Below are 60,948 nucleotides of genomic sequence, written 5' to 3' on the forward strand. Positions count from 1 at the left end.
CCTTTATTTGTGTTTCCTTGCTGGCTTGATTCTAGGTGACCCTGACTCCGTCCGTATTAAGTGCAGGGAGCCAGTGGTCGTGTCCCCTCACTATTATATGGTTTTCAGGTGTCACACAGTCTTAGGTACGTGGGCATGCAATCGACTACCATTGAGACCCTTGCATGGGCATAGCAGTCAGGGAGAGCTCTTAGGGTTTTATAGGGCTCACCCATATGCTCCTTAGTTTGGGATGTTTATTTATAAGTTCCAGCTATCTGCAACATCATCCGTGACATTATAAACCGCCTTAACCGTCTTAAGCATGGATCCGGTTTCAGCCTTGATTGACCGCATGCAAGGTCTTTCGCTGGAGGTAGCAGATCTCCAAAAAACTGTGTCTCAGTTTCAGGTGACCGGTTCTGCTGGCGTTCATGGAGCTTGTTCCAAGCCTAAGATCTCGCTTCCGGATACGTTCTCCGGGGGTAGTGAGAATTTTGTTCGCTTTAGAGAGGCTTGCAAACTCTATTTTCGCTTCTTCCCCATTCCTCTGGTGATGAGGAGCAGAGGGTCGGGATCATCATCTCGCTGCTCAGGGATAACGCTCAGTCTTGGGCCTTTCCGCTGCCGGTGGGGGCACGGCCCCTCCGATCGGTGGATAAATTTTTTGTAGCCCTGGGGCAGATATATGATGACCCGGATCGTATTGCTCTGGCTGAATCTAAACTGCGTCTTTTATGCCAGGGTAAACAGTCCGCAGATATATTGTTCTGAATTTCGGAGACGGGCAACTGATACTGGTTGGAATGATGCTGCACTCCGAAGTAAATTTTGACATGGTCTTTCGGAAAGATTGAAAGATGCATTTGCTTTTCATGAGAGACCAGCCTCGTTAGACTCTGCCATGTCACTAGCTGTTCGTATTGACAGGCGTCTTAGAGAGAGAGAGGAGACTAATCCTTCCTGTCATATTCAGCCCAAGGACAGTGGGGCTGTCTCATTCATTGCGCAGGGGTCTCAGTCTGTCTCAATCCCCTCTGAGGAGGAGGCCATGCAGCTGGGTTTGCTTGCCTCTGATAGTAGAGGATTCAGGTCTCAGAGGAGGGTTTGTTTCTGTTGTGGGGGTATAAATCATTTGGCTAATGTTTGCCCCTCTAGGAGATTCATGGAGTTTTCTGAGGGTAATAAAAGAAAAACAAAAAGAAAAAAACTTTCTAAAAACTTTCCATTGGCTACTATTGGCAAGGTTGATGCGGAAATTGAAGGTTTGCCGTTTGCTTGTAGTTCCCGTTTTCTTCTACCTGCCAGGGTGGCGCTAGACAGCAAGAACATTGTTTGTGAGATTTTTGTAGATAGTGGAGCAGCTGTCAATCTCATTGATAATCAATTTGCAATAACGCATGGTTTCCAGGTATGCACTTTGGAAAAGGATATACCTGTTTTTGCTATCGATTCCGCTCCACTTTCTTAAAGATCGTTAAAGGGCATAGTTCACAATATCCGTTTAACTGTGGGTGACGCACATGTTGAGGATATGTCGTGTTTCGTCCTAAGCGGTTTACCTACTCCTTGTGTTGGGGCTACCCTGGCTCACTAAACATAACCCCACCATTGATTGGCAAGCAAGGCAAATAAATGGTTGGAGTGAGTTTTACAGAGAGAATTGCCTCACGGCGTCTCTTTCAGAGGTTTCTACCAAGACTGTACCATCTTTTCTCTCTGAATTTTCGGATGTGTTTACCGAGAGTGGTGTCCAGAAGTTGCCCCCTCATCGGGAGTACGACTGCCCTATTAATCTCATCCCAGGCGCCAAGCTGCCAAAATCACGTTTATACAATCTCTCCCAACCTGAAAGAGTCGCTATGCGTACTTATATCTCTGAGAGCCTGAGAAAGGGACACATCCGACCCTCGAAGTCACCTGTTGCCGCTGGGTTTTTTTTTGTTAAGAAAAAAGATAGTTCTTTAAGACTTTGTTTGGATTTCAGGGAGCTGAACCGTATAACACAATTCGTGACCCATATCCGCTTCCTCTGATCCCGGATCTGTTTAACCAGATTGTTGGGGCTAAAGTTTTTTCTAAGTTGGATTTGAGAGGGGCATATAACCTAGTCAGGGTCAGGGAAGGGAACGAATGGAAAACGGCCTTCAATACCCCTGAGGGTCATTTCGAGAATTTGGTTATGCCCTTTGGTTTGATGAATGCTCCGGCCGTCTTCCAACATTTTGTGAACAGCATTTTTTTATCATTTAATGGGGAAATTTGTTCTGGTGTATCTAGATGACATTTTGATTTTTTCTCCTGATTTCAAGACTCATCGGGACCACCTACGTCAGGTCTTGCTGATTCTGCGGGAGAATAAATTGTACGCTAAACTGGAAAAATGTGTGTTTGCGGTTCCGGAGATTCAATTTCTTGGTTTTCTTCTCTCCGCTTCTGGTTTTCGCATGAACCCTGAGAAGGTCCGCACTGTGCTTGATTGGGAGCTTCCTGAGAATCAGAAGGCGCTGATGCGGTTTTTGGGTTTTGCCAATTATTACAGAAAGCTCATTTTGAATTATTCCTCTGTTGTTAAGCCACTCACTGATATGACTAAAAAGGGGGTAGATTTTTCCTCCTGGTCGGTAGATGCGCTTAAAGCCTTTTCTAGTATCAAAGAGAGTTTTGCTTCCGCTCCCATTTTGGTACAACCTGATGTCTCTCTACCTTTTATTGTTGTGGTGAACGCTTCTGAGGTGGGTGTGGGTGCGGTCTTATCTCAGGGCCCCTCTCCTGCAGAATGGCGACCGTGTGCCTTTTTCTCAAGGAAACTCTCCTCTGCAGAGAGAAATTACGATGTGGGAGGTTGTTGGCCATCAAATTAGCTTTTGAGGAATGGCGCCATTGGTTAGAGGGAGCCAGACACCCTATTACCGTGTTTACCGACCATAAGAATCTGGCCTACTTGGAATCGGCCAAGCGTCTGAAACCGAGACAGGCCAGATGGTCTTTGTTCTTTTCTAGGTTTAACTTTGTTGTCACGTTCCGCCCTGGGGTTAAAAATGTGAAGGCGGATGCCCTGTCACGTTGTTTTTCGGGAGGGGGGAACTTTGAAGACCCGGGTCCCATTTTGGCTGAAGGGGTGGTCGTCTCTGCTCTTTATCCTGATTTGGAGGCAGAGGATCAGGCAGCCCAGGCAGAGGCTCCTGATCTTTGTCCTCCTGGGAGGTTGTTTGTGCCTCTCGCTTTACGACACAAGGTTTTTAAGGAGCACCATGATACTGTCCTTGCTGGGCACCTGGGAGTAGAGCCACAGTGGATCTCATTGCTCAGAGATTCTGGGGGCCGGAGTAAGACGGTTGAGGGTTTTGTGGCAGCCTGCGAGACCTGCGCTCGTGCCAAGGTCCCTCATTCACGGCCATCGGGTTCTCTCCTCCCGTTACCCATTCCTTCCTGTCCTTGGACGCATCTGTCCGTTTTAGCAAAATGGCTCATTTCATTCCCTTTCCTGGGTTACCCAATGCTAAGACGTTGGCGCAAGCGTTTGTTGATCACATTGTTAAACTGTATGGCATTCCTTCAGACATCGTTTCTGATAGGGGCACGCAATTTGTTTCCAGATTCTGGAAGGCCTTCTGTTCTCGCTTGGGGATTCGGTTGTCGTTCTCTTCTGCTTTTCACCCGCAGTCGAATGGTCAGACCGAACGCGTCAATCAGAATCTGGAGACATATCTGCGCTGTTTTGTGGCGGAGAATCAGAAGGATTGGTATTCTTTTTTGTCCCTTGCTGAGTTTGCTTTAAATAACCGTCGCCAGGAGTCCTCTGATAAGTCACCATTTTTTTTGGTGCATATGGGTTTCATCCGCAGTTTGGGACATTCTCTGGAGAGGGGACTTCTGGTTTACCTGATGAGGAGAGATTTTCCTCGTCTTTGTCATTTATTTGGCAAAAGATTCAGGGTAATCTGAAGAGGATGAGTGAGAGATATAAGCGTGTGGCGGATAAGAGACGTGTGCCTGGTCCGGACCTGAATGTGGGTGATCTGGTCTGGTTGTCTACAAAGAATATCAAACTGAAGGTTCCCTCCTGGAAGTTGGGTCATAAGTTTATTGGGCCTTACAAGATCTTGTCCGTCATCAATCCTGTTGCTGTAACGGTCACGTACACACACACACACACACACAGGGGGGAGGATAATGACCACTGCGCTCCACCCTCACCCCTGGCCCTGCCTACTTGCCTCACGAGTCCTGATGACAGGGGACAACTGGACGGCAGTCCCTAACTTAGGATACGTGCGGGAAGGACAGACAAGACAAATAACGGATAGTGAACGGACCGGGTCAAAACCAAGAGGACAACGCAGTACAGAGGGATAAGCAAAGAATGGTCAGGAGAAGCCGGGGTCATAAATACCAGGAGAGTCGAGAAGACCCAAGGGAGTCCACAAAGAATTGTCAGATGGAAGCCGAGATCAAATTACCAGCAGAGATGCGCAGTGCAGGAGGAGCAGGCAAAGGATCGTCAGGGAACAGGATCAGGTAAGTATACAGGTTTCCAACAAATGCCAGGAACCTAAATTAACAGGCAACCTGTGGCCAGCAGACTTCCTGTATTTATAGTGGAGAGTGAGGGTCATGTGACGTGGCCAGTGTCACATGACCGACCAGTCGAGCACCGAGTGATCAGCTCGTCCCTCAAGGCAGACCTAGGAGCAGGGAGCCTCCCAGCTAGCAAAGCCGCCCTGGGAACGAGGTCAAACACAGATCCTCGTTCCCGAAGCTAAGCAGCAGGTCTGCGACTGATGGGAGACCGAGTGCGCCTGCGGCAGCCCGTTACAGTTGCCTTCCGTCTTGATCTTCCTCAGACTTGGAAGATCCATAATGTTTTTCACAGGTCCCTATTAAAACCTTATGTTCAACCCACTGTACCCTCCTCTTTACCTCCTCCTCCGATTGTTGTTGATGGTAATCTTGAATTTCAGGTCTCTAGGATTGTGGATTCTCGCATTATCCGCGGTTCTCTCCAGTACCTCATTCATTGGGAGGGTTATGGTCCTGAGGAGAGGATGTGGGTCCCAGTGGCAAACATTAAGGCCACTCGTCTCATCAGGGCTTTCCATAGGTCTCATCCTGAGAAGGTGGGCTCTGAGTGTCCGGAGTCCACCCGTAGAGGGAGGGGTACTGTCACCGCCAGTTCTGTGAGAAGGTCTGGAAGACGTTCTTCTCTACCTCTTGCATGACGTTCTTTGTTTTGGTTTCACTTTCTCATCTCCTTTCCTTCTCCCAGGTGTCACCTATTTAGACTAATTGTCTCCCTTTATATTCCCTCCCATACTGCCTCACTTTGCGGTTTATACTACTTCCTGGATGAGGTGTTTACTGCTGGAGGCTGCTGCTGTTTGCTCAGATAAGTCCTTTCCTTTATTTGTGTTTCCTTTCTGGCTTGATTCTAGGTGACCCTGACTCCGTCCGTATTAAGTGCAGGGACCCGGTGGTCGTGTCCCCTCACTATTATAGGGTTTTCAGGTGTCACACAGTCCTAGGTACGTGGGCATGCAATCGTCTACCATTGAGACCCTTGCACGGGCATAGCAGTCAGGGAGAGCTCTTAGGGTTTTATAGGGCTCACCCATATGCTCCTTAGTTTGGGATCAAGCCAGTCGGATGTTTATTTATAAGTTCCAGCTATCTGCAACATCATCCGTGACATTCGCTCAACCCGGAAATGCGCGAGATTTCAGGCGCAACAAACACATTACGTCGACGATGAGCAGTGAATTAATTAACAGTGGGGCGGTGCTGGGTTCCAAGATAATGGGCGTGGCTGGGCTCCAACGGCCAGAGGGACAGCCCCTTGGGCTCCTTATTGAGGTAATTAGCATATTATTAAAAGCGATTTTAATGACAAATTACAAGACACAGGGCAGTAATACTAGTATATTTTAATGTAAATCGTGGAGACTGATGTGGTGTTGTTAATAGCTCAGTAAGTGAAATCAAGGTGACAGTGTCCCTTTAACTACTGTGAGGGGGCACAATGTAGGCATAACTAATGTGGGGAACACAATATGGGCATAACTACTGTGTGAGGGCACCAAGGGAGCATAACTACTGTTTCGGGCACTAAGGGGGCATAACTACTGTGTGGGGGCATTAGGGGGACTGGGTGGCATTGGGGCATGGCTTAGTGCACCACCACTGTTATCTTTGCGATTTTCAAAAGTTGGGAGGTATGCATTTTTAGTACCCCCAGGTCTGGGGTAGTGCAATGGGTCCATGAAAACCACTCACAGAACACACCTGTCGGGATTCGAACCCGTGACCAGCCACATCCCAGGTGGTAGCCCTGCTTACTAGGCTACCGTCCTCTCTGGAGATTCCTCCCTGAAGCCTATTAGTTAACCTCAGTCTTGCCTAGCCTTGCTCATTACCCTTGATTCCCCACACCTGGTACTTCCCTATATAGTCCAGCCCCTTGCACTCCAGTTTGCTGATTATTGAGCTCCTGAGCCTTGATCAAGCTTCTCCTCATCTGTTGCTCCTGCTACTGCTGGAAGTCCACTGCTGACCAGGAATTGCCTACCGACTACTCTTCTGCCTTATCCCTACCTACTGAACTGCTACCACCGTTGCCATCTGGATTGTCTGACCACGCTTACTGCCACCTGCCCTGACTCACCGCCTGCCTACCGACTACTCTTCTGCCTTATCCCTAGCTACTGAACTGCTACCACCGTTGCCATCCGGATTGTCTGACCACGCTTACTACCTGCCTGCGGTCCTTGCCACTGGGCTCCACTCCTACCTCCAGCCAGCGGTCCTCTGACTCAGGTGAGCCTGTAGGACTGTTACAGAATAATCAGCCACACTATGGAGTCCGCAATGGCCACTCTGCGTAAGCAGGTCTCCGAACTTCAAGAATTTGGTACTACATATCAGGAGAAATTTGCCCAGCTCCAAGGCGTAGTCCAAAGCCAGCAAAGGGAGATTATTGAACTACAGAGGCAACACCTGGACGTCCGCGGCGCGGCCGCAGACACCCGCATGCCACTCCCATCAAGATTCGGCGGCGACAGACGCCAGTATCGGGGGTTTCTAAACCAATGCCGCATCTATTTTCAGATGTACCCGGCCCCCTTCACCACCGAGAAAAAGAAGGTGCTATTCATGGTCAATCTCCTGACGGAAGAAGCATTAGCATGGGCATCACATTACGTGGAGACTAACAGTCAGCTCCTGGACGACCTAAACAACTTCATCACCGCCATGAGCCAAGTCTTCGACGACCCCAACCGCTGTGCGACAGCTGAGGCGCGACTACATGGTCTGCGGCAAGGGAGACGCTCCGTCGCCGAATACACCGCCGAGTTTCGCCGTTGGGTCACGGACACCACCTGGAACCCAGCAGCACAGAGGAGCCAATTCCGACGAGGCCTGTCAGAATTAATAAAGGACGAACTCGCCAGAGTTGAGGCCCCGGACGATCTGGATGACTTCATTCATTTATGCATCCGGATAGATCAAAGACTCTCCGAGAGGAAGAGAGAAAGACTCTGGTCCTCGGACCACAGACCCACTTACTCCTTCTCTTCCAACGCCCAGCGCGACCCCCAATCAGCAACTGAACCTATGCAGGTCGACGCTCTACGTAGGTCTCTATCTACAGCTGAGAAGGAGAGACGGCTGGCCGAAAACCTCTGCCTCTACTGTGGGGAGCCGGGTCATTTTGCCATCAAATGTCCTCATAAGATCCGAAAGACTATTGCCGTCACGGAACTAAAGGAGCAACCACAGACTCCAACCCCGTCAGCAGCCCCGGAAAATAACAATACGGCGGCTCATGGATCCCATTTCATCATTCCCATCCTCATCGACATTGAGGGGCGACAACTCCCCTGTTCAGCGATGTTAGACTCCGGGGCGGGAGGCAACTTCATGGACTTAACCTTCGCCCGCGAAAAGAACATTCCACTGACAATCAAGGCAGCTCCCGTTGACCTGGAAACCGTCGACGGATCCCCACTCTCCTCGGGGCCGGCCACTCACGAGACCACCGAACTACAACTCCTCATAGAACCCGATCACCGCGAAAAGATCCACTTCTCGCTGATCGCTTCCCCGAAGTTCCCGGTGATCTTGGGCATCCCTTGGTTGGCCACCCACAACCCCTCGGTAGACTGGGAAACCCGCTGCATACGATTCCCGTCCGAGTTCTGCTCGCTAAATTGCTCCCACAGACCCGTCCTTCCACCCGAAGACACCACCATCTCAAAGCTATCCGTCAAGGATCTGCTACCCCCTCAATACAGCGAGTTCCAGGATGTCTGCGACAAGAAAAACGCAGACAAGCTGCCACCACACCGACCCTACGACTGCCCTATAGAACTGTTGCCCGGGGCTGAAATACCCTTTGGCAGTATCTACTCCCTCTCAGAGCCTGAACTCAAGGCTCTGAAAGAGTACCTGGACGAGGACCTGAGGAAGGGGTTCATCCGGCCCTCCACCTCCCCCGCGGGAGCCCCCTTTTTCTTCGTAGAGAAAAAAGACTCCTCCCTGCGTCCCTGCATAGACTACAGAAAGCTTAATGACATAACCGTAAAAAACCGGTACCCGCTCCCACTGATTTCCGAACTCCTTGAGAGACTCCGGGAAGCGAAGATCTTCACCAAACTCGACCTTCGAGGGGCCTACAACCTCATCCGAATCCGCCCTGTGGACGAATGGAAGACCGCCTTCCGGACACGTTATGGTCATTTCGAGTACCTGGTCATGCCTTTCGGACTCTGCAATGCTCCCGCCACCTTCCAGCACTTCATTAACGACGTCCTCAGGGACATGCTGGATCTGTTTGTAGTCGTTTACCTGGACGACATCTTGATCTTCTCTGAAGACCTCGAGCAGCACCGCGAACACGTCCGCAGGGTACTGCAGAGGCTCAGACAGAACTCTCTCTATATTAAGCTAGAGAAATGCGAGTTTGAGCGAACCACCACTCAGTTCCTCGGATACATCATCTCCCCAGCGGGCCTAAGTATGGACCTGGGGAAGGTCCAAGCTGTGATGAACTGGCCCGTTCCGAAAAACGAGAAGGAGATACAAAGATTCATTGGCTTCGCCAACTTCTATCGGAAGTTTATCCGGAACTTCTCCAAGGTCATAGCACCAATCACCCAACTCACCAAGAAGGCAGTCCCCTTCTCCTGGACACCCGAGGCCCAGGAGGCCTTCACCAAGTTGAAACTCCTCTTCACTTCTGCCCCAATCCTAATCCACCCGAACCCCGAGCTCCCATTTACAGTCGAAGTGGATGCATCAGACTCTGCGGTGGGGGCAGTTTTGTCACCACGGACAGGGGAGAGGATGCTATTACACCCGTGCGCATATTTCTCCCGCCAGATGTCCCCCTCCGAGAAGAACTATGACATCGGGAACAAAGAACTACTGGCGATCAAGGATGCCTTCTCCGAGTGGAGACACCTGCTGGAGGGAGCCACCAACCCCATAATCGTACTAACTGACCACAAGAACCTCGAGTTCATCCGCAGCGCTAAGAGACTCTCAGCCAGACAGGCCAGATGGAGCCTATTCTTTTCCCGCTTCAACTATCTCATCACCTATCGCCCTGGATCAAAAAACGGCAAGGCTGACGCCCTCTCCAGAATGTTTTCCGAGCCCTCACAGAGTAACAAGGGCCAAAATAACATCTTACCCGAGAGAAGGGTCGTAGGGGCCACCTACTCTAAAGAACTCCTGGGCACAATCAAAGAAGGATATGAAAATGACCCCTTCCTCTCCCACCCCACAGGCAATGTCAGCCTTACGTTTAAGAACGGTCATTGGTTTCATCAGGACCTACAACTATATGTACCAGAAATCGCACGGCTCGAAGTGCTCAAACTCAACCATGACTCCAAGGTGGCCGGCCATTTTGGCACAAGAAAGACCCAGGAGCTTCTCTCCCGCTCCTTCTGGTGGCCAACATACAAGGAGGACATCAAGAGGTACATCTCCTCGTGCACGGTCTGTGCCCGCAATAAGACTCCTCGTTCCTCTCCCGTGGGTCTGTTACAACCCCTCCCGATTCCCTCCCGCCCCTGGGGCTCGATCTCCATGGACTTTGTGGTAGACCTTCCTCCTTCAAAAGGGATGAACACCATCCTGGTCGTGGTCGACCGTCTCACCAAGATGGCCCATTTCATCCCCTACAAAGGCCTACCCACAGCCAAACAGACGGCCGACCGAGGCGTACAATTTGCCTCAAAGTTCTGGAAGAACTTCTGCCTGGCGCTCGGGGTTAAAGTGAACCTGTCCTCTGCTTTCCACCCTCAGTCAAACGGGCAGGCGGAGAGAACTAATCAGACCCTAGAGCAATACCTACGCTGTTTCAGCTCCCACCTGCAGGATGACTGGCTTGATCATCTCCCCACGGCCGAGTTCGCCTACAACAATGCTGAGCACAGCTCAACCAAGCACAGCCCCTTCTTTGCTAACACAGGCTCGCACCCGGTGTTCATTCCCCACCTACCCGTTGCCTCCACCCTCCCAGCAGTGGCCGAACGCCTAACAACCCTACAGGAGGCACAAGAGAACATTATAGACAACCTCCAGCTTGCCCAGAGGCGCTTTAAACAGGGAGCAGACAGACGTCGCAAACCCACCCGGGCTTCCATGTGGGAGACAAGGTGTGGCTGTCCACCAGGAACCTCAGATTGAAGGTCCCCTCCAAAAAATTTGCCCAAAGATACATGGGTCCGTTCCGGATCACCGCACAAATCAACGAGGTCACGTTCCGGCTCGACCTCCCGGACTCCATTAGGGTGCACCCTGTCTTCCATTGCTCTCTCCTCAAGCCATACGTGGAGAACACCTTCACAGGCCGCCACTCGCCCCCTCCACCACCTGTGAGGGTACAGGGTGAAGAAGAATACGTTGTCGCAAAGATTCTCGACTCCAGGATCCACCGGGGAAGACTACAATACCTAATTGGGTGGGAGGGTTACCCTCCCGAGGATAACTCCTGGGAGCGAGAAGAAAATGTCCACGCCCCCAGACTGGTAAAAGAGTTCCACCAACAGCACCGCGGTAAGCCTACCCCTGCGGTGCCCAGAGGTCACCTTGGAAGGGGGGGGAGTACTGTCGGGATTCGAACCCGTGACCAGCCACATCCCAGGCGGTAGCCCTGCTTACTAGGCTACCGTCCTCTCTGGAGATTCCTCCCTGAAGCCTATTAGTTAACCTCAGTCTTGCCTAGCCTTGCTCATTACCCTTGATTCCCCACACCTGGTACTTCCCTATATAGTCCAGCCCCTGGGCTGGGCAGCACGGTGGCTCAGTGGTTAGCACTGTTGCCTTGCAGTGCTGGGGTCCTAGGTTCGAATCCGACCAAGGGCAACATCTGCATGGAGTTTGTATGTTCTCCCTGTGTTTGCGAGGGTTTCCTCCCACACTCCAAAGACATACTGATAGGGACCTTATATTGTGAGCCCTATTGGGGACAGTTGGATGATAATGTCTGTAAAGCGCTGCGGAATATAGTAGCGCTATATAAAATAAATAAATAAATAGAAGAGCAACGTTGACTGAAATAACCACTTGTTACAACCGAGGTATGCAGCAAAGCATTTGTGAAGCCACAACATGCACAACCTTGAGGTGGATGGGCTACAACAGCAGAAGACCCCACCGGGTACCACTCATCCCCACTACAAATAGGAAAAAGAGGCTACAATTTGCACAAGCTCACCAAAATTGGACTGTTGAAGACTGGAAAAATGTTGCCTGGTCTGATGAGTCTCGATTTCTGTTAAGACATTCAAATGGTAGAGTCCGAATTTGGCGTAAACAGAATGAGAACATGTATCCATCCTCTGATGGCTACTTCCAGCAGGATAATGCACCATGTCACAAAGCTCGAATCATTTCAAATTGGTTTCTTGAACATGACAATGAGTTCACTGTACTAAAATGGCCCCCACAGTCACCAGATCTCAACCCAATAGAGCTTCTTTGGGATGTGGTGGAACGGGAGCTTCGTGCCCTGGATGTGCATCCCTCAAATCTCCATCAACTGCAAGATGCTATCCTATCAATATGGGCCAACATTTCTAAAGAATGCTATCAGCACCTTGTTGAATCAATGCCATGTAGAATTAAGGCAGTTCTGAAGGCAAAAGGGGGTCCAACACCGTATTAGTATGGTGTTCCTAATAATTCTTTAGGTGAGTGTACGTAAATACATTTCATACACCTATCTTTACATCTCAGTAATTATATATCCACTGAATACAAGGCAAATATTTGTACAAAAAGTAGTATTCCATGTATAAGTGTAATCACTACTTCTTTCTAATGGCAGTAATATTAGCTCAGAAAATATATAGGCAACATTTCTCAAGTTAAGTATCCATAGGGTATTCTCACAGTACCTCCATATTAGAGATGAGCAAATTTCAAAAAGATTTGATTCAATCCGAATTTATTCACGGTGAATCACATTAAAAAACAGCTATTTCCATACTGCAGAGAGCCTGTATAGTGGTGTAGAGCACTGTGCCTTGTAGCAACACGCATAGTGAGTCTGCTGTGGTAGTGAAACAATACTGTGAGTCAGTATTACACGCACATGACAGGCGTCCCTCTTAGAATCACTGCACACTTCACTTCTTTGGGCAGTTACGGGGCCAAAACTGAGCAAATAACTCAAGTGTGAACTCAGCCTTACAGGTTGATGTTAGCGTCAGGTATAAAGAGCTGTCCAGAGGCCCAAGATCCTACTGTGGCGTGAAAAAGCGCACTCCTTTTACACCGTTGTCAGCTGATTCCACATAGATGTCTACAGAACCTGTTCTATTAAACGCGTATACAAGTAGAGCCCCCCAACAGAGTGGAGAGGGTGTCAGCAGTAAGTTTGTGTTGACGTCACTGATTATTTTGCCCTTCCTCTGATCCTTCAGAACAATAATCCCCCTAAAAACGGATCCTGTCTGTTGAGCATCCGCGTTCACTCGGTCAGCATTTGGTCAGTAATCCATCAGTATTGCTAAAGCAAAAAAAAAACACCCAAAACAGAGATGACACGTGAATAGAATATTTGCATGTCTTCTGTGTTTTGTACCCACTTCTGCTTTTGGCTACTAAATCATAAGCCAATTCTGATGGGACCATACAGCTGCTACACAGACAGGACCCGTTGTGCGTCTAATTTTTCCTTCCTTCTGACAGATCAGAAGAATAAATAAAGAAGGTCAAATAAATGATGATATCAACCAGGCAAAAAAGGCAAAATAGTGGCCCAGTCATGGAGTGGGGAGGGTGGGAGAACAGCTTGAGATGTCCACAGAGTGGCCCAGTGACATAGTGTTGATTTAGCAGCAGCAGGAGGAGACCACAGAGTGGCAAGGTGACATAGTGTGGAGGTGGTAGCGGCATGAGGAGGCCACAGAGTGGCCCAGTGACAAAGTATAGATTTAGCAGCAGCATGAGGAAGCCACTGAGTGGCCCAGTGACATAGTGTTGAATTAGCAGCAGCATGAGGAGATCACAGATTGGCAATGTGACATAGTGTGGAGGTGGCAGCAGCAGCAGGAGGAGGCCACAGACTGGCAAGGTGACATAGTGTGGAGGTGGCAGCAGCAGCAGCAGCATGAGGAAGCCACAGAGTGGCTCAGTGACATAGTCTTGAGTTAGCAGCAGCATGAGGAGGCCACAGACTAGCAAGATGACATAGTGTGGAGGTGGCAGCAGCCTGAGGAGGCCACAGACTGGCAAGGTGACATAGTGTGGATGTGGCAACAGCAGCATGAGGAGGCCACAGACTGGCAAGGTGATATAGTGTGGAGGTGGCAGCAGCAGCAGCATGAGGGGGCCACAGACTGTCAAGGTGACATAGTGTGGAGGTGGTCGCAGCATGAGGAGGCCACAGAGTGGCACAATGACAGAGTGTGGAGGTGGCAACAGCAGCATGAGGAGGCCACAGACTGGCAAGGTGACATAGTGTGGAGGTGGCAGTAGCAGCAGCATGAGGAGGCCATAGAGTGGCAAGGTGACAAAGTGTTGAGTTAGCAGCAGCATGAGGAGGCCACAGAGTGGCAAGGTGACATAGTGTAGAGGTGGCAGCAGCAGCATGAGGAGGTCACAGAGTGGCACAATGGCAGAGTGTGGAGGTGGCAGCCGCATGAGGAGGCCACAGAGTGGCACAATGACAGAGTGTGGAGGTGGCAGCAGCAGCATGAGGAGATCTGAGTGGTGAGGTGGCAGCAGCAGCATGAGGAGGTCACAGAGTGGCACAATGGCAGAGTGTGGAGGTGGCAGCCGCATGAGGAGGCCACAGAGTGGCACAATGACAGAGTGTGGAGGTGGCAGCAGCAGCATGAGGAGATCTGAGTGGTGAGGTGGCAGCAGCATCAGGAGACCACAGAGTGACCCGGTGACAGAGTGGAGAGGTGGGTGGCAACAGTACCCGCTGATGATGGTGGGAGCTAGAAGGAGCGCTTGGCATCAGATGTGTGGAACCAGGCGGGTGGCAGCATCAGAATAGTAGCTGAGGTAGGTAGCCAGAAGAAACCGGTCTCTTTTGTCAAGGTTTGGGTGAGGCAGCATGGATGGTCTAATCTGATGCATCAGGCATTGGTGGGTGGAAATTCTGGCTGATCCACGCCTTATTCATCTTGACAAAGGTCAGTCTCTCCACATTTTGGGTGGACACATGCTCGCCCAACACTACTCCCTATCCTTTCCCTACACATCTAATGCTCTTTCCCTGAACTTCTATTCAGCAAAATAAAAGTTTTCAAGTCTTTCCTAGCACTGTCCCTAGCGCCTGCTAATGTCTCTCTCTGCACACTGGAAGATGGCTGAGGCTATTTATAGGGCTGTGACATCACAGGGCTGGCTGGCTGCTGAATGGCTGCATGCATGGCATTGTAGGTGATCCCTTGTTCCCAGAGTTCTTTGCTCCATGTCCTAACATGTGCAGCAGCCATTTTAGGAAAAAATGCAATACGTTACCACAAAGCGTCAGGAAATTTGGATTCGGTGCGAATCGATTTTTTCCTGAAATTCGGATCGAATTCCACATCGTCAACTTCAATTCGCTCATCTCTACTCCATATCTATTAAATGTGTTAAGGATATAACTTCATGATTAAAAATACCTTAAAGTGTCTCACCTGGTCCTGCTGTAGAAAATGGCTAGGAAGCTATACGCAAAAGAAAGAGCGCTCAAGACAACATGTGCATCCGCACTCCTGGAAATGCGCTGTTGTGATGTGGAGATGGCGTGTCTTAAAAGGGTTGTCAATTCAGCAAATGGCATTTATCATGTAGAGAAAGTTAAAGGGATATTCCCATCACAGACAATGGGGGCATATCGCTAGGAAATGCCCCTGTTCTGCCAAATCTCTATACCTTGCGAAAAGTCTATACCGGAAGTGACGCAGCTGCACTGGAAGTGACGCGGCCACACAGGAATCAGCTGGAGGAGGGTGTGCGCGGCGCTGCGCAAGCGCACATCCACCGACTTAGCAAAGAATTATTGCAGCGCCACGATAGAAGTACTTTGTGCACCGCGCGTGCGCACTTAGGGGTATAGAGATTTTGCAGCGCAAAATGTTTCATCAGATCTCCCTACCCCTGAGTGCGCACGCGCCCACAAATCATCAGTTGCAGTTCATCCTTACCGCAGAGCTGAGTGCTGGATAACGAGCTCACCACATAGTAGAGCTGAACTGCAACTGATGATTTGTGGGTGCCTGCGCACTCAGGGGTAGGGAGATTTCTGTGCGGCCGCGTCACTTCCGGTATAGACTTTTCGCAAGGTATAGAGATTTGGCAGAACACCCTCATTGTCTAATAGGTGCAGGTCCCACCTCTGGGACCCACACCAACAATGAGAACGGAGCGGGGAGACCTGTGGATGGAAGACCCCGGGTTTCCCGGGGTCCGTCCACCACCAAGCGCTGCTCCCCGGTGCTCCCATACAAGTGAATGGGAGCGTCCGCGCGGCCCTTGTTCCAATTCATATCTATGGGGCAGACGGAAATAGGCTATTTTCTGCAGCCCCATTGAAATGAATGGAGGGCGGCTGCGCATGCGCAGTGCACGCTTCACTCATTTCCCCGCTCTGTTCTCGTTGTAGGTGTGGGTCCCAGAGGGACCTGCACCTATCAGACAATGAGGGGCATATCCTAACAATATGCCCTCATTGTATGTGATGGTAAAACCCCTTTAATACAAGCCACTTACTAATGTATTGTGATTGTCCATATTGCTTCCTTTGCTGGCTGGATTTATTCGTCCTTCAAATTATACACTGCTCGTTTCCATGGTTACGACCACCCTGCAATCCAGCAGCGGTGGTCATGCTTGCATAATATAAAAAAAAAGCACCACCTTATGTGAACTCCCACAGTCTCAGCCACCAGAGAGGCCAACATGTTTTCCTATACTGTGCAAGCGCGACCACCACTGCTGGTTTGCAGGGTGGTCATAACCATGGAAACAAGCAGTGTATAATGCGATGGAAAAATGAATCCAGCCAGTAAAGGAAGCAATATGGACAATCACAATAGTAAGTGCTTTGTATAAACTTTCTCTACATGATAAATTCCACTTGTTGAAGTGATAACCCCTTTATATAGTTGCCAAAAGGTAAATACAAATTATACATACAAGAGCAGCATCTAAGTCTCTATCTATATAATGGAGACGACAATAAAAGTCCAGACAAAAGAGAGAAAAGGAAAAGAAAAAAAAGGGAGAAGAAGGATAAAGAGCCCAGGATTATTTTTCATTAGTCAGAGTAAGGTCAAGTAAAATATCAGAATAGAAAAACTGTGTAATGTTTGATTCAGCTGAAGATCTTATTATCTGTATTCGGGATCATAATCCCCGACGAGCAGAGAGGAGGATGAGGCAGCACTTTACCTCAGTGTTGTGAAGTAGCTTGTCCTCCTGTGTGATTAGGACAGGTTTTGTGTGCACTAATACGACGGCGGCCATTTTATTTCTTCTAATGTTTGCTCCCCAGACAAAACGAGCCATTATTACTAATGAAAGGTATTTGGGAATATATTTATAATAAAGTAATATTAAGCATTTTCACTTTCTTAATTCCTGGAGAACCTCTTTAACCGCCTCCGGACCGCCTAACACAGGATCGCGTTCCGGAGGCGGCAGCCCTGCGCAGAGTCACGCATATATGCGTCATCTCGCGAGACGCGAGATTTCCTGTGAACGTGCGCACACAGGCACGTTCACAGGAATGGTGCTCTTTGGAATGTGGGCCCCTTTGCCCACCTAGGCTGCAAAAAAGTGTCACACATGTGGTATCGCTGTACTCAGGAGAAGTTGGGCAATGTGTTTTGGGGTGTCATTTTACATATACCCATGCTGGGTGAGAGAAATATCTTGGCAAAAGACAACTTTTCCCATTTTTTTATACAAAGTTGGCATTTGACCAAGATATTTATCTCACCCAGCATGGGTATATGTAAAATGACACCCCAAAACACATTGCCCAACTTCTCCTGAGTACGGAGATACCACATATGTGACACTTTTTTGCAGCCTAGGTGGGCAAAGGGGCCCATATTCCAAAGAGCACCTTTCGGATTTCACCGGCCATTTTTTACAGATTTTGATTTCAAACTACTTACCACACATTTGGGCCCCTAGAATGCCAGGGCAGTATAACTACCCCACAAGTGACCCCATTTTGGAAAGAAGACACCCCAAGGTATTCGCTGATGGGCATAGTGAGTTCATAGAAGTTTTTATTTTTTGTCACAAGTTAGTGGAATATGAGACTTTGTAAGAAAAAAAAAAAATCATCATTTTCTGCTGACTTGTGACAAAAAATAAAAAGTTCTATGAACTCACTATGCCCATCAGCGAATACCTTAGGGTGTCTACTTTCCGAAATGGGGTCATTTGTGGGGTGTTTGTACTGTCTGGCCATTGTAGAACCTCAGGAAACATGACAGGTGCTCAGAAAGTCAGAGCTGCTTCAAAAAGCGGAAATTCACATTTTTGTACCATAGTTTGTAAACGCTATAACTTTTACCCAAACCATTTTTTTTTTTTACCCAAACATTTTTTTTTTATCAAAGACATGTAGAACAATAAATTTAGAGAAAAATTTATATATGGATGTCGTTTTTTTTTTGCAAAATTTTACAACTGAAAGTGAAAAATGTCATTTTTTTGCAAAAAAATCGTTAAATTTCGATTAATAACAAAAAAAGTAAAAATGTCAGAAGCAATGAAATACCACCAAATGAAAGCTCTATTAGTGAGAAGAAAAGGAAGTAAAATTCATTTGGGTGGTAAGTTGCATGACCGAGCAATAAACGGTGAAAGTAGTGTAGGTCAGAAGTGTAAAAAGTGGCCTGGTCATTAAGGGTGTTTAACCACCTCAGCCCCCAGTGCTTAAACACCCTGAAAGACCAGGCCACTTTTTACACTTCTGACCTACACTACTTTCACCGTTTATTGCTCGGTCATGCAACTTACCACCCAAATGAATTTTACCTCCTTTTCTTCTCACTAATAGAGCTTTCATTTGGTGGTATTTCATTGCTGCTGACATTTTTACTTTTTTTGTTATTAATCGAAATTTAACGATTTTTTTGCAAAAAAATGAGATTTTTCACTTTCAGTTGCCAAATTTTGCAGAAAAACGAGATCCATATATAAATTTTGCTCTAAATTTATTGTTCTACATGTCTTTGATAAAAAAAAAAATGTTTGGGTAAAAAAAAAAATGGTTTGGGTAAAAGTTATAGCGTTTACAAACTATGGTACAAAAATGTGAATTTCCGCTTTTTGAAGCAGCTCTGACTTTCTGAGCACCTGTCATGTTTCCTGAGGTTCTACAATGGCCAGACAGTACAAACACCCCACAAATGACCCCATTTCGGAAAGTACACACCCTAAGGTATTCGCTGATGGGCATAGTGAGTTCATAGAACTTTTTATTTTTTGTCACAAGTTAGCGGAAAATGATGATTTTTTTCTTTTTTCTTTTCTTACAAAGTCTCATATTCCACTAACTTGTGACAAAAAATAAAAAGTTCTATGAACTCACTATGCCCATCAGCGAATACCTTGGGGTCTCTTCTTTCCAAAATGGGGTCACTTGTGGGGTAGTTATACTGCCCTGGCATTCTAGGGGCCCAAATGTGTGGTAAGGAGTTTGAAATCAAATTCTGTAAAAAATGACCTGTGAAATCCGAAAGGTGCTCTTTGGAATATGGGCCCCTTTGCCCACCTAGGCTGCAAAAAAGTGACACACATCTGGTATCTCCGTACTCAGGAGAAGGTGGGGAATGTGTTTTGGGGTGTCATTTTATATATACCCATGCTGGGTGAGAGAAATATCTTGGCAAAAGACAACTTTTCCCATTTTTTTTATACAAAGTTGGCATTTGACCAAGATATTTATCTCACCCAGCATGGGTATATGTAAAAAGACACCCCAAAACACATTCCTCAACTTCTCCTGAATACAGAGATACCAGATGTGTGACACTTTTTTGCAGCCTAGGTGGGCAAAGGGGCCCAAATTCCTTTTAGGAGGGCATTTTTAGACATTTGGATACCAGACTTCTTCTCACGCTTTGGGGCCCCTAAAATGCCAGGGCAGTATAAATACCCCACATGTGACCCCATTTTGGAAAGAAGACACCCCAAGGTATTCAATGAGGGGCATGGTGAGTTCATTGAAAAAAAAATTTTTGGCACAAGTTAGCGGAAATTTATTTTTTTGATTTTGTTCTCACAAAGTCTCCTTTTCCGCTAACTTGGGACAAAAATTTCAATCTTTCATGGACTCAATATGCCCCTCAGCGAATACCTTGGGGTGTCTTCTTTCCAAAATGGTGTTATTTGTGGGGTGTTTGTACTGCCCTGGCATTTGAGGGTCTCCGCAATCATTACATGTATGCCCAGCATTAGGAGTTTCTGCTATTCTCCTTATATTGAGCATACGGGTAATGAGATTTTTTTTTTCCGTTTAGCCTCTGGGCTGAAAGAAAAAAATGAACGGCACAGATTTCTTCATTTGCATCGATCAATGTGGATGAAAAAATCTCTGCCAAAAAAAGAAAAAGGAGGGGAAAGGCGTCTGCCAGGACATAGGAGCTCCGCCCAACATCCATACCCACTTCAGCTCGTATGGCCTGGCAAACCAGATTTCTCCATTCACATCAATCGATGTGGATGAATAAATCATTGCCGGGATTTTTTTTTTTATATATACAAAGTGTTTGCCAAAGTATATGAACACCGCCACATCCTCAGCTCATATGCCTCGGCAAACGTATCTTTTACTGCAGAGGAGAAATCTCGTCTTGCAGCGCCGCATACACCGACTTGCGTGTAATCTGACAGCAGCGCAATGCTTCTGTCCGAATGCACATCAGTGCTGCAGCTGGTCGATCGGTTGGTCCACCTGGAAGGTAAAAAAAACAAAACAAAAAAGAAAAAACCAGGCCGCAAAGCAATAACTTTATTAACTTTAGAACAGAACATATTAACTTTTTTTTAACTTTTTTAACTTTTTTACTTACCGGTAATTTTTTTTTTGTTTAGTTTTTTTTACTTTTATAGAACAAACCTCTCCTTCCCCATGGGACAATGTGCAAAGCGCAAATCGCCCAAAGATGTGGCGAAGTACGTTATGCACTTTATCCCAGGTGAAAGGAGAGGTTTGCAGCAGCTGTGAGAGAAAGGGCCCTAATAGCCCTGTGTGCCTGTCCTGGTGAGATGTGATCCCTATGCTAGGTGTACCTGTGTGTGGTACTTCCGGAAACACTCACCATAGCATAGGGCAGGGTGGTCCGGACAGTCAGGACAGAAATAGCGGGTGTCACGCCTTATTCCACTCCTGCTACAGACACAACATTTTTTTCGGGGTGGCGGTTGGGTTGAGGTACCAGCAACGACACTGGGGAAATGTCGCTCGTGTAGATGGCTAACTACACTGGTGGATGGGGCCACGGAACCTCCCGGATAAATGAGGTTCTCGATGATCTCTTCCTGGAATTTGAGGAAGGATCCTGTTCTCCCAGCCTTACTGTAGAGAACAAAACTATTATAGGCAGCCAATTGAATTAAATATACAGACACCTTCTTATACCAGCGTCTGGTTCTGCGGGAAACTAAATAGGGAGCCAACATCTGGTCATTGAAGACCACCCCTCCCATGAGCGCATTATAGTCGTGGACTGAGAGGGGCTTTTCAATGACACGGGTTGCCCTTTCAATTTGGATTGTCGTGTCTGCGTGAATGGAGGAGAGCATGTAAACGTCACGCTTGTCTCTCCATTTCACCGCGAGCAGTTCTTCGTTACACAAGGCAGCCCTCTCCCCCCTTGCAAGACGGGTGGTTACAAGCCGTTGGGGGAAGCCCACGCGACTAGTTCGCGCGGTGCCACAGGCGCAAATCCGTTCTAGAAACAAATGCCTAAAGAGGGCCACACTTGTGTAAAAATTGTCCACATAAAGATGGTACCCCTTGCCGAATAAGGGTGACACCAAGTCCCAGACTGTCTTCCCACTGCTCCCCAGGTAGTCAGGGCAACCGACCGGCTCCAGGGTCTGATCTTTTCCCTCATAGATCCGAAATTTGTGGGTATAGCCTGTGGCCCTTTCACAGAGCTTATACAATTTGACCCCATACCGGGCACGCTTGCTTGGGATGTATTGTTTGAAGCCAAGGCGCCCGGTAAAATGTATTAGGGACTCGTCTACGCAGATGTTTTGCTCGGGGGTATACAAATCTGCAAATTTCTGGTTGAAATGGTCTATGAGGGGCCGAATTTTGTGGAGCCGGTCAAAAGCTGGGTGGCCTCTGGGACGGGAGGTGGTGTTGTCGCTAAAGTGCAGGAAACGCAGGATGGTCTCAAATCGTGTCCTGGACATAGCAGCAGAGAACATGGGCATGTGATGAATCGGGTTCGTGGACCAATATGACCGCAATTCATGCTTTTTTGTCAGGCCCATGTTGAGGAGAAGGCCCAGAAAAATTTTAAGTTCGGAAACTTGGACTGGTTTCCACCGGAAAGACTGGGCATAAGAGCTTCCCGGGTTGGCGAATATAAATTGTGTGGCATACCGGTTTGTCTCTGCCACGACTAAGTCCAAGAGCTCCGCAGTCAAGAACAGCTCAAAAAATCCCAGGGCCGAACCGATTTGAGCCGTCTCAACCCGAACTCCAGACTGGGCGGTGAAAGGGGGAACTACAGGTGCGGCTGAAGTTGGTGACTGCCAATCAGGGTTTGCCAGCACCTCAGGGATTCTAGGGGCTCTACGGGCCTGTCTGCGCGGTGGCTGCGACGGGGTAACTAGTGCACGTGCCACCGTACCAGCTTCAACTGCCCTTCTGGTGCTCGCCACGTCACCATGTTGTACGGCAGTGCTGGTACTAGGTCCAGGAAGGGCTGCGCTGCTGGTGTATGCCTCACCACGTGATCCGGCAGCGACAGCCCCACTCTGCTGCTCTTGAAGCGGATCCTGCATAACCTGTGGTCTAGCGACACGGGGCCGGGTACGCCTGGTGCTGCCAGGGACCTCCACCTCCTCGTCCGAACTTTGGGTCAGAGAGCCACTGCTTTCCACAGGTTCATATTCTGACCCGCTAGATTCGTCAGATGAGGGTTCCCACTCCTCATCCGACTGGGTCAGAATCCTGTAGGCCTCTTCAGAAGAATACCCCCTGTTTGACATTTTGGACTACTAAATTTAGGGGTATTCCCTGAGACTACCCAAGAAAAAAAGCAAGCCTGTCTTACAAAGGGGAGGCTAGCGAAGTACCGGAGGCCGCTGCGGTTGATAAAAAATATCAAAACAGATTTTTTTATCGCCGCAGTGCGTGTAAAGTGAATGTGCAGTAATCAAAAAACAAATTTTTTTTTGTCACTGCGGTGGGGCGGGCGTGGGTGAACGCACGTGTGGGCGACCGATCAGGCCTGATCAGGCAAACACTGCGTTTTGAGTGGAGGGCGAACTAAGGTGACACTAATACTATTATAGATCTGACCGTGATCAGTTTTGATCACTTACAGATACTATAAAAGTACAAATGCTGATTAGCGATACGCTAAACAGCGAATAAAAGTGACTGCGGTGCGGTGGGCTGGGCGCTAACTGACGCTAACTACCTAACCAAGGGGCCTAAACTATCCCTAAAACCTAACAGCCAATACTAGTGAAAAAAAAAAGTGACAGTTTACACTGATCACTTTTTGTCTTTCACTAAGTGATTGACAGGGGGCGATCAAGGGGTTAATTAGGATGATGGGGGTGATGGAAGGTGATCAGGGGCTAAGGTGTAGTGTTGGTGGGTACTCACAGTGATCTCTGCTTCTCTGCTGGATCCAACCGACGAAAAGGACCAGCAGAGAAGCAGAGAAGCCATATAACAGATCATATTTACTAATATGATCTGTTATCTGGCTTCTGATTTGATTTTTTGAAAATCGCCAGCCTGCCAGCCAATGATCGTGGCTGGCAGGCTGGTGACGAAATACTTCTTTAACTTTTGCCGGCCCGCGATGCGCATGCGCGGGCCGGCAATGCACGAAATCTCGCGTCTCGCGAGAGGACGCACCGGCGCGTCCACCCAGAACAACAGGACCGCCGCAAAGACGCAATCCTGCGTACGGCGGTCCTGAGGAGGTTAAGCTATAGGGGCTGAGGTGGTTAAGGGGTTAAAATAGTAAATGGCACCATAAAACTGTAACAAGACAGACTTGTTGTGAGGCAACTCCTTCAAAAGGAATGTGTCAGAAGAAAATGATCTCATTTTGTTTTATAATTTTGGTGATTTATATTTTTTTTCCATGTCACTATATTAAATAAAAAGATATCTACAATCCTGCGGTTTTCGCACTGGTCTCTAGCAATAAAAATATGTTGAGACTTCCTGTTCTGTACAGGTAATATTTCTGTAGCCATCTTGTCATCATCCCCGTCAGGATTACAATGACAGACATCACCTAGCTATAGATAACACAGGCTCCACCATTCCCAGTAGATGATATCACAGCTTATCTGCTCCCTCCTCACCTCAGCACAGGTCACAGAGCGTGCCAAGAAAATATCCCATAGAAGTCAGTGGCGTCCCTTCCTGTCCATTGTGCCCATGGTGGCTCCTCTCAAAAGAACAGGACGTCTTGAGATGTTTTAGGCCTAGTGTGAAAACTGCAGGATTTTAGGATTATTTTTTAAATATGGAGAGTGACATGGAAAAATAAAAATCACCAAAAATGAAAAGACAAATACTTAACATCAACTTGATTTAAAGGGGTTTTCTGAGATCTTGACAGGTCATCAATATCTGATTGGTGGGGTCCGACACCCGGGAGCCCCGCCGATCCTTGCACTCTCGCAGCTCATCACGCACTGTGCCGTGCACTGTATAGCGGCTGTGCTTGGTATCGCACTCAGTCCCTTCACTTCAATGGGGCTCATCTTCTCATAGACCATGTGACCGGTGACCGTGATATCACCGCTGGCCTAGGGAACGCTGAGAGAACGCTGAGGCGCTACAATGAGGGCCAATCCCTTCTCGAACAGCTGATTGTGCAGGAGTCGGGCCCCCACCGATCAGATACTGATTACCCAGCGGACAGGTCATCATAATGTTCGGCTCGAGCATCGCTATGCTCGGCGGAATATCGCGTGTGCTTGAGCCAGTGGATTTAAATCTAATTTAACCTCTATTTCTGAAAAGTTTTCGACAGGATTCAAATTCACAACCTTCTACATTACAGCCCAGAATGTTAACCACTACACTATACAGCTTCATGGCCAGTTACCCAAAAATAATAATAAAATAAAATGATGAGACTTCTGCTGTATCGGAATACTTATACAGCAGAAGTCTCTTTTAGTTTTTTTTGGTAATTGGCCATGCAGCTCTATAGTATAGTGCAGTGATGGCAAACCTTTTAGAGACAGAGCGCCCAAACTGCAACCCAAAACCCACTTATTTATCGCAAAGTGCCAACACGGTAATTCACCCTGAATACTACAGTCCAGTATAGTGTATCTTCCATGTACTTTATCATTTAGCTATAATAGCCTGCCTGTATTCACTGCGCTGCCTGTGCTGTTCATAGTGCGCCCTGCGCTGATGAATGGCAGGAAAAGTCTAAGGCATATTGGTACACCACAGACTTATTCCAGGATGTAGGTGCCCACAGGGAGGGCTCTGAGTGCCACCACTGGTATAGTGGATAAGATTCTGGGCTGTAATGTAGAAGGTTGTGAGTTTGAGTCCTGCCAGAAACTTTTCAGAAATAGAGGCTAAATTAGATGTAAAGACACTGGGTGTCCCTAAGCACTGACTATGGACATAGCTGTATATGGAGTCAGAGCAGGGACTCCTAAGAGGGACTAGAGTCCCGACACCCTCCCCTCTTCAGAGCAGGGGGTGCCTGGTTTAATGCTCCAGTTCTCCCATTGACTTGCATTGTAGAGCACCTGAGCATTGGGAAGTGTTCTACACAAGCACGACAAAACACTAGTCACCAGTTAAAAAAAATCTCAAAAACCCCCTTTAAGGGTCCATTCACGCTTCCGCAATTTTGTTCTGCATTTTGCGGACCCATTCATTTCTATGGGGCAGCACGATGTGCTGCCCGGATACGGAATTGTGGACCCACACTTCCGAGTCCGCAATTCCTTTCCCGAAAAAAAAAGAAAGAACATATCCTATTCTTGCCGGCGATGTGCGGTCCGCAAAATGTGGAACGCACATTGGCGCGTCCGTGTTTTGCAGATCCGTGGATCCGCAATACACGTTACGGACGTGTGAATGGACCCTAAAGTAGATGATTCTCTGATGACACATTCCCTCCTTGCTGCCTGTTATACAAAATATTATAATTATGTATTTATTGAAAATTCCCTGACGTAGCCATTTATTTCTATTTTTTTTTACAGAAACACAGAAGGACAACCACCACCATCATCCTTGACTGCCAGTCCTGTCCTCCAGCTCTCCATGTCACCTCATGTTGTATGATACTAGTGACAAGAAGGAAAGCCGGGTCACCTCCCTGACAGAGCTGTGAGGCCGCCATAAAGCAGACTTTCCCCTCAGAGTTTTGGCTCCTGCCTTCCCCTCATATATCTCAGCACGGCAGGGCGCCCTCAGCCCGCGGCGGGTCACAGGGGGCGGGCCGCTGACGGGTGAGCTCCAGCCCTCGGGTGGGTGTGAGTTGGGGCAGGAAGTGATTCTGTTGTGTGGGGACTGAATGGTGAGAGCATGTGAGGTGCTGCGGACGGGGAGCCTCTATCGCCATGACTGACCACTGCTGCTGACACTGGAACAGCCGGGTAAGGCTTCCCTACAGCGGTACCGCGGCCACATGGTGGCTGCCCCGGAGCTAGGCAGTGGGCGCGTGCTGGGAGTTGTAGTGCACTTCTAGACACTAGGTGCACACATAGTCAGTGTGCGGTAATAATGGAACAGATGGGACTGGATCCCGAAAAGCCGCACGTCCTGCCATGTTTTATGGAAACTCCAATCTTTGAGCTAATGAGAAAAAAAGTTGTGGCAGGAAGAGGAGGGGTAACATGGAGGTGGAGGAGAAGAAGAATGCAACTTCATTATCTGCTGGGGTGAGGGGAGGGGGTCCTGTCCTGGCCACCCATGATAAGAGCCCATGTGCCAGGCACAAAAGGACTGTCGCCTGCAGCACGTGTGGGGGCGCTGTGCTGGAGGACGGAGCAGCCAGCTGGAGTGTGACTAGGGGCAGACAGGTGGTCTTCACCAGGATCACTGACAGGACTACCCCCATTATCAAAGCTGTATAGGTGAGTATCCGCCGGGCTGGACTGTAGAGGGTGAGGCCACATACCAGTAGCTTTTACGCAGCAGGAATGGTCGGTTTCCGCAGCGAAATCCGCACAAATTGGTCGCTGATTTCACCCTGTGCAAGTCAAAAGGGTGAAATCCATTGCATGAATTGATATAAAATCGGGGATGAGATTTCTTAAAACCGTAACCACTTGCATTGTGATATTAACAGCGCGTTCACACAAGGCAGATATGGTGCGAAGGCTTGTGCGGCCAATCCGCAGCCTTGGGCGGCACCAGCAAATTGGATGAGATTTTAAGTAAAAAAAAAAAAATAACCATGGAGTAAATGGACCAGCGATACGGATTTGAAATCTGCACCATGTCGACATATGCCGCGGTCCTCCATCCCGGATTACACGCTTTGCAACAGAGAGCATGAAATCCACCGCCGTGTTTTTTTTTTTTCTGCCGATGCCTGGCAAAATCCAAAGTGGAAGTTCCTTGGTATTTAACATCCTGTGTTACGCTTCAGCGGCATCTGGCGCATGCGCAGTGAAGTCAGGTGTTCTGGCCCATGGTCCTCCTGGAAAGCCAGGGACAAATCCGAAATCCAAGACCGCCCACGTGACAGCCGCCGCTTTATAACCCTGATGCTGAGAGTACAATCTTATGCCAGGTCCCCTTTAAACCCCGCCGCGCTGTCTCAGGTCCCGGCGCGGAGATGGCTTTTACAGTTTAGAGAGCGCATTTTTTCAGTTCTATTTTTACTGCTTATTCTTTGTCGGCCTGTGATAAGATTTATGTAGCTGTTTTTTTCCTGCTGCTATTCCCCTAAGGCCTCATGCACACCGCCATATATTCAGTCCGCGTCTGATCTGAATCTGTCTGTGGATCGCATTCGACCCATAAAAACGTCCCATTCTTTTCAGTTTTGCGGACAATAAGAGCTCATGCACACGGCTGTAGCCATTTTCGCGGTCTGCTTAGAGCCGTGTTTTTTTTTTTTTTTTTTATAATTCCTCCACAAATGTCCTATCTTTGTCCACAGTCTAGAATAGGACACGTTCTATCTTTTTTGCGGGGCCGTGTAATGGACATACGGCTGTGGAGAGCAAACCGCGTGCTGTCCGCATCTTTTGTGGTCCCATTGAAATGAATGGATCTGCAAAAAATGCTGATCTGATGCAGACCAAAACCACGGTGGTGTGCATGAGCCCTAATAGGCGTTTTTACAATCGGGCGGGACTTGTAGAACTAGAAAGTACAGGACGCAAACGGCTGATATGGGAAAATATGTACCAAGGCATGAAGCCCAAGCCCCCTTTCACACGAATGAGAATTCCGCGCGGATGCGATGCGTGAGTTGAACGCATTGCACCCCCGCTCAATCCGGACCCATTCATTTCTATGGGGCTGTGCACATGAGCGATGTTTTTCACGCATCACTTGTGCGTTGCGTGAAAATCGCAGCATGCTCTATATTCTGCGTTTTTCACGCAATGCAGACCCCATAGAAGTGAAGGAGGCTGCGTGAAAATCGCAAGCAAGTGCGGATGCTATGCGATGCGATTTTCATGGATAGTTGCTAAGGAGATGATGTGGAGGTCCATTCATTCACTTTATTATTTTCCATTATAACATGGTTATAATGGAAAATAATAGCATTCTTTAATACAGAATGCTTACTAAAATGTCCCTTGAGGGTTAAAAAAATGTAAAAAAATTACTCCCCTCATCTGCGCAGCAGTCTTCTTTCTTCTTCCTTCAGGACCTGCAAAAGGACCTTTGATGTAATCGCGCTCACCACGTGGTGAGAGCGATGATGGCAGCGCAGGTCCTTTTGCAGGTCCTGAAAGAAGATAACTGCTGCGTGATCAAGTGGATGAGGTGAGTACTTTAAAAAAAAAAAAAAAAAATTTTTAACCCTCAAGGGACATTTTACTATTAAAGAATGATATTTTCCATTATAACCATGTTAGGCTACTTTCACACTAGCGTTCGGGTGTCCGCTCGTGCGCACCGTTTGAAGGGGCTCACGAGCGGCCCCGAACGCATCCGTCTGGCCCTAATGCATTCTCAGTGGAGGCGGATCCGCTGAGAATGCATCCGCCTGCCAGCGCTCAGCCTCCGCTCCGCTCAGCGAGCGGACACCTGAACGCTGCTTGCAGCGTTCGGGTGTCCGCCTGGCCGTGCGGAGGCGAGCGGATCCGTCCACACTTACAATGGAAGTCGATGGGGACGGATCCGCTTGAAGATGACACTATATGGCTCAATCTTCAAGCGGATCCGTTCCCCATTGACTTTCAATGTAAAGTCTGAACGGATCCGCTCAGGCTACTTTCACACTTAGAAAATTTTCTACGTTTTAATGCAGACGCATCCGTTCTGAACGGATGCGAACGTCTGCATTATCGGAGCGGATCCGTCTGATGAAACATCAGACGGATCCGCTCCGAACGCTAGTGTGAAAGTAGCCTTATAATGGAAAATAATAAAGTGAATGGACATCCACATCATCTCCTTAGCAATCATTCATGAAAATCGCATAGCATCCGCACTTGCTTGCGGATGCTTGCGATTTTCACGCAGCCCCATTCACTTCTATGGGGCCTGCGTTGCGTGAAAAACGCAGAATATAGAACATGCTGCGATTTTTCACGCAACGCACAAGTGATGCGTGAAAAACATCGCTCATGTGCACAACAGCCCCATTGAAATGAATGGGTCAGGATTTAGTGCGGGTGCTATGCGTTCACGTTTCGCATTGCACCCGCGTGGAAAACTCGCCTGTGTGAAAGGGGCCTAAGGCCAGATTCACACAAGACTGATTACCTGTGGAACTGCCGTTGCAGATTTTCATACGGCAAATCCACAGCTTTGTACACCGGCAAAGTGGATGAGAATTTCTGAATTCTCATCCACACGCTGCGTACAAAAAATGCACCGTAAATTGACCTGCGGTGCAGATTTGAAATCTACGTCAATTCATGCTGCGGATTTCGCCCTTTGCACACCAATCCGATGCTTCCCGGGTCACTGCTCATCCGCACTTCCTGGTTCATTGCAACACACAGGAAATGACTGCTCAGCCAATCACCGGCCACAGCGGTGACCCGCCTCGGCCAATCATTGGCTGAGTAGTGACTTCCATTGTGTCCATGTGCACCAGGCAAGTGTTGGAATGGGAGCGGCATGGAGAATGGCAAAGGTGGGTATTGATTTAAAAATAAATAAATGTAGCCCATGCTGAGCCTTTGGTAAGACATTTAAGACATACCGTAACTCTTGTAGTTCGGGTGAATGATGGTTGTGTGCGCAATGTGGACCAACTTAAAGGGATTGTTCTATGAAGTCAATCCTTGTTCATGTTCCTTATTTGTGCATATGGACAACATGGGGGGAGTGTTCACTGCTTGATGCGGTCGCCTAAATTATCATTGGGGGGAGATCATGCCTTATAAATGGAGATCTGCTGCTCAGAATCAATGGATACATATGGGGACTGCAGTAGCCATCGCTCGTCACATGAGAGCCAGCTCCTGCCCCAACGGTCCCAGGAATCTACATCTACAGAGTTCATGATTAAGAGGGTTCTCCCAAATTAATGTAAAAAAACCTGATATATAGAACATGACAATCTCTTTAACAGACTTAGAACCAGCGCTGTACCTGACGTGGATCCAGAGATCTCCACTTTCATTGCTGTAATTCTGCCATTTTTATTTCAAAATGGCAGCTTAGAGGGTGTGCACTTTCTCAGGGAGCGTGTCCTGTCTGCTGCAGCCGGTGGCAGTTGAAGGATGGAACTGAACATGTGCTTCGGTGAGCAGGACAGAGAAATAAGAACAAGAGCAAACAGCAGGTGGCGCTATACGGATAGATTGCAGTGAATAACGCACTGGCTACATGCAAAGACAAAAGTATCCCGATCCAGACGCTGGTTTGAACATGGTTGTTGCAGTGCAATCCTCTAGTGACTTGTGTGATGAATAACCAGTGTTTTTATTGCCTTTCCAGGAGGAGATCTATAGAATAAGTCACGTGCCGAGGAATATGGCTAAAGAGCTCCGTGGGCAGTATGAACCCGTTGCAGAAATTGGGGTCGGAGCCTATGGAACTGTGTATAAGGCCCGGGACTTACAGAGTGGGAAGTTTGTAGCCCTTAAAAACGTGCGCGTTCAGACCAACGAGAATGGCCTCCCCCTGTCGACAGTCAGGGAAGTAGCGCTGCTGAAACGCCTGGAGCACTTCGACCATCCGAATATTGTAAAGTGAGTAAACCACATGAAAGGCTTTGTGTCACCTCTGCTCCTTTCTCAAGAAAGGTGTGCCTGCAAGAAACCAATGAGTAATGTGGGGTTAAAAGGCAAATCAAATCTTTTTTTTTTTTTTTTTTATAGCTTTTATTATATATTCAGCAAATAACATTTATCATGTAGAGAATTCAAGCCACTTACTAATGTATTGTGATTGTCCATAGTGCCTCCTTTGCTGGCTGGATTCATTTTTCTATCCCACATACACTGCTCATTTCCATGGTTACGACCACCCTGAAGTCCAGCAGCAGTGGTCGTGCTTGCAAACTATAGGAAAAAGTGCCCGCCTCTCTGGTGGTCGGGACCATGGGAGCACATATAGGCCGGTGCTTTTTCCTATAGTGTGCAAGCACGACCACTGCTGATGGATTACATGGTGGTCGTAACCGTGGAAATGAGCAGTGTATAATGCGATGGAAAAATGAATCCAGCCAGCAAAGGAAGCAATACATTTGTAAGTGGCTTCTATAAACTTCCTCTACATAAAAACTATTCGCTGAAGTGAGACAACCCCTTTAATGTTACCCACGTTATAGTTTGGATCTCTGAGAATCCTTTTGCTGAACCCAGAGTGCCCGGCTGGTTGATTCCCATGCAAATGGAGATCTACTGGTCAAGGAGAAACTCCTTGAGTCTTTACTAAGTCCTCAGATTTCATCTCAGGGACAGGACTCCTCTCAGGTTAATTTGCATATGTATCAAATCAGTTTTTATACACAATAAAAGCACACAGAGCTATGGGGACTGGGTATTGCGGCCATCTAGCAACCCATGTCCTCAGCTCTATACACAAAATCCTGGTGACGGGTTCCCTTTACGCTGGGTTCACACCTGAGCGTACGCTGTTGCGCTCTGTATGCACGATTTCATCGGGCGTTTCCATACGCGCTCCGGGAAACAAGCAAACGCCCATTGTCACGCGTTCCCGGAAGTCTATGTACGGGAACGCGCGACCATACGCCCCAAAGAAGCTCCTGTACTCCTTGGGGCGTAGGGCGTTTTACAGCGCGTTCGTACGCGCTGTAAAACGCTCAGGTGAGAACCATGCCCATAGAGGATCATTGGTTCTTGCCTGTTGAGCGTTTTACAGCGCGTAGGAACGCGCTGTAAAACGCTCAGGTGTGAACCCAGCCTTAAACTTGGCAAAAACTGTTGCAAATCAGATTGTATGCCAGATTTTGCCCGATAATTCCACGGTTTGCAGTCTGTTCATAGCAAGAGATGTGCGCCTTTTAGTAAATTTGGTGCGTTTTACTCCTAAGTATGGTTTAAAGGGGTTGTCCAGCCCTTAATACCGATGACCTATTGTCAGGGTAGGTCATCCATATCAGATACCCGGCACTCCCGATAGTCACCTGTGCTCTGTGCAAGCGCTGCTTCCTCTCCATTACATTTGGAAGTGCAGTACTTGAAATTATACTACGCCACCGCTCCACACAAGACAACGCGTAGTGTAAAGACCAAGAAGCGGCACTCGCATGGAGCGCCGCCACCTCCTCAAACAGCTCGTCAGTGAGGGTGCCAGGTGTCGGACCCCCACTCATCTGATATTGATGACCTATCCTGACCATAGGTCATCAGTATTAACTGCTGGACAACCCAGTCCTGGTAAATCTCTCCCTTGGTTCCTATGGTAGCCTACAGATTTCTACCCTGTCTCTGCTTGGATGGCACTGAAGCTGGGCACACACATAAGATAGCTTAAAGGGGTTGGCCACCCTAAGTATCAAAAATCCAAAGTGCCCCAGACAATAGCCAAAACCATGAAGTATTTATATCCTGTGACATGTACTGGCTATATGTCCTTTTTCTAACCTGTTCACCATGACATGCCTCCCTGGAGGAGCTCCTCAGACCGGCTGTGTGGGAGGAGCAGCGGCAAAGTGAAAGTAAATATCCCAGCATGCACTGCAGCAAGCATGTTCAGAGGAGCGGTCACATGACATCCCCGCCCACCTGTGTTTCCATAGAGACAAGAGCCCCTCAGACCACTGTACAGACATAGCAATAGAAAGAACGTTCCAGTCCCAGCGGTAAAGAGAAGGTATTACCTGTCCCACACATGAATGTGATGCTAATGTATCAGACATATGTTGCTGGGGGGCCCCGTTCATAAATTTGCTGTGGGGCCTAGTTATTTCTAGTTGTTCCACTGGATGTAAGCCATGAATAGAGAGGGAGAATTATCATTTCCCTTGTTTCTGAAAAGTGGCTTTAAAAAGTTGCAAACTATTTGTTTGCGACTTATTAACATAAATTTGTTAAATTTCGCCAGTTTTCTGAATCAAATGAAGCCAGAAATCTGCCGGAGGAGGGGGGGAGCCTGTTGCACAAGAACTGTGGTGAATAAATTTGTACAAATTGATCTGCTCACACAGCGAGGAGCCTCCTGTCCATCACACGACCTGCTCCCAGCTGACTGTCTAGAAATCATCTATGAATATATGTCTGCCCTTCACCTGGGGAAAAAGGGAAACAAGGGGAGTCGGACATCTCTGCGTGTACAGGGGGACACAAGTCACTATATGCAGTGGCGGGGGTCACATTGGTGTATACAGTTATGGGGGTCACATCACTTAATGGGGGGTCACACATCTCTGTATACAGAATACAGTGGGGGGGGGGGTGTCATAAGTCTCTATATACAGTGTACAGTGGTGGGGGGGTCACATATCACTGTATGGGGGGTGTCACATATCACTGTATACAGTGTGCTGGAAGGAGAGGGCACACATTTACAGATGAGACCAGTGACTGCTGCTGATATCACTGGGGTTAAAGCTCCTGAACTGTTGGTCTGGCTGTAATATCATGTCTGTGAAAAGAACACAGTGCAGAGGGGCCATACCAGGACAGACACTGGGATTGCTCACAGGTTGTGGTCCACAGCACTGCCCTGGCTCTGCTATGTCCTCACATGCTGGCAGGATCCTCTGAGCACAGGAGATAGAGGGGGCGGAGCCTGCAATAAGTGATCTCAGTACAGGAGATGGAGCACACTGACTGCAGGCTCCGCCCTCTATCAGCCAGCACTGCGTCTCCTCAGCCTGAGAAAGTTTCTTTATTTCTGCTTTTCTGCTAAGCCCCTCCAGCCCTGCACAGCCAGGAGAGGCAGAAAGCACCTCTGATACAAGCAGGGTGCTTTAGGACCCAGACAGCAGCACTCCTTTAGGCATGGACAAGGAAGCTCCTCCATGGCACCTGCAGGGATGGACAGACAGGCAGCTGTGAGAGCAGGACAGGAGGGGGCGCGGCGAGAGCAGGACAGGAGGGGGCGCGGCGAGAGCAGGACAGGAGGGGGCGCGGCGAGAGCAGGACAGGAGGGGGCGCGGCGGGAGCAGGACAGGAGGGGGCGCGGCGAGAGCAGGACAGGAGGGGGCGCGGCGAGAGCAGGACAGGAGGGGGCGCGGCGAGAGCAGGACAGGAGGGGGCGCGGCGAGAGCAGGACAGGAGGGGGCGCGGCGAGAGCAGGACAGGAGGGGGCGCGGCTTCCAATAGCCAGAAAACCAGACAGATCTGCTTGAGAAGATATATTAGGTGTAATATATCCCACCTTTCTTTATAGTTGTAATAAATGCTAACAGAGTGGCCAACCCCTTTAATCATTGGCTACCTCTCCTGCTCCTCCTATTGAGCAGGTAGTGGATGGGGAGAGAGGAGAAAGCTGCTGCCTTCCCGCAATGGCTTGTCTCTGGAGGACAAAAGGATTGGACAATTGAATGTGCCCAATCCTTATCTCCCCAACATTGGCCACCTTTTGAGGGAGTTGTAGCAAACCCTTCCTCCTGGCCAGACCGGCAAAACGGAAGCATACTTACCTGCTCCTCGCTGTTGGGTCCTGGCTTTTCTGCTTCCCAGCCTTGGCTACCTTGCTCAGGTCCACGCTGTTAACCTCTGCTTTGACGCTGCCACAGTGGTTACCTGCTCCCCTTGCGTCGGGTCAGTTACTCACGTGACGCGCCTGCTTCATTTATAAAGTGGGCGGAGCAGGTGCATCACGTGAGTGAGCGACATTACGCCGCCGCCGCCCGCCCGCTCTGCCTGTTACCTGAGCTTCATTGTAAGGTAATAAAGATGCGCTGAGTAAAAGTTACCGCCAGAATAGTCTGTTGTGACCAGCGGGGCCGGGGCTGTTATGGGAGGGGGATCTGTGGATGGCACTGTTGTGGGGAGGGGGATCTGTGGATGGCACTGTTGTGGGGAAGGGGATCTGTGGATGGCACTGTTGTGGGGAAGGGGATCTGTGGATGGCACTGTTGTGGGGAAGGGGATCTGTGGATGGCACTGTTGTGGGGAAGGGGATCTGTGGATGGCACTGTTGTGGGGAAGGGGATCTGTGGATGGCACTGTTGTGGGGAAGGGGATCTGTGGATGGCACTGTTGTGGGGAAGGGGATCTGTGGATGGCACTGTTGTGGGGAAGGGGATCTGTGCACGGCACATATAGCATAAGATGCTATATAGTGTCATCCATAGATCCCCCTCCCCATAACAGCGCCGTCCACAATTTGTTTTAATATGGCCTTTGAACATCATTTTTCAAGTAAAATCATATAAACCCCTTTTTTTGTAATTTTCGTGTTTTTTCCCGATTAATCGATTAAATTATTGACAACTAATCGATTATTCAAATAATCGTTAGCTGCAGCCCTAATTGTAACAGATCAGTTTTTGCAGATCAATGACAGATCCGCCCAAAACATGTGTGAAAGTAGCCTTTTTACTGGGGTTGGGGGCGGGCACACTGCACCACCAATGATAATTAACCTTTAATGCAGCAGGATCACATAGCTGGGAGCTGTGATCAGCGGCGGTTAACCCCTTAGGTGCCGCACCTGAGGAGTTAACTGCCGCTGATCGCGTCCATGTGATTCTGCTGCCTGCACGTGTATTTGTATTAGGTGTCAACTTTCATTGGTGGCGCAGTGCGCCTGTCCCTCCTCCACCCCTCTCTCTTATTGGCAGCATCGGCACAGGGGGGAGGGAGAGTGACTCCTTCTCCCCTGTGCTGCTGAGGAGAACACGATGCGCGCTGACAGCAGCGTGCTCCATGTTCTCTGATGCTAGGCTGCGCAGTAGTGAAGCCTAGTATCGATAAATGTCAAATCACGGTATCGTATCAATACAGGAACAAAAGTATCGATTGGGTATCAATATTTCGATACCCGCAACAACCCTAGTCACCACTACAGCCAGTGATTGCCTGCAGCGGCATCATGGTAAAGTTGACAACGGGGGAACTTAGAGTGGCAACCAAGGCCAGGTAGTGGAGGAGACTGGACCCAGCGACTGGGTGGAAGTAAGTATGCTTCCCTTTGCCAACCCCTTTAGGAGGAAATTCTAGGAAAAATACTAAAAATTCTGTCTATTATCACTTAGTGGTTTATGTGCTGTGGGTGTTTTTGAGATCTAAAGAAGTTAAAATCCAAGGTGATCTACTTAAGCTTCTATTACACAGGCAGATTTTTTGCCAGATGATTGCAGGACTGTATGCGGAACCATTCATTTTAATGGGTCTGCAAAAAAAGAAGTGACTCCATGTGCATTCTGTTTCCGTATGTCCCTTCCGCAAAAATATAGAACTTATTACTGTCCGCGTTATGGATAAGGTTAGGACTGTTCTATTAGGGGCCAGCTGTTCCATTCCGGAAAATACGGAATGCACACTGACATCATCTGTATTTTTTGTGGACCACAAAATAAATGCGGTCCTATGCATGAGCCCCTTGGGCTACGCGTTCAGATGGAGGACTTTTGGCACGGATTCCGCACCATTGAAAATGGTCAAAAATGAAATTTCCCCCCCAAACTGTGTTAAACGCATCCGGTTTTTTAAAGCACTGAAAATCCTCTCAGAACTTTTTTTTTGTAAGATTGTAAAAATGGGTGCAGCTTTGTAGTGAATCTTGCAGAACTTGTCGACTTTCCTGTAACACAAGTGACTCGGTCAGCTCGCATGCCACACCTGTAATGTCCCATTTTTAAGCCAATGTTCAGATTTCAGACCCACCTGTATTGAATGACCTGGTGCACGTATAATTGTATATCACCCTTACTGCCGACCTATGGGGGCAAATAACACAATAGGGAAACATGCTTATTAAAATGGCACATGTGCCCCTTACAATAGGTGCCGTTCTAGGATCCAGTGGCCTAAGAATGATGCTTGGACCTGAGGCGCCTGCTTTATACTACAAACACTTAACTGAATGAAATCTTTTGGTTGGAGAGAGGACACAGAGGGTTAAAGGCTTTGTCAGAGATAGAATTTTTGAGGGACAAAATGCATGAAGGCAGCTAAAATAATTAAAAAAAAAATACTTAAATTCTCCTTCTGTAGACCACTCCGCTCCATTACCGCCATTCTGTGATTTATTGTTTTGGTTGCAGAGGTGACGTCCCATCTACTGTGCCGTATGGCGGAGAGGATGGGAGGGTGGTGCTGTATCGGAGTGGGCTACGGAAGTTTTAACTGCCTTCCTGCAGTCTGACCTCCACAAATTGGAGCTTGGGCGACACCTTTAAGGCAAAAACCTACATTTTTGCATTTGGTGTGCAAAACAAAAGCAGTAAAACAAAAAAAAACATGGAAGACCTCGTCAGCCAAGATGGAAGACCTCGTCAGGTTAACCCCTTCGTTCTCTGCAGGATTTCTGTAAGGCCTCCTCTTGCATGCGGCCGTTCCGTGCAGGGGCACTATCCGTGTGGCTGCTGCGACGGATCCAGACCCATTCAACTTGATCCATCCGCACTGTAAGAAAATGGAAGATGTGAATGGGAGCACACGGCCGGTGCCTGCATATTGCGGACCCGCTGTTTGCATGAGGCCTAAGATTGTTTGTGTCAGGATGATGCAGACCGACAACCAGGGAGGACGGGAGATCTCTCACTTCTAGCATTCATTTCTAGCTCTTGTGTTCCTTTAATTATGGTAACTTTGAGAAGCTTCACTGCTCTTATGCAGGTAATGGAAGCCGATGACCTTCATACGCTATATGAATATGTGGTCGGTTTGCTGGTTGAACACTCCTGACTCTGCAAAAATTACCGAGAAAAAGCTGAATTTGACATCCTGACTCATGCAGTGAGAGGGCTAAAGAGCACGGTCTCGCATAACCTAAGACTTTCCATGCATACTTGCAGTGGACCACAATGAAGCCGAGATATGCCTGGGTGACCAAAGCTATGCGTCTTATGTTGGTTCCCACACTCGCAGTCAGCAGAATTTCGGCTCTCTGCTGTCTGGCGATTGTCACTTGCACATACAGGAGGCAGATTACAGTCTCCTTCTGTGTGGGTTACATTTCCATTCAGTCTTACCATGGACATTTATATGTATCACAGTGGAAGTGATCCTGAAATCTGTGACTTCTCCTATTCTAGGCATATTTCCAACCCAGACGGGGAGAATTGCATGCCACGTTGCCGTTGTGTGGGCAGTGATGCAACTTTGTCTATGGATTGTCCGATCAAACATTTTGCAATGCTCCCCCAGGGTCGCAATGTCGCCCTGTCCCTGTTGCATCTTCGACAATCCTCAGGGTCCTGCTTTTCTTGGGTCACTTTCTCGCGGTCAGGATTTTGCACCATTAGAGGAAACTATAGAGAGAGAATCTGGAATGGAGAGTCGGAGAGAGAACGGGAAGCTGTCAGTGCACAGAAATAGCCAAGTAAGGGCCCATTCACACGACTGCATGGTGTTTTGCGTGTGTTGCGGACCGCAGAACTCGGGTCCTGTACATTCACAGTGTCCTAGCACTCGTCATTGCCCCTCAGGTCCTGTACATTCACAGTGTCTTAGCACTCGTCATTGCCCCTCAGGTCCTGTACATTCACAGTGTCCTAGCACTCGTCATTGCCCCTCGGGTCCTGTACATTCACAGTGTCCTAGCACTCGTCATTGCCCCTCAGGTCCTGTACATTCACAGTGTCCTAGCACTCGTCATTGACTCTCGGGTCCTGTACATTCACAGTGTCCTAGCACTCGTCATTGCCCCTCGGGTCCTGTACATTCACAGTGTCCTAGCACTCGTCATTGCCTCTCGGGTCCTGTACATTCACAGTGTCCTAGCACTCGTCATTGCCTCTCGGGTCCTGTACACTCAGTGTCCTAGCACTCGTCATTGCCCCTCGGGTCCTGTACATTCACAGTGTCCTAGCACTCGTCATTGCCTCTCGGGTCCTGTACACTCAGTGTCCTAGCACTCGTCATTGCCCCTCGGGTCCTGTACATTCACAGTGTCCTAGCACTCGTCATTGCCCCTCAGGTCCTGTACATTCACAGTGTCTTAGCACTCGTCATTGCCCCTCAGGTCCTGTACATTCACAGTGTCCTAGCACTCGTCATTGCCCCTCGGGTCCTGTACATTCACAGTGTCCTAGCACTCGTCATTGCCCCTCAGGTCCTGTACATTCACAGTGTCCTAGCACTCGTCATTGCCTCTCGGGTCCTGTACATTCACAGTGTCCTAGCACTCGTCATTGCCCCTCGGGTCCTGTACATTCACAGTGTCCTAGCACTCGTCATTGCCTCTCGGGTCCTGTACATTCACAGTGTCCTAGCACTCGTCATTGCCTCTCGGGTCCTGTACACTCAGTGTCCTAGCACTCGTCATTGCCCCTCGGGTCCTGTACATTCACAGTGTCCTAGCACTCGTCATTGCCTCTCGGGTCCTGTACACTCAGTGTCCTAGCACTCGTCATTGCCCCTCGGGTCCTGTACATTCACAGTGTCCTAGCACTCGTCATTGCCTCTCGGGTCCTGTACACTCAGTGTCCTAGCACTCGTCATTGCCCCTCGGGTCCTGTACATTCACAGTGTCCTAGCACTCGTCATTGCCCCTCGGGTCCTGTACATTCACAGTGTCCTAGCACTCGTCATTGCCCCTCGGGTCCTGTACATTCACAGTGTCTTAGCACTCGTCATTGCCCCTCGGGTCCTGTACATTCACAGTGTCCTAGCACTCGTCATTGCCCCTCGGGTCCTGTACATCCTTTTTTTCAGCTTTGAATGCAATGACTTGATCACTTCCTCTTGTGGAAATAATTCACATCCTAAGGCCTCATGCACACAACTGAATGTGTTTTGCAGTCTGTAAACTTGCGGATCCACATAATACACATACCAGCTGTGTGCATGCCGCGTTTTTCTCAGTCCCAATAGCAGAAATGGTTATTCTTATCCACAAAAAATGATGTGGATGGATAGGCGCTGTTATGTCAGCCGTCAGCGCTGTCCATTCACAGGATGCAGGTGTCCTAAACAGTGCCTGTATCGTGTGCACTGCGCTGGGAAGGGTTCGGTTCTGTTACCTGACTATTTTTTTACTACCAGAGATTTTTGTTGGCCACTAATGCACCTGCTTAGCCCATTGCTTTCAATGTGAAGTCCTATGGTCCCAAAAAAAAATAGATAGTTAGTTAGATAGATATAGATGGATATAGATATAGCATTGGAAGGTCATTGCCCTTTGACCTCATTTATAGGAGTGCTCCTCGTGCTCCGTTCCTCTGGCAGATGTACACGGCGTACAGAGCAGCGCTCCCCTGTAATTCAGGCCTCTTATGCTAATGATTGGCCTCAGTACAGTGTGTCAATGTGGTCTTTTTGAAGGTCCACACAAAGGAGAAGCCTTGCATCCAAGCGTGAAGCCACCGCTATAGAGCATTCATTCTGACTTTCTAAAAGGAAGTAACATAGTCTGCTTGTCATTATTTTTGGCACCAGTACCTGACATGTTCACTTTTGTGTCTTTCACCCCTCATGTAGCAGGTTAAGGACAGCTGCTCTTTTTTTTTTGCAATGCTTCTTTGCAATGTGATATGGTAATTATTATATTTTTTCCAGTTGCAGTTTAATTGTAGCAGCAATTTACGGTATGCAAAAGTTGATCTCAATGACTTGGTGCTGAAAGTCTCTGCCGTCAGGGAAAACCCAGGACTGACTGCTTTCCCTACAGAGACGCAGCAGTGGAGAAGCATCTCCTTAAAGGGGTTGTCCTACCATTAATATTGATGACCTATCGTCAGGATAGGTCATCAATATCTGATCTGTGGGGGTCCGACACCCGGGATCCCAGCCGATCAGCTGTTTGAAGAGGAGGCACCTCTCCATGCGAGCGCCGCGTCCTGTTCATTACCAAACCTGCCAGAACCTCCATGCAGTTGCTTGCAGTATGAGGCCTCGTTCACATTTCCGTGTCCGTTTGATATCTGTGGAAAATCTGTCCGTGTTTCATCCGTGAAGGTATCTGTGTAGAATTGGTCCGTATCAATTTTTTGTCCTGTGTGTGTGTGTGTGTGTGTGTGTATATGTATATGTATATATAATTATTATTTTTTTTTTTTCTTTCACTTTTATTCATTAATTTCCAGAGGATCTCCTACCATTGGTCCATGAAGCAATGAACGAACATTGATGCCTTCCATGTTGTGTCAGTGTTTTTTCACAGACCCATAGACTTCTATAGGCGTGTTTGGTCCACATCACGGACCAAGGAAGTGCATCCTGCCATGATCCTGTGGCAGGATGTGTGAGCAAACACATTAAAGGTCAATGAGTACGTGTGCGGTCCATGGAGAACACTGACAGCGCACTGTGATTCACTAAGGGGGTATTTTGGTCTGGTTCAGTAAGGGTTAAAGAGCAACAAAGCCGCTCGGGTAGCGGTGAGCGTATTTACCTTGTGCGTTATGTAGCTGGTGACCTGTGCATCCTATCTCATGTACTTGATAAGCAGCTTCCATATTCTGGTAATTGTGGCTTTATCTCTGAAGCACAGTCTGTCACGTTCCTTTATCTTGAGCGAATACAAAACTAAAAAAAAACAAACGACAAAAAAGGTAGGACGAGTCCTATTGCCTTAGTGGCAGTGTATTTCATTTCTGCCTTAATTTTTTTGTAACGTCCTCGTCACTTATTGTGGGCAATTGTCACCTTGTTTGGAAGCTCCGGCGGATTCTACGGGTGTCGCACGTCACCTTGTATATCGGACATGTAAAGACGCGGGTAGCAAAGTGAGACGCCCGGGAAACACTGATTTAATCAGAATAGGACCCATACATGAGACTGTACAGGAGTACAGTGACACTAATGCAATGGAAACCAAGATTTCAGGTGTTGCTTGAAATGCCTATTTAGTGGGCCTGTGCCCTCTGCTCCCATTCATGGTCCAGAAGTTCACAGCCTTTACAGGTCTCGAGCCACTATTTTGAAGGCGGTGCTCGGCCGCCCTGAATATTATACGTGAAAGCGTGTGCCAGTTATGGCCAAATGACATAGGGGCGCATGCAGGTGCCTTGAGAGCCACTGGATGAGGAACACTGATGCAGGCCAAAAAATGTATTCATGTTTATTAAAATAGCAGATCACATAACCTCTTTCCAACCATTCTAAGGTTATGCTTTTGAAGACTTTGAAGGGGGCGCACTCTCCTTATAATGCACAGTGGCTCGCTCGGAGGTTAGCAGTTGTCTTCCAGCTCTGGGTTCAAGTCCGACCAAGGTCATCATCTGCATGGAGTATGTTCTCCCCATGTTTGTGTGGGTTTCCTCACACACTCCAAAAACATGCTATTTCCAGGATGTGCAATCACTGTCGGGTACGGCCAAGCCAAGCCCCGCTCACCAGCAGCAGCCAATGGCTGCACTATTTTGCCACAAAATTGGGTGGCCATTGGTTGTGGTCTGGCTGCATAACCTGTAGGATGAAAAACCCTTAGCTTCTTGTATGACCGCTTAACATAAAGTTGCATTTCAGATCTTGACACTAATCAGACCAGTGTAACCTTAACAGTCGATATGATAAGACAGGTGTAAACCGTATCCTATGACTTACCTGAAGAACCACAGGAGGGAATTAAACAGTAATTTAGTGTTTTCTATCTTTTTCTAGGCTAATGGATGTTTGCGCTTCTGCCCGGACTGACAGAGAAACAAAAGTCACCTTAGTTTTTGAGCACGTGGACCAAGACCTAAAGACTTATTTGAATAAAGTTCCTCCTCCTGGCTTGCCTCTTGAAACCATTAAGGTAGGTCTTCTGTCCACTCTGATGTCCACCAGCATCGTAGAAGCGTTATTTTCCTTGGTTTCAGCTGCTTAGGTCATAATGCGCTCACAACATCCGGACGCAGTACACAATCAGGACAACACAGAAGCAGGGAGGGGTGAGTACAGGGAGCACTCGCAGCGTCTCACTCCGTGCATCTACTTCATACTATTGAGCGCTTCCATAATGGAAGTACTAACAAGTTTTCACTTTATAAGAAGCACTGACATTTAAATTGTCTTATAAAGCAAAAAATACGGTATAAAATATTACTTTGTGCCCACTGACTTTAATGGCTATAGCAATGTTGAATCCTTCACAGTGAGTGTCTGTACCTACAGTGGCCCTTGGCTCACATCAGATGGAAGGTATCCCTCTCTGACATTCATATTCTATTATCTCTCGCACTTAAAAGGGTTCTCCGAGAATAAAGACTTTCCGTAGTTCCCGCAGCCTGCCTCTGTAACCGATCCAGCCCTCATATCCATGCTCCGGTCCCTGGACTTTTTACATCTGGTGGGGCAGCCAGTAACTGGCTTCAGCAGTGATTTGTCTCTTGTGGCTATGTCACCGCTGAAGCCAGTTAGTGGCTGCGGCAGAGCATATGACCATGCACCGCTAGGTGTGAACAGTCCAGGGACCCGAGCATGGATATGAGGGACTCGGTGCGGAGGACTGAATCAGCAGGTATGAATCTTCTATTTACAGAGGCAAGCTTCAGGCATTACAGAACAAGTCTTTATTGCTGGAGAACCCCTTTAAACAGGTACCAATTCTTCCCACTGAGTCTCCTCAATAAGAACCGGTACCTCCAAGAGGCATCGAAGGCGTCTCATCCAGGCAGCCAGTAGCCCGCTCTGCACTAATGAGGGGCAAGAACCCTGAAACAGCACCACACAGAAGATTGGTTACTCTTATTCTTTTCAAGGAGTGTCCTGTTTAGATCATTTTTTTATTTTTTTTTCTCATGGAGCTCTTCCTGAAAAAAAAATTGTCCATGTACCGCTGGTTATGCATGTGGGAAAGAAGTACAATCCGATCAGTAAAGCGCACTCTGAGTTTTCTTCCCCTTAAAGGCCTCGCCTAAGAAAATGTTAAGACTTATTGGAAGGAAATGTGGAATAAGTGATCTGGCTGAATTGTCAATGCGGCTTTTGTGCCTTGTGTGCATCCGGAATGCTGCTTTTGTGAGACTGTATGTACTGTATGCGGACGATGAGCTTTGATTCCTAAATGAGCGTGGAGATTCCTTGGATTAGTTGACCTGGAAGTTGTGGAGAATGTTGATTGGACAAGGAGCCTCCTTCCCGTTGATTGAGTTTTCATTAGAACAATGAGTGTGAGTCATGGGCAGATGAGGCCGAGCAGCTGCAGCCGCGCTCAATGCTGTTTGTTTTACGGCTGGCTTGATATTCAGTAACCTCTTACTGCCTTTTACTGACGTCCTGCTCCGGAGAAGCCTCCAGGAAAATACTGGAGATGGTGTGTGCTGGAGTTTAACGGCGCTTGTACAAATTGCCAAGTGTTTCCCCATTTTTAGCACTTGCTTAAGACTTGCATGTTTTTTTCACTTTTTTTCTCTATGCCTCGTTTAACCAGCTAATGACTAGACTTCCACATATTATTTTGTTAGTTTCAGTACAATTCCTTTAAAGGCGTCATCAGAAAATGACCATGTTTTTATGTTAACTTTTTTTTATAAAATCCTAACATTACGCAGTTTTTGCACTGACCTCAAGACTTAAAATATGCCAAGACCTCTCCTGTTATGTACTGAAAAGAAGAGATACAAATGAGCTCTTAACAAGCTCTGCCTCTGATGCCACCAGATGTAAGGCAGCTATCCTATAAGTCAACGTTCGACCCTTTAAATAGGCCTTGAGACATGACTTGGATAATAAATAAGCCAGCATCTCCTCTGCAGACCGCTGTTTCGGGGTGATTGCCCCGGTAGCTTTGTTTTGTCCGGGTAGCTTTTCAGTAACTATCTTCTTTTCATCACTGGTAGGATGACAATGACAAGTAACAACTCTGTATAGACAACAAGGGATCCACCATTCACAATAGGCGATATGACATCTTATCTGCTCCCTCCTGACCTCTACACAGGTCACAGAGGATGCCTAGAAAACTCTCCCATAGAAGTCAATGAGGTCCCCTCCTGACCATTGTGTCTATGGCCCATGTGGCTGCTCTCTAAGAGAAGGAAATGTTAAGGTATTTTTGGTCTAGTGGCCAGTGCAAAAACTGCATGATTTTAGGATTGTTTTTTTAAATCTAATGATGTGTAAAATAAAACCATCAAAAATGTATGTGTTTAAGATTTGGTTGTCTTTTGCTAATCTAAAAAATATACATTTTGCAAAGACAATTGAAGGCTTGATTGGCATCGGCACTGAAGAAGGCGATGTTCACCGTCTTTTTCCACACCGATGTGAGCTCGTCCCCTTTGTTTTCAATGGTGATCTGCTCTGCCCTGCATTCAGCTGTGAATTTTATCGGGTCAGAATTTAAAGATGTGTCCACAGGGGACATGTCCATTCTTGGCACTGTTTCCATATAGAAATTGTACTTTGGTCGGGGCATTCATATTACAAATCTGTGGCTGAAATCACAGGCTCGCCCTCAGATTTCTGCTGTGGATCCTGTGGCAAATGTCATACTTTTCAGAGGTCTATATAAAATAATCTGAGCATAGCCTTAAAGAGATTATCCGGTAAATTATAATCCTCAGGACAGGTCATCATTATCAGATCGGCGGGGTCAAACTCCTGAGACCCCCACCGATCAGCTGTTGCAGGGAGCTCACCGAGCACAGCGCAGTACGTTGTATAGTGGCAGTGCTTGGTATTGCAGTTTAGCCATATTCTTTTCTATGAGGCTGAGCTGTAACTAGGCCAGGTGACCGATGTACGGTGATGTCACATGGCCTAGGAAGAGGCTGTAGCTTTATTGAGCACCCGGCCTCTTCTAATAGCTGATTGGCGGGGGTCCTGGGTGTCAGACCTTTGCAGATCTGGTATTAATGACCTGTCCTGAGGATAGGCCCCTAGTATCTATTCCGTGATGACCCCTTTAAGTTAAAGGCTATCCAGTAATAATGGCCATTACAGCTTACCTGACTTATAACATGTCTGTGCATCTTGGGCTACTTTCACACTGGCGTTTTGGTTTCCGTTTGTGAGATCTGTTCAGGGCTCTCAGAAGCGATCCAAAACTAATCCGTTTTTCCCTAATGGATTCTGAACGGAGGCAAACTGATGCATTCTGAGCGGATCCTTTTCCATTCAGTCTCCATTCCGCTCTGGAGGCGGACACCAAAACACTGCTTGCAGCATTTTGCTGTCCACCTGACGAAGCGAAGCCAAACGGATCCGTCCTGGCACACAGTGTAAGTCAATGGTGACGGATCCGTTTTCTCTGACAGAATCTGGCACGATGGAAAACGGATCCGTCCCCCATTGACTTTCAATGGTGTTAAGACGGATCCGTCATGGCTATAGAAGACGTAATACAACGGGATCCGTTCATGACTGATGCATGCGGTTGTATCATTGTAATGGAGGTGTTTTTGCAGATCCATGACGGCTCCACAAATAAACGCTAATGTGAAAGTAGCCTTATATGTAGATGCAATAAAAATACACCTGATAAGAGCGGCATATTAGGACAGGTATGCTGGAGATAACGGATCTCCTGGATGGGATTAATATTCAGTGGAAGATGACCACCTAGCATGGTGTAGTGCCGTGGTCTTCCTCGGGGGTTCTCTGTATACTGGTTCTTATGTTCTCTTTTCTCCATCTGCAGAACCTAATGAGGCAGTTCCTCTCTGGCCTAGAATTCCTCCATTTGAACTGTATTGTGCACCGCGACCTGAAGCCAGAAAATATCCTGGTGACCAGCTGTGGACAGGTTAAACTAGCCGATTTTGGCCTTGCGCGGATTTACAGCTGCCAGATGGCACTAACCCCTGTGGTAAGTAACAGCCCCTCTGAGTCGTCCTTATCTAGTGTACACGACAGCTCCGCTACCACCACTCCTGTGCACGTGGGGCCACGGTTGGGAATAGCTTTGTGGATGACTTTCTTAGGCCACTTTAACATGAGCGATACAGATTGTTTCAGGATCTGTTCAGGAAAAAACAGATGGTTTTGTACACAAATTCAATCAGTTTATTCTGTGAAGAAATGATGATGATACATGTGCACAGACCCATTGAAACGACGCATCAGATCTAGATGGAAAACTCGCTCATGTGTAAGAGACCATAGGGCTCAGTGGAGCTAGGAAGCCACAGGTGGGCTCGGACTGGCCCAAAGGGTAACAGGTGAAGTGCCACGTTGGGCCCCTTAGCAGGGTGGGCCCCTAGACCCCCACCCCCTGCACAAGTGCCAAATGAAGCAGACTGACTAGACTGCATATAGGCAGCAGATAGCGTCTCTACCAGCCTAGGTCCATGTAAAAATGTGGTAGATTATTTAGCGGATGACTGAGATGACTTCTAGTATAGAGGCAGGCCCGCTAGTATCCTCTTTTCTAGAAGTTGCTGCAGGGACCCCCATAATAAATCCTATTGTAGTGTCTTGCTGTCTGCCCCTGTGTTAGCAGGGAATATTTGTATGTAGCTGTATAGTGGGCCCCCAGAGGGTATTTTACTGCTGGGCCCTAGGCACCGCAGTCTGACACTGGCCACAGGCAATTCGGATGTATTTGTCAAGGTTGGGGGGATGCTTGCTATTTTGCAGTACCAGGATGTGTACCAGAGCTAGAACCACCTACTGTCCGTTCTGGCTTATAAAGGGTGGTCCCGAGTGTAGGACTCTGCTCAATGACATCCGCATACCCTAATAGAGCCTAATAATCCTTTATTGGGGAAAAGTCTGTTTGGAAGACCACTGCCTACAAAAGCGCGTCAGTGTTTTAGTCTGGGTATCGGTCAAAAGAAGAACAGATACCGCTGATCGCGAGTTTGTTGGCGCTCTATTGTGCAACTGCGGACATGCTGTAAGCTCCACCAGCAGTAAGGATTTTGCTGTAAAAAAAAAAATTGTGTGCAGATGCCACATGGGTCAAGGCATAGAAAAAGCCTCCCCCGCCCCATGCACCCCTAATATAAACCCGGACTTCTTAATTTTCTCCCACCGGGTCCTCACAGGCTTGAGAGGAAAGTTCCCCCGGACACAGCACAGCAGGACTTGTGTGCTTTCAGTGGTTTTTGTTGCTTCTGTTGAGTGAGTAATTTGTAATATTTGAGGTCTTCATCGGTCAGTGTGGGCGCCGTGGTTGAGCATTCCTTGTAGCCATGTGTGCATATCGTACTGAGGAAGTCACTGAACAGGATGTAACAGCGCTGCGTCCCCTTACTTGTATGTGAGTGTGCACGTTATGTAACACCGCCAGTACGGATGTGTGTATGGCCAGAGGATAGAATATCGCTTTATTATACTGCAGAGGAAAATCCTCTTTAACCCCTTAAAGACCAGACTCGTTTGTCACCTAATGACCAAGCTATATATTTTTTTCTTCAACCTCCACTCCCAGAGCCATAAAATTAACATGTTAACTTTATTTTAACTATTTTTGACTTCAAAAGGGGTTGTGTCATCTAAGTCAGGATATGCCTCTGAGACCTGCAGCTATCTCTAAAACGGGCCTGCGCATACGCGGCGTCCTCTCCATTAGTGTCTATGGGAGTTTCGGAAAAAGTTGAGAGTGCGCACTCGGCTATCTTTCAAAGTCCGATAGAAATCAACGGAGAGCGCACTGAGCAAGCACTTCCACCATTTCAGTCACTTCTATGGTACTGCTGAACCAACTATTGGCTATTTTTGGAATTCCCATAGAAATGAATGTGGTTCTCCGCTCACTTCGGGGGTGCCGTTCTGACATCCTAGAGATATGCTGCCAATGTCTCAGATGAGACAACCCCTTTCATTTTATTTTAATTTAACTTTTATTTTAGTAACCTAGTCCAAAAGGCCAAAAAAAGACATTTGTCCATCCAGTTCGGCCTGTCATCCTGCAAGTTGATCCAGAGGAAGGCAAAAAAAAACCCTGTGAGGTAGAAGCCAATTTTCCCCACTTTAGGGCAATAAAAAATTCCTTCCCGACTCCAATCAGGCAATCAGAATAACTCCCTGGATCAACGACCCCTCTCTAGTAGCTATAGCCTGTAATATTATTACACTCCAGAAATACATCCAGGCCCCTCTTGAATTCCTTTATTGTACTCACCATCACCACCTCCTCAGGCAGAGAGTTCCATAGTCTCACTGCTCTTATTTTAACTTTTAACTTTATTTTTTGTTTTAGTGCTCTTGCACAATAAGGCTACTTTCACACTAGCGTTCGGGGCTCCGCTTGTGAGTTCCGTTTGAAGGGGCTCACAAGCGGCCCCGAACGGATCCGTCCAGCCCTAATGCATTCTGAGTGGATGCGGATCCGCTCAGAATGCATCAGTTTGGCACCTTTTGTCCTCCGCTCCGCTCAGCAGGCGGACACCTGAACGCAGCTTGCAGCGTTCAGGTGTCCGCCTGGCCGTGCGGAGGCAAACGGATCCGTCCAGACTTACAATGTAAGTCAATGGGGACAGATCCGTTTGAAGTTGACACTATATGGCTCAATTTTCAAACGGATCCGTCTCCCATTGACTTTCAATGTAAAGTCCAAATTATTATTATTTTTTTTGTTCATGGTAATGCAAACGGATCCGTTCTGAACGGGTCTAAGCGTTTGCATTATAGGTGCGGATCAGTCTGTGCAGATACCAGACGGATCCGCACCTAACGCAGGTGTGAAAGTAGCCATAAATCAAGTTTTAAGGGAAAAAGAAGTGGCACAATTTGGCGCATCTAGGTTTAATGAAATCTGCTGCAACTATCCTGACAAAGGGACGTGGGTCATCAGAAAAGGCGCATGGCTTCATGGGAAATGGTGTGTGGCCTAGTATTCAACATGTAGCGTCAAGATTGTGCCACAAATTCAGGTTGCTATGGTCGGTCTAGGCCTGCACCACACTTGGCATCCAGCCCGAGCAGGTCCACAGAGCCGGTCTAATGAGCCCTTTACATGGGCCAACACAGCAGGCAATTATCTGAAACTAAAAATTTGCCCTCGATAATTGCCTGCTCATTACAGGAGGTGATAGCCGCATTTACATGCAGCAGTCACCTCCATTATATGGGGACCAGGGATGGGTGCGATCACTCATCTCCATACACATTCATTGTTTCTGGGCAGCAGATAGCTGTTTAGAAAGCGCCATCTGCTGCCAAAAAACATGTTTTTGGCGGCCACACCAGCAAACGCTCGTTCATGGGGTGATTGGCGGCACCTTTAGTCAGGCTAGTTATCAGGAAGGAGCGTTCCTAGGAACACGTCTTCCCTGATAACTTCCCTGTGTAAAGTGACTTTAATAAGTGGAATCCATCTATAGGATTAGTAAATCTGCCCGATATCTCCGTGTCAGGCTGTGATCTCCATCAATGTGAATGAGGCTTTATCGGTATTTATTTCCCTTCTTATTTAGCATTATCATTTTGAAATCCAGCAGACAGGCCAAATCCGTGTCCTCTGGGGATTGTTCCAGAACAGTCAGGATCTAAAATTCCTGTGATTCTTTACCTTTCCACCTTTTGGCGTAAAGCCTCTTTCACACGAGCGAGTTTTCCGTCCGGGGGGGGCAATGCGTGAAGCAAAAACGCATAGCATCCGGACTGAATCCTGACCCATTCATTTCAATGGGTTTGTGCACATGAGCGCTGTTTTTCACGCATCATTTCAGGAAAAATCACAGCATGTTCTATATTCTGCGTTTTTCATGCAGCCTTGGCTCCATAGAAGTCAATGGGGTTTGCGTGAAAAACGGAAGGCATCCGGATGCAATGCGTTTTTCATTAATGGTTGCTAGATTTTAAAGTGCACACGCGTGAAAAACGCATTAAAAAAAACTAATTTCATCCATGCGGAAAAAACGTAAACAAACTGACTGAACTTGGGCGCCTGTTTTTCCTAAACAGATCCGGACACAATCCGTATCGCTCGTGTGAAAGAGGCCTGATACTATTGAGGAGTGCAGCTATATACTGTGTATACCAGGGTCTGTGAGTTTCTCCTAGGATCAGGGACTCCTCTCCCTTCTGGAGCCTCTCTCTCTCCCTGGCGGTGCCTCTTCGTCTAAATACCAGCTGCTTGTTTGCCTGTGGAAAGCTTTCTCCTCTGTGATATGCCGGTCGCACAGCACTGTACAGGCGGTTTTATAATACAATCATATGTGATTAACAAGTCATTTTATACCCATTTGTGCCTATAGATCTTGATCTCTGCGAGGCCTGTGCAGAGGAAAGTGCTATATCCCTCTATTTCTGCCCCCTGAACAGGATAAGATGTAGCAGCCTGCATTTCCACACCATTTCCTACATGCATTTATCTTCATTTTGGCAACTTTTTCAAACTCCACAATTTTTGGGACAAGACAAGATCCTGAATTATAAAAGCAATGTTTTTAGGCTGGGTTTCCACATAGTAGAAAACCGGATCATATAAACTGCATTTTTTTTTTTTTTTTTTTTTTTTAAACCACTATTATGGTTTTACTTGTGAAACATGTTAAATTAATGTGTTTACCTGTAAAAAAAAAAAAAAAAAACTTGGGAAACTGCCACATTGTAAAAAAGCAGCAATCACAGTAAGGCTACTTTCACACTTGCGGCAGAGGATTCCAGAAGTCAGTTCCATTGCAAGAACTGCCTGCCTGATCCGGCAATCCTGACGCAAACGGATGTCATTATGCGGACTTATGCGGATCCGTCTGACAAATGCATTGAAATACGTGATCCGTCTCTCCGGTGTCTTTCAGAAAAACGGATCCGGTATATATTTTTTCCTGCATTTTTAAAGGTCTGCGCATGCCGGCACACTTAATGCCGGATCCGGCACTAATACATTTCAACGGAAATTAATGCCGGATCCGGCATTCCGGCAAGTGTTCAGGATTTTTGGCCGGAGAGAAAATTGCACGGATGCATCCTGAACTGAAGACATACTGATGCATCTTGAACAGATTGCTCTCCATTCAGAATGCATTAGGATAAAACTGATCAGTTTTTTCCCGGTATTGAGCTCAACACCGGAAAAGAAAAACGCTAGTGTGAAAGTACCTAAATACGTAAATTTTTTTATGATGCAGTATTTTTTTTTTTAAACCAAAATAAATGCAACATGTAAACCCTCCCCGAGACTACTGATTAAAACTATGCAAGTAGTAATTCCCTAAATCACATGCTGTCATAGCAGTTTATTTAAAAAGCCAGAATTACCCCTTTAATAATCCTATGTAGTAGTAATAATAATAATACTATTTAAAGGGAACCAGTCAGCAGCTTCCTGCTGGCCGAACAGTGACATGCTCTCTCATAACAGACAGCTAATCTGGAATTCAGGGCGTGATAAATTCCCCCTAAAGCTCTTTGAAATGATTTAGCATGTCATTCGTTGCTGCATGAAATTGCTGACTGGTTCCCAATAACAGAAAACGTATAACTAAAAGTATAGACATAAACCAGGTATGCAGAAGAACCCGAATCTGTCCAAGATACCATTGTAAAGTGTGTGCTTTTTGCATGTTTGTACAGTTCGTGGATGGATTGCTGTAGGACACTGCAGCGTTTAGAATCACACAAAGGGTTGTAGCGGGTTTACAGGGTATTTTAGGGTTGTAGCGGATCTGCTGGATTTTTATATTGATGGTCTATACTCGGGAGAGGTCATCAACATCTACTCCGCAACCTGGCTCATTTAACAACATGTGCCAGAAATCTACCCCCATCTCCATACTGAACAACATTTCAGTTGGTAAAATCGCGGCATATAAGCTAGAGATCAACCGATTATCTGTTTTACTGATATTATCGGCCGATATTCAGGATTTTGACCGTTATTGGCATCTATTTTGCCGATATTCCGTTAACGTATGGGGAACACAGATCGCACTGCTGTCAGTGCTCTCCGTGTTCCCTCAGCAGCACAGGGGAGAAGGAAGCAGTGTATCCCCTCCCCCTCAGTAGTTAACCCCTCAGGTGCCACAGATTGCAGCTACCGCTCAGAGGTCGGGAGCCGGCTATGTGATTCTGCAGCCAGCTCCCGCCTCCTGTATACGAATAAATGAGAGATTAATCTTCTTTGGTGGCGCAGTGCGCCCCCCACCCCAGTATTAAAAACATTGGTGGCGCAGTGCGCCCCCCCTCAGTATTAATCATTGGTGGCAGTGGCCACAGGGTCTCCTCTCCCCTCCTCCTCCGATCGGAGCCCCAGCAGGCTTACACTGCTGGGGCTCCGATCGGTTACCATGGCAGCCAGGATGCTACTGAAGCCCTGGCTGCCATGGTAAGCACCATGCTGCTGTGCGCACAGAGCAGCAGGGACAGTGTGAGATCCTATTCACCCTGATAGAGCTCTATCAGGGTGAATAGGACAAGGGTTCTAGTCCCTAAGGGGGCTAAAAGTTAGTAAAAAAAAAACAAAAACACCTAAATATTAAGTATAAATGAAAAAGAAAGATTTACAAAAAAAAAAAAACATTAACAATAAACATATTCATTTTCAGCAGATTTGTGTAGGAATTTTTTTTCAAAAATGAAAATTCACAGAATATCGGTTTAAATTATCGGCTATCGGCCTGAAAGTTCACAAATTATCGGTATCTGTATCGGCCCTAAAAAATCTATGTCGGTCGATCCCTAATATAAGCTCCATCCCAGGAACCTGCTCAGAAACACCCACTTGTGGGTGGGTTTTGCGTTAGCCCTGCCCTTTTTCAACCTGGGACTGTTCAAATTTGCCGGGACGTCTCTGCAATTCAGGGACAGTCCAGGCAAATTCGGGACAGTTGGCAACTGTGCATCTCCTGGCTGGAGTAGATTTCACAGCCAGCAGAAGACGTTCACTTCTTGGTCAGATCTTCCTCAAGCGAGGTTTTTACAAAGACTAGTGTAGTGTGTGAAACACCAGTCTTTAGTAAATGACCCCCAGTGTCCTCTGGCGTGACTCTGCCTGATGACTGTTCTGGGGAAGGTAGCTAACACCCCTGTGAAGTAGTCTTCCTATGAGGTGCAGACTGCATATACCCCTGGACCACCAGAGATAAATCTGTGGGGACATGCTGCTGATGGGTGCTTCACATATATTGATGGGGTTTCACAAGACTTCTGGAGAGGCCAAATTGAAATAACAAGACAAAAAACAGATTTCACATGAGACGCCAAACTCTTATGCACCTTACCTGTAGATAAATAGATTTCTGTTGTGGTTGATACCATCCTACACAAAGTAACGGTATTCCTTTTTTTTTTTTTTTTTGTTCCTGCAGGTAGTGACCCTGTGGTATCGAGCTCCTGAGGTGTTACTCCAGTCCACATATGCCACACCAGTAGACATCTGGAGTGTGGGATGCATCTTTGCAGAGATGTTCAGGCGGAAGTGAGTAGACATGGGGACATGTAGTAGATATAAAAAACAAGAATATGGACAACATATTAGGAACTGATCAACATTGATATTGTCAATTGTTCCTCCCAAACTCCGCAATATCCAAAAAGCATTGGAGATAAGCAGCTGCCACTTGCTCATCCCCCCTATCCCCATTGAAAACAGTATGCATGTATAATAGAAAACCCATTTAAAGAACTATCATAGTTTTCGCTCTATAAGACGCACCTAGGTTTTAGAGGAGGAAAATACGAGAGAAAAAAAATTTCATCAGACCTCAATCCCCTGTGAATAAAAAAAAATGGGAGGCAGCCTTTACCAGCTGTCTCCCTGCTTTCCCAGATTTTCATCAGACCCCCAATCTTCATCAGCCCCCTAAATCACATCCCCAATGTTAATCAGACCACAGTCTCATGTGGCACCCTATAACCGTCATCAGCCCGCAGGTCAGATAAAAAAATAAAAATAACTTTCCTCTTCTGCTCCTGGCGGTGCCGCGACTCTGGAGATCCAGAGTTTGTTCCTGCAGTGCTGTCAGGACACAGCACAACAGAAGACCATGGAGCGGTAAGTAATACTAGCCCCAGCAGCAGTACAGTCTCCGCTCCGCACACCTCCATAATGGAAGCACTCATTAGTGTTCGCTTTATAAGACACACTGACATTTTTCACTGAAAAAGGTGCGTCTTCTAGAACTAAAAATAGAGTAATTTTTTTTTTCTCATCAGAAATGACGTGTAGTGTCTTACTGAAAAATTACACTTACAACGTCATAGAAGATGTAATAAAGGTCATTGAAAAATGCAATTTCTATTCTTCCAGGCCTCTGTTTTGTGGGAATTCAGAAGCTGACCAGCTGTGCAAAATTTTTGAGTAAGTTGTGCTGTACAAATTCCAAAGAACCTTGGTCTGTCAGATCGTCAGTTGTAACTATTACTTGTGCGCCGTAAATGACGTCTCTCATTATTAAATCGGTCTTTCACTGTGACGTGCACTATAAACAGGGCAATGCCCATAAAGTTAACCCTCAGGGAGCTATGGATTCTTCTAGTTCCTTGTCATAGGATTTAGAGGTGAACGAATTTCATATTTTTAAATTCGTTCACACTTCGTTTGTTGGTTAAAGGTGAATTGCGTTATGGATTCCGTTACCACGGACCATAACGCAGTTCTATGACGGAATGCATAACGGAAACAGGACGGATCCGTTTTGCAGACCATAGACTTCTATTATGACGGAATGAATAACTGAATGCCTCTAAAGGCATTCCGTTATGCATTTAGTCATAGAATTGCGTTATGGTCCGTGGTAACGGAATCCATAACGCAGTTCACCTTTAACCAACCAACAAAGTGTTAACGAATTTCAGAAGCGGAAATTCGTTCATCTCTAATAGGATTATCTGGGATTAAATTCATATTGAAAGAATTCTGTTTTGTTCTGGGCCAAAATGGAGATAAAGTGCAGGGGAAAACTTACATCTGTGGGTCAGTCTGTACACAGATGGATGATTAAAGGGGTTGTTCCTCTCGCAGGCAGGAATGATCATAAAATAATACATACTCTCCTCTTTCAGCCCCGCTGCTTCCAGATCTCATCCTGCATGCATGTCATCGCTGCAGCCAAGAAAATGACATCATGGCTGCAGCGATGGGCAGTGAAATAGTGTATGTTCTTTTATGATTTTATGAGATCTCCCACCTGGATTGCTTTTTTGGTTTTCTTTCTATAACTTGGGCAACCCCTTTTAAGTGTCCCATGAACAGGTGTGGCACAGTTTGTAGAACTTCGTTTGTAAAATCTTACCTAAAATGAAGGTTCCTCATGCAGTATCTTCTCTGCCTGTCCCTCTTCTGCAGTATGATTGGTCTCCCCTCTGAAGAAGAATGGCCAGAAGACGTCACTTTGCCACGATCCGCCTTCTCTCCAAGGAGTCAGCAGCCAGTAGAGAAGTTTGTTCCTGAAATTGATGCCACGGGGGCTCAGCTTCTGTTAGTAAGTGATGTAGCACAGCAGATGATGGCTGGTAATTCAGGTGCCATCCGGTTTAATACAGTTTATTTAGTCTCTTTATCAGATCAGCAGGGGTCCGATTCCCAGCACTTCTGCCGAGCTGCTGCACTCCTTGGAGCTCTGGTGAGCCCATCCGGCTCACGGCAGCTTTCAAAGCACAGCACTCTACATAGTACAGTGGCTATGCTTTGTATTGCAGCTTGGCCCCATTCACTTCGAGCTGCAACTAGGCCATTTGACCGCTGTCCCGGGTGTTGGACCCCCGCCTATCTGATATAGATGACCTATCCTGAAGGTAGGTCATCAATAATAATTACCCGATAACCCCATTAAGTAAAAGTTACATTAGGGGTGTGAGTGAGAAGTCGGGTATTTTTTGTGTGAGAAGTTGGGTCTAAAAATATGGAGCCCGTTGCTGTTTTAAACAGCAGACACCCAGGGCAAATGTGTGCGATCGGTGTTATTGCTGTCAAATGTGACTGGCATCTGAGGGCAGAAGACCTGGAAAGATGCACTCCCGGGTCCTGAATGGCACCCCTGCACGGTGATTGGGGGACACTGTGATAGCATGGGTCACTCAAAGAAACCCATGCTATTGCAGTTGTAGTTCCTTAGGAGCCCTGCAGGTGGCAGGGCTCCATAGGAAGATGGCAAGTCTGCAAAGGCAATTCATTGCAATGTAAGGGAGAAGTAATCTAATAATTGCTTCTTATAGTCGCCTAAAGTAACATAAATAGAAGTTAAAAAAATATATAATATTTTTTTAAATATAAAAATTCAAATGGCCCCCCCTTTCCCGATAATTAAAATAAAACAATTTGCTATATGCACCTCCCTCAAAAAAAAAAATCATAAAGTGACCATAAAGTCATACAGACTCCAATATAATATCAACACAAACTACAGATCCTCCTCACACAGGTCTGTAGATATAACTATAGGAAAGTTATGGGGGTCAGAATATGGCAATGAATTTATTTTTATTTTTTTCCAATATTAAAACACAAGAAAAACGATCTAAATGTGCTATCGTAGTCTTACAGACCCAGACAATGAATTTAACATTTTTACATAGGGAACGCTGTAAAAACCAAACACATAAAACTGGTGGAAATTTTTTTTTTTCTCCCCCATTTACACCCTGTTGAATTTGTTCCAGCATCCCACTGTATGCAATATTAAATGGTGCTATTAGAAAGTACAACTCGTCCTGCAGAAAACAAGCCCTCTTATGGCTATGTGAATAGAAAATGAAAAACATTATGGCTCCGGGAAGGGAGGGAGTAAAAAAATGAAAATCCCCCGGGGCTGAAAAGGTTACTTTGGAGGAACCTTTTCCCAGTTTTTTTGCATGTTGATGAATCATGTCAGGAATACATAACATCGGCTATTGGTGGGATCAGTAATGTATCCCGTATCCTGCTGTTCTATGGAGATACGGTGATGTACTGAACTCTATAGAGCAGTGTATGTATATTGTCAGTACTAGGACATATTGATTCTCTAGGGTTAATTACTGAGTTGTGTACATTGAAAATAAAATAACTGTACCTTTTCAACATGGCACAAAAACATAATGTGAACAGAGCCTTAGGCTCAAAGATGAGGTGGCTTGGCTTGCGCACGGAGCCGCTTGTTCAATGGCCAGCTCAGCTGAGAGAAAAAAAAACCTCTCGGGCTATGAGCTGAACGCTGCGATTGGCCAGCGCTACAGCCTGGGAGAGGGAGACGCCGGCAGGTTCCTCCCAGTTTGAGCCGAACATATGAAGATACCGGAGCGGCGCCCAGGGATAACAGTAAGTGCAGGGAGATCCCTGGGCGCCGCTCTCCATGTCTGTATACTTAGTTTAGATTTTTTTTATTGTAGTGAAAGGTCCTCTTTAATATGTATTTTGCTCCTCTAAAGAGGCCTGTGCTCTTTCCCAGGAATAACAAATCCAGTGTAAATCCACAGCTGAAGATTTTACCCAACCCAGGCTCTCTAGCAGAATTGGATTGTCAGCTGTTCAGCGATGTCAACTCTACACAGTTCTTATTTCCACTGTTCAATAGAACAATAAAAAAAAGACCTGGGAGCAGCAGATCACTTTACAGGTCCATCCATTGTTGCACAACCCCTTTAAAAGGAAGCTTACTTACCTGCTCCCCGCTGTAATGCTCTGCTGGGCTCCGTCACTGAAATCCTCTGGTTTGATGCTGCCTGTACCCACTTGTCATGATGTAAGGGGAGCTGGTCACCCCGCGCGGCCAGTGATTGGCTGCAGGCGGCGTTGAAATGGATGTATTCAGCGACTGATCCCAGCGGAGCATCACAGGCTGGGAGGAGGGGGGAGCAGGGAGACGGCGCTGGGATGCAGGTAAGTAAGCTTCCCCTTACAGGTCCGGCACCTCCCTATTCTTGCACAACGCCTTTAATATTCGTACTCTCAAACCCAGAAATTAACTTAGTTAAAATCCACATGGCATTAAATTCCGACAGCATGACTCGTGTTTCGCCATGCCTGTATATTATTTGGGTGACATTTCCCTCAGACAGATAAGTCGGCAGGCTTTTGTATATAGTATCATTTTACTGTATCTGTCAAAGAATAGTTAGGCTCATGTAAATCTTAGTAACTTTGTTACCACTGGGTCCCTTCAGTACCTGCTTCTATCTGTAAAAATGATGAATTGCTTTCGATGTTGGATAACTTTTTTTTTTTACACCGTTTTAAATCATGTGAGGAATAATTCACAAATAGTGGAAAATGCTGACAAGGTTTTCATTGTTTCCAGGATATGTTAACCTTTAACCCCCTGAGACGCATATCTGCATCGCAGGCTCTACATCACGCCTTCTTCTCCGAGGACCTCGAGGCCTGCTCCACACCAGAACCATTCCTGCGTGCGCGAGTCACAGCAGATGAAGTGAAATGAATCGTTGGTGGATTCTAGACACATCTGCCTTTTTATTTTTAGAGTCTCAATAGAAGATCGTTGATTGTTTTTTTTTATCATGACACTAAGCTAGCCCAGTTGTATGCAACCCATATGCCATTAAGTATTGGTCTGATGACAGATGGTTCAATGCAAAGCCTGACCGCGTATCACTATGAGGACGACTGCTTAGAAGAGATGAATTTTCTATTTCACTTTTTGTTACGTCATAAAGCTCTTTTATGGCATTGATGACATGTATTCACCAGATCCTTCATTTAGGCCGTGACAATGTGTCCAGTTTTTAGCCACAGATAAAAACCAAAAACTTTTATATCCAGTGAAGACATTTTACATTAGTCGTTTTCCAGACATTTCCTAGTATTTATTCCAGGCTCTTTTTCTGCTTTTTAAACATTAGTTTTTGTAAGTGATTCAAAGACAGACTCTCACCAGCTGTGTGCGAACAGAGGGACCAGATGGGACATTGGATCAACTATTGCTGGCCGAGGTAGCCACGCCTGTCCAGCTGTTGTGCAAATCACCTGCCATCGGGACAGGCTGGAACTTCTAGTCTCACAACAGCTGACGTGTTCACATTGCCTTCTTCTTTGGCTCATGTTGTACTACTATTAAAGACTGACTTGTAATGATCACCTATTTCCATAAACTGTGCAAATCTAAAAGATGTCTGTCTGTGGGTGAGACATGCCTTAATGTAGATTTTACCTGTGGGATTTTTATTAGGTTACAAGATTTTATTTTTTTAATCATGCCAGATCCTCAGGATCGGTAATCAGTATGTGATTGGTGGGGGTCCGACACCTGGGACCCCCGCCGATCAGCTGTTGAAAAGGCACCAGCGTTCACAATAGCCCTACAGCCTTCTCCAGCTTTGCCTAGGCCATGCGACGCAAAGCGCTGCTGTCTTATCAAAACTGATGACCTATCCTGGAGAACCCCTTTAAAGGAGTTGTTTGAGATAATGGAAAAATCTTGGACAAGCCCCTCAATGGTCTAAAATAAAGAAGAAAAAAAAAAGGGTATACTTTCCTTTTTCCAGGGTGTTGGTTCTGATTGCTTGTTTACAAATGGCAGCGGTTACGTTCCAGTATATGCCACCTGACCGCTGCAGCCAATCCCTGTACGCAGGAGAAACGGGTAAGTAAACACTAAGCTTTTCTTTTAGACCATTTGAAGGACTTGTCTGAGGTTTTTAATTATGTCTGGTAGCCTTTTTTCAGACTTTGAAAATGCCACTACAAAAAGTGTTTAAAGCATTGTTTTTGGGGGAGGAAAGAAAGCGTGTGAAACCACCCTCCTACAGATAATAGCAGGACTTGTTCTTACCCCAACATAATGATATAAAAGCAATAATGAACAGTGAGGGCATGACAGT

General features: G+C 47.0%; 1 protein-coding gene across 1 annotated transcript; it reads left to right on the forward strand.

The window, feature by feature from the left end:
• Nucleotides 1-26,172: 26,172 nt before the first annotated feature.
• CDK4 (cyclin dependent kinase 4) lies at nucleotides 26,173-60,235 on the forward strand. Its single transcript, XM_040425942.1, has 8 exons — nucleotides 26,173-26,304; nucleotides 30,788-31,041; nucleotides 42,979-43,114; nucleotides 46,943-47,110; nucleotides 54,501-54,610; nucleotides 55,442-55,492; nucleotides 56,480-56,615; nucleotides 59,409-60,235. The coding sequence occupies exons 2-8, from the start codon at nucleotides 30,824-30,826 to the stop codon at nucleotides 59,547-59,549; spliced, it is 960 nt and encodes a 319-aa protein (XP_040281876.1). The 5' UTR covers nucleotides 26,173-26,304; nucleotides 30,788-30,823; the 3' UTR covers nucleotides 59,550-60,235.
• Nucleotides 60,236-60,948: the final 713 nt, after the last annotated feature.

Source organism: Bufo bufo, chromosome 3, assembly GCF_905171765.1.
Source record: "Bufo bufo chromosome 3, aBufBuf1.1, whole genome shotgun sequence".
NCBI lineage: Eukaryota > Metazoa > Chordata > Amphibia > Anura > Bufonidae > Bufo > Bufo bufo.

What these genes read in the sequence shown, in the direction of transcription:
- CDK4 (XM_040425942.1), top strand. Translation starts at nt 30,824, where the DNA reads ATGGCTAAAGAGCTCCGTGGGCAGTATGAACCCGTTGCAGAAATTGGG. An exon ending in TGCCTCTTGAAACCATTAAG is followed by an intron (nt 43,115 to 46,942) that starts GTAGGTCTTCTG and finishes CTCCATCTGCAG; the next exon opens with AACCTAATGAGGCAGTTCCT. An exon ending in AGATGGCACTAACCCCTGTG is followed by an intron (nt 47,111 to 54,500) that starts GTAAGTAACAGC and finishes TTGTTCCTGCAG; the next exon opens with GTAGTGACCCTGTGGTATCG.